This window comes from Heteronotia binoei, chromosome 16 (assembly GCF_032191835.1).
Source record: "Heteronotia binoei isolate CCM8104 ecotype False Entrance Well chromosome 16, APGP_CSIRO_Hbin_v1, whole genome shotgun sequence".
In the NCBI taxonomy this organism is placed as follows: domain Eukaryota; kingdom Metazoa; phylum Chordata; class Lepidosauria; order Squamata; family Gekkonidae; genus Heteronotia; species Heteronotia binoei.
In genome coordinates, this window is record NC_083238.1 from 6,218,407 (window position 1) to 6,290,495 (window position 72,089).

The 72,089-nt window shown below is 44.1% G+C and overlaps 1 pseudogene; it reads left to right on the forward strand.

Moving 5' to 3' along the window:
* The first annotated feature begins 25,091 nt into the window (after positions 1–25,091).
* LOC132585505 (ferritin light chain, oocyte isoform-like) lies at positions 25,092–55,244 on the forward strand (annotated as a pseudogene).
* Positions 55,245–72,089: the final 16,845 nt, after the last annotated feature.

Below are 72,089 nucleotides of genomic sequence, written 5' to 3' on the forward strand. Positions count from 1 at the left end.
TAACTCAGGAGTGCTCATGGAAGAGTGGGGAATAAAACCTGGTTCTCCAAATTAGAACACACCACTGGTAACCACTACACCACACTGGCTCTCTACTGCACAGTGCACTTCTTATTTTTATCTAGTTTTAAATTTATATACTACTTCTGATTATCAATCAATGGCCAAAAGTTTTGATATCTGTTTAAATGCAGACATAATTTAATATATTCAAATGATCTTTTCTGATTAGGAAATGTATGTATACAGGAAATCCTCCCTTAATTATCAATATCATCAATCCTTACATAGCTGCAATGGAATATGTTCTGTATAATTTCATTGAACAAAAGTAACACTGTTTACAGATTTTTTGGGGGGGGGATCAAGTTTTGACAAAACAGTACAGCATATGTATATTTTGTACTCTCAGGACGACATACAGGAATACAGTTAATTGATTCCAAATTGCATGGCATGAAAATGTTTTTGTATCTGCTTCTAACACCAGTATGTATAATATTGAAAGGAAGTGACACCTGGGTGTTTTTGACACAGAAATCCTAAGCAGGTCTACTCAGAATCCTACTGAAGTCTACTCAATGAATCTTTCTCCCAAGAAAACATTTTTAGGATTGCACAGCCAGACCTTCCAGAGAATGTTCTCAAGTATCAAATGCAACTTTCATTCCTCTCCTTGGAGTTTTCTGGTTGGAAGAATTTCTTCATTCCAGAAAAGGCTGTGGCCGCTTCTTGAGTTCAATCAGCAGTGCCAATTATATTGGGTAACCCAACTGAGCAGAAACAAACCCATAAGGCCTCTTTTTTTTTCTGTCAAGGCTTGTGCATTGAGCAGAAACAGTGTCAAGTGTCAGAAACGTCCTTGTGATTCTGTTTGGTTTAAAACCGGACAAACATTCCCATTCCACCTCTTTTTTTGTAACCAGAGTTTTCATGCTGCTCTCTTCCGATGTGCTGTAAAAGTAATATAACCTGGAAGGCTAACATACCAGCTACTGCTTTTTTCTCCATCACTGATTTCTTAATTTAGAAACCAATCACTTCATGTGTTTGTAAAATAATCATATCTCAATGAAGATATGGGGCATCAGAATATATTTTAATAGTTTTTGAGCAAGTATAAATTAGTTCATGAGCAAGTATAAATTAGATTATAATATAGGCAAGAAATAATATTCAAAGTCTGAGTCATTTTCAGGGGATTGATGACCAACGAGGAGAACCGGTAGTCCCAGAATGTAATCAGAGGTACTGATATCCTTTTATTAGAGATTTGGTGGCTTTTAATTACAAGCAAAATGGTTATTCCTCTGAAGTCTTATGGCATGACATTAATATAAAGGAGGACAGCCATTCTACAAAATATTTCCACCTGTATGATATGATTTTTGCACTAGATCTGTTTCACCCAATCCATCCATTTCACCTAATCCAAATTATGTTTACTTTGAAGTAATTCCATTGTTTCCAGGTAGGTTATTTCTAAGGGTGAAATCCAGAGGAAGGCAGATGTCCTTAAAATGAAGCACAGGGCATTTTCGCACTCACCTTCAGCCGGCGCGACTCCCCTCTTCACCGCGCAGGATCTGCGCGGATTTCGCACTAAATGCCGCAGAGCAGCTGGAAGAGCCGGAAGCTCCCGGCGCAAAAGCCGCTCAAACGTAAACCGCCAAAAAGCAGTTTCCGTTTGCGCGGTTTTTGCGACGGGAGTTTCCGGCTCTTCTGGCTGCTCCGCGGCATTTAGTGCGAAATCCACACAGATCCTGCGCGGTGAAGAGGGGGGTCGCGCCGGCTGAAGGTGAGTGCGAAAACGCCCACACAGTCATCTAGAATCCCAGTGGGATTTATGTGCTTAACCAATTTTCTCGGGATTGTGCATTTTGATTATATAACTTATTGAACTTCTTAGGACTTGTGGCAGTAAGCAAGAATGAAGTACAAACCTTAGCAGCATCACACCCTTCAAACAACAATAATGTCATGCATGTTGTTATCATGAAATATTTCAAGCAGAAATTAAAATATATACGTATATATATTTGTAGCAATGCTAATCTCCATGAAATTTAACTTCTCTTAATAATTACGTTTTGAATATGATATGGTTTAGGAGTTTCAGAAGCCGCATTCTCACAGACTTCACTGTAAGAAGCACAATTTGAAACTGGACAAAAATGGATAACTATCCAAATGAACAACAGCCTGATCAAACCATAAATGGAATGTGCTGAAACATACCTCAGTAATATTTTCAGTCAGGTCACGTGTTACAGTCTTGCTCAATCACGACTGAGGGTTGGTTGACATACGCATGGATGCCATTTGATTTCTTGTTACTTAATTCAACCCTGTTCAATAGATTAAAAAATTCTTTCCAAAAAGAAGGTTTCCTGAAGAATATAAAAAAGACTTTAGGACAGTATAGAAGTTCTGTTATTCAGACCTATGGGTCATCAGTAGACATTAGCATATATATATATATATATATATATATATATATATATATATATATATATATATATATATATATATATATATATAAAATCTTTTTATATTTGTGTATTTCATAGCCAAGGGCTGACCCCCAAGCAAACAGGCAAATGCGTACATGGTTAGCAAGAATGCGCCAGTTATGAGGGAAAGTGTATGATTAAGCACCCTGAGGAACCTAAAGGATGAAGACTGATTGGCCCAAGGGGAATTGGTGATAGGACTTTATGCAGGAGGCCAACATCTCTGAACTTGAAGGATAGCTGACCTGAGGCGACGGCATATTTCTTTATGTTCAGGCAGTGAAAGGTACAGCACAGACATGACTTGTGTTGATATCTCAACCAGGGTGAGGTGTCTCCACATAGGAAGGTGAATCTTCTGAACTGCACTTGTAAGGCAGAGTTGGGGAAGGTTTTTGTTTCAGCAGATCAGGTGTTAAAAAAGCTGGCCCCAATTTATCCCTAAACGAAGTCTTGTACCTTGATTTAGGGCAAATGGCCAGTGCCCATATGCCAGCTGAGAATGTCCATATCCTTACAGGATTAGATGGGGGAGAAAGAAATAGAACTATATATCATCCACACACTTGTGACAATACAGCCCAAATCCCAGTACAATCTCTCCCAGTAGTTTCATGCAAACATTTTAAAAGCACAGGAAACTACATGGAACTTTGTAAGGCTCTATGTTCAAAGCCACTGGGTTTAGCAGCAGTATACCAGCATCACTTCCTGGAATCTGTCTTCCAGAAAGCACTGGTACCACCATCGTACTGTGTCTCCCAATTCCTTTTCTCTTAGCTGCCTTAGAAGCATACTGTCATCAATGGGACTGAAAGCCCCAAGAGGACCAGCAGATAGGGAGATACTCCCCTCAAATTCCTAGAGTAAGCCATCCACCACAGGTTGTTTCAGCCCCCCCCCCACCCCCAAATAGATTGAAAGCTTGACTGTAAAAGGATCTAGATCTGGATAGCCAAGATTCAGAGGTGAAATATGTGCTGTTGAATGCTGAAGATGATGTGCAATATACATGCACTATTCTATAACGTATTTAATGTCCTCAGTGAAACATCTTGTTTTTGTGGCTAGGTGCCTGGAATGTGAGATGCCAGCAAGAGGAAAGATGGTAATATTAGTAAAAATAAAGGATGTGTGAGTGTGTGGTGCTTGAGTGCTGATTTCTATCTAATCCATGCTGTCCAGTGAAAACTACACAGGTCAAAAATGCTTCAACCAAACTTTGTGCTGAGCATGATTCTCTACTAACCTCTGTTAGTTGCTTCCTGAGCCAATACTTTAACAGTACAACAACCAAATTTTCCTAATGCTTGACTGCTACTTGTCCAGTAGGTGTGTTTTTTTGTCAATCTTTCCTTGTTTTGTACTTGAATGGATAATAGTGCAAACAAAAAGCCTACAATTATAACTAAGCTCAAGGCCCTGAACAACAACAAAAAAGGTTTCCGCAACTTATATTTTATTCATCATAATCCTGACACCTAGTCATCATGCTCAGCAATTTACGTGACATGGGATAGAGTGGGAAGACAGCCTGAAAATGGGCATGGAAACTTTGATCCAGACAGAATTAAATGAAGTGTGTACCTAGTGTAATTATTTTAGATGTGTGTATGCAGTTCCTGATGCACATGAAAGCCCCATCTGACTGTTCTCACCAAGGTAGATCCAGTATCGGGTAGAGCCAGCACCTTCCTGGCCAAAAGGTTCAGCTCCCTCCCATTTCACACCACTACAGCTAACTAGGGGCCAAGAAACTAGGTATTTTTTGAAACTGCTCTGTGTAAGGGCCAGAGAACCTTTTTAAGGAGTCTGCCTGGCTGGACTCCATTCCGTTGCTGCTGTGTTGGTGTTGGTGTGAGAGAGAGATTGTGCTGCGCTGGCCATTGGCCTCAGCTGCTGCTGATCTCTCTCAGCCTTGCCTGACCTGCCTGGAGAAGAGATCTAAGTAAGACCGTCTTGGGGTTCTTGTTTTTATATTAGTTAGGATAAAAGTAAAAGGACTTTTTAAGACTCAGAGTCCCTTTACTTATTCAGATTTGGGTGGGTGGGTACTGGGTAGCTTATTTGGGGTTAGGGTGTTCTGCTGGGGGTGGGGGCCTGGGGTGGGGAGTTTGCCAATTTGCATATATCTTACTTTAGTGAGAGGACTTTTAAAAGTGCAGTGTCCTTTTACTTTTCCTGATTTGGGTGGCTTGGATTTCTTGGGGTTATGGTGAAGTTTTTTTTTTGGGGGGGGGAGGGGTTGGTAAAGTTCCTGTATTGTTAAAAGTCAAGTTTTTTACTGTTTTAAAAGGATTCTGTGTTTGATTTGTTGCTGCTGTGTTGTGCTGCTGTTGTTCCTTTTCTCTTCTTGTTCTTTGGAGGGGGGGGGCTGTTTGGCCTAATTTTCATTGTTAAAACATCAGTTTTATAACAGTTGAGTTTTTGCCCTTTTCTCAGTGATTTGTTTGGATCTGTTGTTGGTTTTGCATCCTGTCCCATTGTCCCTTTTCCAGGTTCTGGGGTTTTTTTTGTGGGGGGGGGGGAGGGGTGGTGGTGTTGACAGATTTGACCTGAGGTTTTTTATTGTTAAAACATCAGTTTTTTTAACAATTGAGTTTCTTGGCACCCTGAGTAACGCAAAAGAGCCTGGACCAGCCAACCATCCATCACTCAAGGTAAGTCTAAATGCTTCTTGCTTTGTGTCAGATACAGAATGATGTGCAGCTAGGTGTGGTCCACCGCTTCTCTTGTTTGAGAGTTGTGTTGATTAGGGCAGGGCTGGAGAGCTGGCATCTGTAGATTGTGTGTTCTGTGGCTGGGAAGCTGGCATCTGGGTGAGAGACCCAGAACCAGCATGCTTGTTGTGCTTGGCCAGCTCTCCCCATGTTGTTTGGGGAAGGGCTGGAGAGCTGGCATCTGTAGATTGTAGACTCCCCCACATGCAACCCCCTTGACCCAAAAAGACTGCACCCATCTGTGGGCACCCCAAAAGGAACACTGTTCCAATGGTGAGAAAAAAACAATTAGAGCCACTTCCCCCACTGTAATTGTCATCAGAAATGTGGCTCTGGGGAGCAGGGGGTTTTGAGGAGAGCCCCCCAAACTGCTGTGCAGCTTCAGGGCACTGTCCCACACAAAACCCACAAGGCCAAAAAAAAAAAATTGGACTAGGAGGTCCAATTCCTGGGGCACCCAAAGCCAAACCTAACTTCACACCAGAGAATCTCTATAGGACCCAAATGCACTACATCCCTCTATCTACTCTATGAACCCTGCAGGCCTGGAACCAATATAAACCCAGTTGCCAATGTCACTGCCACACAAAACACAATCTGCTCAAGGTCTGCTCTGCAGACCTGGCTGCAGCAAACCCAGATGCCAGCTCTCCAGCTCTGCCCCAAACAACACGGGGAGAGCTGGCCAAGCACAACAGGCATGCTGGTTCTGGGTCTCTCACCCAGATGCCAGTTTCCCTGCCACAGAACACACCATCTACAGATGCCAGCTCTCCAGCCCTTCCCCAAACAACGTGGGGAGAGCTGGCCAAGCACAACAAGCATGCTGGCTCTGGGTCTCTCACCCAAGTGCCATCTTCCCTGCCACAGAACACACAATCTACAGGTGCCAGCTCTCCAGCTCTGCCCCAAGCAACACAACTTTCAAACAAGAGAAGTGGTGGACCACCACACCTAACTCCACATCATTCTGTATCTGACACAAAGCAAGAAGCATTTTGACTTACCTTGAGTGATGGATGGTTGGGTGGTCCAGGCTCTTTTGCGTTACCCAGGGTGCCCCACGAGGAGGTGAGCCAGAATTGCACCCCAAATGAGGAAGATCACTGGGAGGGCCTCAGATTGTGTGAGAGGAAGGCAACTATTCCTTCTCTCTCAGCTCAGCAGTAACACACCAGCATTACTGTCCCATTAGAGGGACCTCAGCATTGGTATGGCTGCTGGCTGCCTGTCATCATCACTGGCACCTCCCTCTTTCTTCCTCCTTCCCCTAAAAAAATACCTGGGTTATCTGGGCTGGGCCTGTGGGTGCTGTTGGTTACAGTTGGGGCTGTAATGGCCCTTTCAGTATTATTAGGCATGTGTGGATGGGGACTGGGGAAATTTGGATTGCTTTGCAGTTCTTAAACCAGCATTCACTTTTGGTTTGGAGATGGATGAGGGGTGGGGTGGGGGCACACTTCCAATCAATTTGTGAGTGAGTTTTTGGGCTGTCTTTGGACTCTAGTCTATTTTTAGTGGGAGAGCGTTTTACAACCATCTTCCAAGTGCGGGCCAAGAGAGGATGCAGGCACAAGTAGGTGCTCACTTCATTCAAGGCAATCCTTGCTGCATCCTCCTAGTGAAATTTCTCCTAACTAGATCCTGGGACAAACCGGATTTCCTTGCAAACTAGAAATCAGGTGTCCCCTATAACTTGAGAGAAGCTGTGGTTTACCCTATGGAAATCTAAGGATGCACCGACTTTCAGTGGCTGAAAGCAAGATGCACTGCAACCCTAGTCTCTTTAAAAGGGAGCCTGATGTGGCCTAGTAGTCACGCTGCCTTTTATGAGAAACCTAAAATCTTTTTAAATTGCCCCTATGTGGCCTAGTTAAATTTTGAAAGAAGATAAAGCCCTAAACTGGATTATTTTTTTTTTAATTTCAAAAAACACAATCCGTAAAAACATTCTTATTAGTGGGTCAGTCTATTGAGTGGCCCTAGGCAAACCGAAAGCAGCCTCAGACTCCAAAAACAACTCTATAAAAACCCCACCCCACACAGCCCACACACCAACCCGAGGTAACTTAAAAAAACCAAAACGTGACAGAAAGAAACTTAACTTTTAAGTTTTAACCCCCCCCCCCCCCCCAATCCAAAACCAGGAAAAGGGACAACAGGAGAAGGCCAAGAAACTCAACTGTTAAAAAAGTGGCCTTTTCACTAATAAGAAACCTCAGGCCAATCAGTCAACAATACCCCCCCCCCCCAAAAAAAAACAGAACAGGAGGATGCAAAACCTGCAACAATAGATCCAAACAGAAGACCAACAAACACAACTGTTAAAAAGTGGCCTTTTAAACAATGAAAATTAGGTCAAACAGCCCCCCCCCCCAAGAACCAGAACCAGAAGAGAAAAGGAACAACAGCAACACAACACAGACAGCAGCAACAAATCAAACACCACCACCCCCAAACCCAAAACCAGGAAAAAGGACAACAGGAGAAGGCCAAGAAACTCAACTATTAAAAAAGCGGTCTTTTCACCAATAAGAAACCTCAGGCCAAATCAGTCAACAATCCCCACCCCCCGCCACCTAAAACCAGAACAGGAGGATGCAAACCTGCAGCAATAGAGAATAGATCCAAACAAAAGGCCAACAAACTCAAACTGTTTAAAAACTGGCCTTTTAAACAATTAAAATTAGGCCAAACAGCCCCTCTCCCCAAGAACCAGAACCAGAAGAGAAAAGGAACAATAGCAGCACAACACAGCAGCAACAAATCAAACACAGAATCCTTTTAAAACAGTAAAAAATTTAACTTTTAACAATACAGGAACTTTACCAACCCTCCCCCCCCCAAAAAAAACCCTTCACCCTAACCCCAAGAAATCCAAGCTACCCAAATCAAGAAAAGTAAAAGGACACTGCACTTTTAAAAGTCCTCTCACTAAAGTAAGATACGGGCAAATTGGCAAACTCCCCACCCCAGCAGAACCCCCTAACCCCAAATAAGCTACCCATCACCCAAATCTGGATAAGTAAAGGGACTCTGAGTCTTAAAAAGTCCTTTTACTAAATAAAATAAAAACAAGAACCCCAAGACTGTCTTACCTTAGTCTTCTCTTCTCCAGGCACTGTCTGGCAGGGCAGGCAAGGCTGAGAGAGAGCAGCAGCAGCTGAAGCCAAGGGCCAGGGCAGCACAATCTCTCTCTCACATCAACACACACCAACACAACAGCAATGGAAATGGAGTCCAGCCAGGCAGACTCCTTAAAAAGGTTCTCTGACCCTACACAGAGCAGTTTCAAAAAAATACCACTGCTCTGTGATTGGCCAGATAACACTGTTTACTTGGATACCAAGTAAACAAAAGAGCAACAATGTTGCTGATGGCTGGTGGATTAGCCAGCCATCAGCTACACAACAGCCCTGCAAAGCATGGATTGGCTGCTGGGGCTCCTATCCCCTCCCCCTCCCTCCCTGATCCCAGGAGGCTATGGGAGAGGCGGGAAAAGTCTTCAAAGGTGGAAAGGAAGCAAGCAGCTTCCCTGAGGCTGCAGAAGCCCCTTTCCCGCCTTTTGCATTGAATTTCCGTATACTTCCGAATATCTATACGGAAGTATACGGGGAGCCATATACGGCTCCCGTTTTAATGGCCTGAAAATGAAATCGGAAGTATACGGTGCTGCATACTTCTGAATCAGGGGTGATTCAGTGGTCTATGCGGTTCTGCCGAACCAAATGCACACCCCTAGTTATGACCAGAGTTATGATCTTTGTGTTTGGGACTGAAGGGGTGTCTGGCTGGGGTGCCCACCAAGCTGCCATGGCATGATTGTAGGGAGTCCGTGTCAAAACTCTGAGGATGCCTGGTTTGCCTTTCTGATATCTTTCTGTTTATCCATAAAGTTGAAGTTTTTTTCCACAGTGGATAGGCATGCTCCAGAGCCAGGCACAGAATTGGTGGATGGGTGTGCTCTGGATTCAGATGCTCTGCACCTGTCTGATTCTGCCCTAGCTAGTGGGTGCCTTAGCTGAATATCCATTATGATTATATTCTCCATGTTGCTATGGGAGCACTTTGGGGAGCCCCATCAAAAGTCTGGGGTTTCCTGCCTTTCCATCAATCTTTCAGATACTGGCTGCACATGTCAGCCATTTGAGGGTGTTGAAAGCAGATAGGTGTACTTCAGACCCAGGTGCAGAGCTGAATAATATACCCTCATCCATTAGTGTGCTCTGCACCTGTCTTTTTCTGCCCTAGCTAGTGGATTCCTTGACAAAGTACCCACATCCATTACAGAGTATCCATCTGTCTGTTTCTACCCGAACTAGTAGGTTCATTGTAGATAATCCAGGTGGGCAGCCGTGTTGGTCTGAAGCAATAGAACAAAGCAGGAGTCAAATATCACCTTCAAGGCCAACAAACTTTCAAAATGTTTGTTGGTCTTAAAGGTGCTATTTGACTTCTGCTTTGTTCTAGTGGGTTCCTTGACAGAGTACCCACATCCATCCATACTGCTGCTGAGGAGTACGTTGTGAGAACCGCTGTTGAATGTCTGGAGGTATCCACTTTTTCATCCATTTTTTGTATACTGGCTACTTGTTTCAACCCTTGGTGGGGGTGGTCATGCTTTTGAGTTTGGGTGTCAGTGTTGGATTCGAGGTTTTTAAACCACCATGTCTACTTCCTTCTCAGGGCTTTGATCCATCACATCCATTTCCTTCTCAGGACTTCAAGCCACAATATCTATTTCCATCTCTGGGTTTTGACCCAATATGTCTTCCTCCTTGACTGGACATCAAGCCACCCACCACATCCACTTTCTTCTCAGGACTTAAAGTCATCACTTCCACATACATAATTGCACACTTTGAAATCTGGGTTGTCATGTGGACTCAGTACTTGGAGCCACCACATCTACATACATCATACCATGCTTTGGGGTTGGGTGTCAGGGGTGGACTTAGGGCTTTTGAAGAAAGGTAGAATTATAGAATCACAGAGTTGGAAGGGACTTCCCGGGAAATCTAGTCCAACTCCCTGTATAATGCAGGAAACTCACAAACACCTCCCCCTAAATTCACAGAATCTTCATTGCTGTCAGATGACCATCTAGCCTCTCTTTAAAAACTTCCAAGGAAGGAGAGCCCACCACCTCCTGAGGAAGCCTGTTCCACTGAGGAACTGCTCTAACGGTCAGGAGGTTCTTCCTAATGTTGAGCTGGAAACTCTTTTGATTTAATTTCAACCTGTTTGTTCTGGTCCTACCTTCTGGGGCCACAGAAAACAACTCCACACCATCATCTATATGACAGTCCATCTTGAAGATGGTGATCTTATCACCTCTCAGCTGCCTCCTCTCCAGGCTAAACATGCCAAGCTCCGTCAACCTTTCCTCATAGGACTTGGTCTTCAGACCCCTCACCATCTTCATCATCCTCCTCTGGACCCATTCCAGCTTGTCTATATCGCTTTTAAAATGTGCTGCCCAAAACTGAACACAATACTCCAGGTGAGGTCTTACCAGAGCAGAGTAAAGCGATGCCATCACTTCACATGATCTGGACACTATACTTCTGTTTACAGCCCAAAATTGCATTTGTCTTTTTAGCCACCACATCACACTGTTGACTCATGTTCAGCATATGGTCCACTAAGACCCCAAGATCCTTTTTGCACATACTACAGCTAGAACAAGTCTCCCCCATTCCAGCTTGTCAAGATCATCATGTATCCTGTTTCTGTCTTCTACTATATTTGCAACCCCTCCTAATTTAGTATCATCTGCAAATTTAATAAGTATTAAGTGAGAATCACGTCCAAGATAGCAGATCCCCTTGTTTCCTTCTTCACTTTCTGGAAAACGAAGTTGTCAGCAAGACAAGTCAGAAATCTATTTGACCTTTCATTTTTAGCAGAGTTGGACTTCCAACAGATGTATGGGTAATTGAAATCTCCCATGATCACTTTATCCCTGCTCTTGGAGAACTTTGCAATCTGTTGTAGGAGTATCTTATCCAAGTCCTCTGCCTGGCTTGGTGGTCTATAGCAGACCACCACAATAATATCACTGTTATTTCTTACTCCTTTTATTTTTACCCAGAGACTCTGAACTGAGCTGCCATGCTCAGATTCCTCACAAGTAAATACCTCCTTCATATATACTATGCCTCCACCTTTTCTCAAATAAGTTGTACCCCTGAATCCTAATATTCCAATTGTGAGTGTCATCCCACCAAGTTTCAGTAAGGCCTATTATGTCATAGTCTCCTTCCTGTATTAGGACTTCCAGTTCCTCCTGTTTGGAACAAACATTACATTATTGTAGAGACATCAGAAATTATGTTTTATGCATCCCAAGGTTTTTGTTTCCATATATACCTGCAAGTTAGCATTACCTAGTGCATGAGCCGCTCTCTGCAAAGCTTTAGTGCTCTTAACTCCTGTTTCTGGCATTATACGAAGCTTTGAATTATTGTCTCGTTCCCCCATACAATTTAGTTTAAAGCCCTCCTTATAGGTTAGCAAGGCTGTTACCAAACACCCTTTTTCCTACCATCATAAGGTGCAAGCCATCTCCCAATAGAAGACCACCATCTCAAAAGCATAAGTCATGGTCCAGAAATCCAAATCTTTCCTGATGACACCATCAACATAGCTAGTCATTTATTTGAAGTATTCTTCTTTCCTGTCCTAAGCCATGGCCTTCAACTAGAAGAACTGATGAGAACACGACCTGTGCTCCCGGTTCCATCATCTTGATCCTGAACTACTTAGTCTTTTCTAATACGTTCAAGGCTGTGATGGACAGTATCATTCATTCCCACATGGATCAGCAAGAAAGGATAATAATCTGTGGGCTTGATAAGTCTTCCAATCCTTTCTGTCATATCCTGGATGCATGCACTTGGCAGACAGCAGACCTCTTTGGATGACAAGTCTGGTCGGCACACTTTGGGCTCCACCACTCTGAGCAAGGAGTCTCTAATTACCACCACCCTCCCTATATTGGGGAGTGGAAGCTCCAGGCTTCTTATTCACAGGATCCTGAGAAATTTTCTTCAAACTTTGCGGAGACTGGGGAAGTAGCCCTTGTTTCAACGGTTCATAATCAGCTACTGTGCGGAGATCCTGGAACCTATTGCTGAGCAACAGAGGCTCAGAATGTCTTCTGATTTTCCTGTTCCTTTGGGTTACATTTTTCCATGAACCCTCCTCCTGTGCTGGGTTCTCTTCCAAGTGCTGAAATACCACTTCCTCTTCCTTCACTTGTCCTTTCAAGAGTACCTCATGGGTTCTGTCAAGAAAACCCTTACCTTCCTTTATACACTGCAGTGTGGACAATTGTGCCTCCAGTCCCCATAACTTCTCCTCCAGCAGGGCTACTAACTTACACTTGCTGCAAGTGTAATTGCTGCTACTCTCAGATAGAAATGCAAACACATCACTGCCTCAGCTCCCTCACCAGCCATGCTGCTGCAATCCATTTCAAAATTCTCTTTATCTTGACCTCCCTGTAAATTCCACTACCAACTGCCACTTGAGACTACACGTGAGGAACTATTCACCTTCCAACAGAACCCTCAGGCTAGACCTCCAGGCTAAGAGCCACAGGTCAAGAGCCCTCTGACAAGGAGGAGCCTTGCAATTTAAAGGCTCAAACCCCCATTCATCTCTGGCTCAAAGCCAGAGCAACTGTAGAGGGTGGGGCCAGCAACCACCCCCAGGCAAACAGGGTCTCCTCTCTCAGCAACAGCTACATAAAAGACACACAAAAGCAATCAGAAACCCCTCTCCAGCAGGCACCAAACACTCACACAGTTCCCTCCCACAGCAACCTTAAGTAATGCTTCCCAGCAGTTTTAGAAAAGCAAATCTACATTCATTTTACCAGCAGTTCTGTGCCAGCTCCAAGCACCTTCCTCTAATGCAGCTGAGCCACTTCATAATGAATAACCTCCATCATATTTCCCCCCCAAAAAAAATCTTGTGTGTGTGCGTGCGCAGCCTGTTCTAGGAGTAGAGCCAGGATGAAACTGGAATACATACACTGGAACTAAGATGGAGACGGAGCAGACAAAATAAATGCTGGCAAAGGACAAGCTTGAACATGCTACTTCAGGAAGGTGACTCTAGGGCATCTGTCTGCTAATGGTTTTCTCACCCTCTTAGAACAAAGAGATAACTTAATCTCCATAACAGAATTCTCATGAAAAGCAATCTCCATCCTGATATGACCTCAGCATATCTGGTCACGTCCTTCCTGATCTATTTACTCCAATCAATGGGTTATTCACACAACCTAGTAGCCTTCCTCTCCCACAATCAAGGATCATAAGTGAAACAGTAACACCTTTATTTTTGTTAATAGCTGCAACAGGAAACATTAACAGTTTCAGCCTAGACCAGATAACCCCATTCAGCTACATACATGCAAAACATCACAAGTTTTCCCAGGTGCTTTGTACATTCCTGGGAATACTATTCATTGTTTCCCAACACATTGTTTTACTTTCAGTAAATCTCATATAATATTGTTCTAAGGGGCAAAAGCGTCATCATGCCCTAAGGTAGTATTTTGCCTATAACTGGACATGCTCTGCCACATCCATGTTATAGGCAAAATACTACCTTGGGGCATGATGACGCTATTGCCCCTTAGAACAATATTTTGATGAGATTTACTGAAAGTAAAACAATGTGTTGGGAAACAATGAATACTATTTTCCTGGATCCAAACTGCACACCAAAGATGTTGGACATCTTGTTCTTCTCCTGGATCTTGCCTGTGCTTGATTGGCAACTATAATCTCCCCTAAAAAAACCCCTCCTATATTCCTGCTCACCTCTATATTTCCAATAGGTTGTGTATCTGTTTTCCAGTGCACATTTATTTATGTATTTGTCATTATTTTATCTCCTCTTTCCATGAAACAACCTTTCCTTGGTTAAGCAACCATCTGGTTTATTTCTGAGTGTTTCTCGGAGGTGAAAGGTCCACATAAACCGTGGTAGGAGGATCTTGCTAGATTACCCCCCTCTTGCCAACTCTGTCTCCTTGCTAATTCCCTAAAAAAAAAAAGGAGACAGCCGCTTTTGAGCAACACATAGCATTTGGGGTATCACTACTTCCTTAGCAGGGCTTTGACCCACCATGTCTATTTCTGTCTCAGGGATTTTTAAAATAATAATAATAATAATAATAATAATAATAATAATAATAATTATTATTATTATTATTATTATTATTATTATTATTATTATTATTATTATTTAGTAAAAACATAACATACAACTGCAAATTGTACATGTAACCATCATATCTAACCTATAACAAGTCCAGTTTAAATTGTTTAAACAAAATGCCATTCTAATAGTTATATTTGACTCAATAGACCTACTTCCATCTCATGGCTTTGACCCACCATGTCTACTTCCTTCTCAGAGCTTTGAGACACCACATCAGCATCTGTCCCAGGACTTTGACCTACCACGTTTACTTCCATCTCAGGGCTTTAACTCACCATGTCTACTTCTGTATCAGAGCTTCAAGCCACCACATCTCCTCCCTTCTCAGGGCTTCCTACTTCCTTCTTAGAGCTTGGAGCTACCATGTCTACATATGTAGTTGTGTGCTGGTTTGGGTTTGGTTTCAGGGCACATTGCTCTAGTTCTGTTGAGTTGGCAAAAATGCCTCCATCTTCAGTTTCTACTGGAGAGATTCTCAAGGACTTTGATTCTGTTTCTGTTCTGCTGGGCTTCTGCTCTTTTGTGTGTGGGGGGGTGTGTGTGTGAGGGTGTGTGTATGTGTGTATTTTCCCTCCATTGGAAACAATGGAATATGGGAGCACCTTCTTGGGGGAGGGGGTGTAACTTAGACCCCATAAATCAAATTCTCACCAAACTTGGAGTACAGGTAAAGGACAGTCAGCTGGAGATGTGCTCTGAGTTTGTTTTTTTGCCTCTAGTCTGCAGAGGAAGGTGTTCAATATTCTCCTGAACCTGCACCTCATTTCCCCAGAAATGTTTCCTAGGGACACCTTGTCTGTGTGTTTGGGGGATAACTCAGGCCCCATAAATTCAATCATTACCATACTTGGAAGGGAAGTTGAGGGGAGTCAGCTGGAGAAGCATTGTATGTTTGGTGTGTTTAGGATGCTTTGGGCACTCTACTGCATCATGATCATATAAAACCAGTTCAGTTTGTACAATTCGGCACTTCCCAGCCGAGCGACCCATCGGCCGTCTTAGGCTGGGGGCCGTCCATTGCCTCCCCTGCAGGATGGGAGACAATGGTTCATCCCAGCTGCTTGTGGGCGGGCAGCCTTATATAGGCTGGCCCGTCCCCTCGTGGCGCAGTTCGGTTAGGAGTTTTTGGGTGTCAGCCACGACTGTGCGTGGCTGTAGCTGCACCATTGGTTGGGGCCCTGCTCGCTGACGGAGCTCTAGGGAGCGTTCCGCGCGACGGCAGGGTCCTTTGGCGTCGCTGGGGCCCCGATCGACAGCCTGAGCTGTCGGTGGACGTCGGGGCGGCAGCGAGGTTCACAGCGGCGCTTGGCGCCCGGCTGTGGAGTTTTGGGCCGCATCAGCTTTAAGGCCCTGCTCATCTGTTGGGAGCCGGGAGAGCGAGGAAAAGCCACCGCGGGGCACAACGGAGCTTCGGGCGGCGGCCTGGATCGGCGGCGCGGCCACGAAGCAGGGAGTATCGGCCGCTGAGTTAGCGCTCGGCTTCCCTCCCCCCACCCCTCGTCCCCTGTGTTTTGGGCGGGGCTTTGTAAGTCGGGTTGCCTGGGGTTAGCGCTAGGCCCGTGTTGCTCTCTCCCAGCGCGGTCAGGAGGCACTTTCGGGTGGGTGGCGTGAGGCCTCGGCTTGCCTCCCTTCCCCTCCCCCCCCACACCTTGAACAGCTGCGGTTAACTGTTCAAGGGTAGGTGGCCAGGGCCTTTTCTGCTGCTTTTTCCCTTAGTACTCTCTTTAAGGGTATTTTCCTGGGGTGGCTCTGGGGCAGTAAGGGCACTTCCGTGGGAGTTTAGGCTGGTGCCCGCAGGTACACTAAGTAGTTGTGGGCGGGGCTGAGCAGAGCATCACCTTTATTGAGAAATGGGGCCAAAGAAGGGCCAAGGCCCTTCAAAGGGGAAACAGCCGGCTAAAAAGCCTGCCAAGCGGCCAGTTCCAGCTGAGCCCCCAAGTGAGGATTGGGACGACGCCAGCACACGCCTTGCTATCCTTGAAAGCTTGGCTGCATTAGAGGGCGAAAGAGGGGTCGCGGGCCCTTCGCGGCGGGTGGCAGGCTTAACAGGTGGTGGTAGGGCGGCGACCATTGCATTCCAAAAGGAGGTTATCTGCCCTACAGGGTGCCGGAAGCAGTGAGACGTCGGACCAGGTGACGCCGGAGGAGGAGCAAGGGCATGAGTCCGAGGAGGTGGCGGTGGTTCCGCACCAGCAGGAAGGTAGGTGTCCATTACAGCCTCGTGGGGCGGTGTGGCCTTGGGGTCCTTGGGGCCCTGTAGTAGGACCCGGGGCGGGTTCAGCAGTGCCAGTGCAAGGACCAGGTTTCCAGTATCCTGGAGGAGGCCCCTCTCTGGGCCAACAGTCGCAGGTAGGGTGGTCACCTTTTCTGCCCGCATTGCCTGGACAGGCCGGTCAGGTGTCGGCCTTGTCATCTTTACCCGCAGCAGTGGGTCAACCTAATGTTTCTGGGGGTGCTCCGAACCCCTTAGGCAGGTGCGCTCTTCCTTGGGGCGCCCAGACAGCTTCGTCAACCCCAGTACCTTGGCACGCTCAGCAGTGGGGAGGGTTGGGGTTTCCCGCCCACCCCTCTTTTTCGTATGCTTCAGTTCCTTTCCATGCCATTCCTTTTGGCGACTCGGCTTTGCCGCTAGGGGATCACCTGACGGTGGCGACTAGAGAAAAAATACTGAAAGGCGAGTATGTGGACGTGGTTAGTCTCCTGTACAGGGAGTTAGAAAAAAAGCCAAAGGAGGAAATGGATGAAAAGGATAAAAAGAAGCTTAAAAGGAGGAAAGTCGATAGGTCCTGGTCAAATTGGTTGCCGGGGTTTTTAATTTACGCGGGGGTGATTGCTAGGGCCCAACCTTGGCGGGCCGCCCCGCTCTTTCAATATTGCGATATTATTTATCGCACCTACAGTGATTTTGTGGGTGGAGCATGGCTCCAGTATGATGAGGCCTTCCGGATGAGGGCCGCTGTGAATCCTAACCTACCTTGGGATCAGATCAGCCAGCAGCTTTGGCTGCAGCTTATGGCTCCCGCTAAGCCTAATGCGGGCGAGAGATCCGACAGCGGCCACATTGTCATGGGTGCTGGGGACCCTGTAGAGGAAGTTGAGCCTGCAGCAGAAACTGTGCCCCTGCCACCTGCACCAGTGCCCCTGCCTCCTGCTGGAGAAGATCCCAGCCCCCCTGCCTCGCCCTCTCGGGTGGCGCGTGTGCGTGACCGCCTCCGTCAGGACCTCAGGGATCGGAGGAGGGCGGCACGCTCACAAGCAAGACGCTCCCTGAGCCCTGAGTTTTGAGAGGATTCTGGCCCTTCTAAGAGCAAGGATGCTTGAGTTGCAACAGGATCCTGGCTGCCTCTCTGAGCCAGCAATTAGCCCAAATGGGCAACAGCCAGCAGAGGGCTATATAGCTGTAGGCTTTGGGAGGAGGCTTTGTGGAAGCAACTAGTCATCTACCTGACGTCCTAGCATCCACTTCGGCTTTTGACTTTGGACCTCCTGACCTTGGCTTGACTTCTGGACCCCCTGACTACGGCTTCTGAACCTCTGACCTACGATACCTGGACAACGATTTGGCTTTGGCACCTTGGACACTCTTGCTCACCGGTTACAGACCTTGGACTGCCCCTGGACTTCGCCTGGCCTGGCCCCAGCTCGTGACAGATTGCTTCCACCCACACAAACACCCATTCCACAGGATGGATGCTGAAGCAAGTGGAACCACAGGACTACTGGCTGCCCTCCAAGCCCAGGTACAGCAGCTGACACAGGCAGTAGTGCACTTGCAGCAACAGCCTGCAGCCAGTGCTCCAGCCAAGTGCCCAGTTCCCCCACCTGACAGATTTGGGGGTGCTGTGGAAGAATTTCCTGCGTTCCTGGCACAGTGTCAGCTGTACTTTGAACTCAGAGCACGGGACTTCCCCAATGACAAGACGAAGGTGTGTTTTATCATTAGTCTGTTAAAGGGGCAGGCGGCCAAGTGGGCCACACCCCTACTGGTTGGGTCCTCTCCCCTACTGACTGATTACCAGGGGTTTGAGGCCCACCTGTCTGCTGCCTTCTCCAACCCAGTCCAAGCAGCCACAGCCAACCGGAAAATCAGGGCCCTGAAACAAGGCCAGTCCTCGGTGGCTCAGTATGCCACCGAATTCAAGCTCCTGGCCCAAGACTTGGCGTGGAATGAGGCTGCTCAGATGGACCAGTTTACCGAGGGGTTGGCAGAGGAAGTCCTGGACGAACTGGCCAGGGTGGAGCGGCCCCCCACGCTCCAGGAACTTATCACCCTCTGCCTCCGCATCGATGGCCGCCTGGAAAGTCGCCGCCAAGCCAAGACCCGAGGGCGCCAGCTCCCTGCGCCATGCCACTTGGCTCCTCTCCCATCCCCAGCTAGTACCAGAGACGAGGGTGAGCCTATGCAGCTTGGAGCTGCTCAACCCCGCCTGACTCCAGAAGAAAAGGCCAGACGCCGCACGCAGAACCTGTGCCTCTACTGCGGCACGGCAGGCCACTATGCCTCTGGCTGCCCTGCTAAACATCGAATACCCAGACCTACATTGCCACCGCCGCCAAAAGGCCAGCCCCAGGCGTAAGTGGACCCTCCAGCCTGGGGCGACTAGCTGGGTCCTCCGAACAACAGGCTGATACCCCGGGCCCGTTCCTGCTACCAGTCAAACTCCATCTGCCCGATGGACGCTGGCTGTTCGTGTATGCCATGCTGGACTCGGGAGCGGCCCACTGTTTCGTAGATGCCGCCTTTGTAAAGCAGCACCAGATCCCAGTGCAGCCAAAAGAGATTCCGACGCTGGTGGAGGCTATTGACGGGCGCCTCCTCCGTTCTGGCCCTGTCACCCAGGAGACCTGTCCCATCACCTTCCACGTCCAGCAGCACCAAGAACAGCTGCAGTTTGATGTCGCCCTCATGCCTCGCTTCCCGCTGATTCTAGGCCTTTCCTGGCTGAAGCTGCACAACCCCATCGTGGACTGGGCTCAGCAAGAACTACGCTTCCGAGACCCATGCCCCCATCTGACTCCTCCCACCACTCTAGCAGCCGGCATCCCGAGTGGTGGTCCTCAGCTCCCTCAGAAGTATGCAGATTTCGCCGATGTCTTTGAAGAGACAGGAGCAGATCAGCTTCCCCCTCACCGACCCTATGACTGTGCCATTGATTTGGTACCTGGGGCACCACTCCCGGTGGGGCGTCTGTACCCAATGTCGGAGCCTGAGTTGGCAGCTTTGCGAGACTACCTGGACAAGAACCTGAAGCGCGGATTCATCCGACCCTCAACTTCTCCCCTGTCTGCTCCAGTCCTCTTCGTGAAGAAGAAAAGCGGGGAGCTCCGGCTGTGCAATGACTACCGGGCCCTGAACAAGATCACCATCCGCGACCGGTACCCTCTACCACTGATCCCTGAACTCTTGGATCGTTTAAAGGGGGCCCAAATCTACACCAAGCTGGACCTCCGTGGAGCGTACAATTTGGTGCGCATACGGCCCGGAGACGAATGGAAGACCGCGTTTGGGACCCGATACGGGCAGTACGAGCACCTGGTGATGCCCTTCGGATTGACCAACGCCCCCGCTGTCTTCCAGAGGTTCATGAATGATGTATTCCGGGACCTGCTCGACCGCTTCGCGATCATATACCTGGATGACATTCTAATTTACTCCCGCAATCCTGCCCAGCATGCCGAGCACGTCCGCCAGGTCCTACAGCGCCTATGAGCCCATGGCCTCTATGCCAAGCTGGAGAAGTGCGACTTTGACCTGCGCTCCGTCGAGTTCCTTGGTCACATTGTGTCACCACAGGGAATCCTCATGGACCCGAAAAAGGTGGAAGCGGTCCTGACCTGGCAGGCCCCTCAGAATCGCAAAGACCTGCAGCGGTTCCTTGGTTTTGCCAACTACTATCGGCAATTCATCCCAGCCTATGCATCTCTGACAACACCCCTGACTCAACTACTCCGCCCCAAAGAACCTTTCCACTGGTCCCCAGAGGCCGATAACGCTTTCTCCACCCTGAAGACCCGCTTCGCCACCGGGCCACTCCTGAGATACCCCGACCCCCAGCTTCCCTTTACGGTGGAAGCTGATGCCTCCAACGTGGCCCTGGGAGCAGTGCTGTCCCAGCGCGAGGAGCCGTCCCAGCCACTCCAGCCCTGCGCCTATTACTCACGCCAGCTCACTGCAGCAGAGAGGAACTACACCATCTGGGAGAGGGAGTTGCTCGCGATCAAGGTGGCTTTTGAGGTTTGGAGACATTACCTTGAAGGGGCTCGCCACCCCGTCCAAGTGCTCACCGACCACCGGAACTTGGAGCACCTCCAGACCACCCGCCGTCTCAACCAGCGCCAGATCCGGTGGTCCCTATTCTTCTCCCTCTTTGACTTCAAGATCACCTACATCCCCCATACCCAGAACCGGAAAGCCGATGCGCTCTCGCGGAAACCGGAATACGCTCCTGCTTCGACTGAGACCGTGCCTGCTGCTCCCATCCTGCCACCCTCAGTGTTTGCAGCCACCTCCACTTCACCAGCACTCGTGGAGGACATTCGTGCTAGCCAGGCCAATGATCCCTGGGTCCAGCAACACCTCCAGACACTCCAAGATGGCTCAACAGGCGAGTTCACGACTCGAGGCGGCCTCTTGCTACACCACGAACGCCTCTATGTGCCGCCCGGGCCCTTGCGGGCAGAAGTACTACGCATGACCCACGACGCGTTACCCGCTGGGCACTTTGGACAACATAAGACCACCCACTTGCTGACACGGGAATTCTGGTGGCCACGAGTTCACTCCGATGTTGCCCGTTATGTCAGCTCCTGTGACATCTGCCGACGGGCCAAAGACGTCCCAGCCAAACCCTCGGGGTTGTTACAGCCCTTGCCCACACCCTCAGGACCCTGGGATACCATCTCGATGGACTTCATCACGGAACTTCCATGATCCAAGGGTCAGACGTGCATCTTGGTGGTCGTCGACCTATTTACCAAGATGGCCCACTTCATTCCGTGCCCGAAACTTCCCACAGCTCAGGAGACAGCCCAGCTCTACCTGCAACACATCTTTCGTCTGCACGGACTCCCAGCCCACCTGATCTCAGACCGGGGCCCCCAGTTCTCCTCTCGGTTCTGGCAAGCCCTCCATTCCAGCCTGGGGACTCGAGTGCACCTGTCCTCAGCTTACCACCCACAGACAGATGGTCAGACAGAGCGCACCAATGCCACACTAGAGCAATATCTCCGCTGTTACACCTGCTACCAGCAGGACGACTGGACCACTCTGTTGCCTCTAGCGGAATTTGCATACAACAACGCGGTCCATTCCTCCACCCAAATGACCCCGTTTGCTGCAACCTACGGGTACCACCCTCGGTTCTTCCCGGCGATCCTGCCACCCACGAATGTCCCCGCCGTTGAGGCCTACCTGCAAGAACTCCGCGCCAGCCAAGACTTTCTCCGAGAGTAGCTACAGCGGGCCAAGGAAGCCTATAAACTAGCTGCGGACCGGAAGAGGCAGGAAGGCCCCCCAATCCAGCCGGGGGATCAGGTGTGGCTCTCAACTCGCTACCTGCGCCGGCCTGGTCGGTCTCACAAGCTGGATGCGCGGTTCATTGGACCCTACCCTGTCTTAGAACAAATAAACCCCGTCGCCTTCAGGCTCCAGTTGCCACCCCACCTCCGCATTCACCCCGTGTTCCATCGCTCCCTCCTTGTTCCAGCTGCACGCCCTGACCCAGCTCGGCCTCCTTCTCCACCGCCACCACCACCAGTGTTGGTGGATGATGAAGAAGAATACGAGGTGCGCCAGATCCTGGACTCCCGGTACCATCGTGGAGGCCTCCAGTACCTTGTGGACTGGGAGGGATACGGCCCAGAAGACCGGTCTTGGGAGCCCGTGGACAATCTTCATGCCCCAGACTTGGTGCAACGGTTCCACAACGACCACCCCGACCTCCCAGGCCCCTCGACGGAGGGGGGCCCTGGGGGGGGGGGATAGTGTCATGGGTGCTGGGGACCCTGTAGAGGAAGTTGAGCCTGCAGCAGAAACTGTGCCCCTGCCACCTGCACCAGTGCCCCTGCCTCCTGCTGGAGAAGATCCCAGCCCCCCTGCCTCGCCCTCTCGGGTGGCGCATGTGCGTGACCGCCTCCGTCAGGACCTCAGGGATCGGAGGAGGGCGGCATGCTCACAAGCAAGACGCTCCCTGAGCCCTGAGTTTTGAGAGGATTCTGGCCCTTCTAAGAGCAAGGATGCTTGAGTTGCAACAGGATCCTGGCTGCCTCTCTGAGCCAGCAATTAGCCCAAATGGGCAACAGCCAGCAGAGGGCTATATAGCTGTAGGCTTTGGGAGGAGGCTTTGTGGAAGCAACTAGTCATCTACCTGACGTCCTAGCATCCACTTCGGCTTTTGACTTTGGACCTCCTGACCTTGGCTTGACTTCTGGACCCCCTGACTACGGCTTCTGAACCTCTGTCCTACGATACCTGGACAACGATTTGGCTTTGGCACCTTGGACACTCTTGCTCACCGGTTACAGACCTTGGACTGCCCCTGGACTTCGCCTGGCCTGGCCCCAGCTCGTGACACACATCGTCCAGAAATCGAGTCATCCTGCTGGTACCCGCGCGCCCGCGGGGCAGTCGGTTCAACCTCGGCTGCTTTGCTGGGAGTTTACCTCCCAAGAGGCGTGCTCTAGGAAGTTTTGCAGGTACAGGCATGAATGTCCGGTGTGCGGAGGCCTCCATGCCTTTACGGCATGCAACAAGTCCAAACAGAGAGGGGGCTTTAAGAGGCCGGGAGGTGCTAATCAGCCACCTGGAAAAGGGCCCCAGTCCCATCAGGATAGCGGTTCTCACTGAGTTGTTGCGATATTATCCACGTTTAGAGGATAGGCGTTATTTGTTGGATGGTTTTGAATTTGGGTTTCGGATTCCCTGCCCACTTCATGCCCCGCCGGCCCTGCCACTCAATTGTTCGGTTAGGAGTTTTTGGCCCGCCCGCCCTTCATGCAGTGTAGGCACAGGCTGGTCGCCGATTTGTGGGGCCAGGTAGGAATTTTTCGCTTCCAAGCATATTGGCCGGCTTGGGAGTGTTTTCGCCTACCTTACACTGCTGGAGGAGCGCTGGCAATTGGTTATGGCGGTGCTGTTTATAGGTGGTCACTGGCAGGTTTACCCTTGGGAACATTTTCTTTTGGGGGCATTTGGTGGTCCACAGCCCAGGCTGTACGGCACGGGTGAGGGTGGAGCTCATGTGGACTGGATCTTGTGCCTGGCCGGCCGGTTTTGAGCTGTTGGGTCGGCTCAATCTCGGGGCCCGTGGCTCGCCCATTTTCAGGTTGTGGAGGTGGTCTTGGTTTTGACCCCTGGCTCAACCTGGCCCCATGTTTTTTCCCATTGCCATTAATTAAATAAAGTGGCCCTTTATCCCAACTTGTTGTATGTCTCTTTATTCCGAATGGGGGGCAAATGGTGTGTTTTTTTTGTTCATGACATCTGTGTTCATTCCATTGGTGCACCATGAACTGAACCTCATTTTCCTGTTTCATGCCCATGCCTAGCCACATTTCATTGGTTACCTGGCAGCTCGACTGTTTTCAGAAAGAGAAGAGACTGATTTGAAAATGGGGGGCATTACACCAATGCAGTGAAAATTGGCAGGGAATGAGAATAATAGAGAACAGGAACAAAATAAGAAAACACTGGGGGCAAATTTGGGAGACATTTCACTTCTCAGGAAGCACCCTTTGATGCTAAAAATTGTTCATGCTAAAAATGGTAAAAATATTCACTTTGAATATTCCTGGAAACCTAGTTTTTTTAAAAAAAAAAACACCTTTAATGGAGTTTCAGCCTGGAGGAAATGGCAGACATGCATAATAGAGTGTGTGTGTGGTGTGGTGTGGTGTTCTCAGAACAAAGGACAATACTTTGTTCTCAGAACAAAGGACAATACTAGAGGGGGCAAATGTAACCAGAGTCCTGAGACTCCAGCTGCTAGTCACTGACCTAGAGTGAAAAAGGAATAGAAATAAGTGAGTTGCATACTGACAAACAAGGAAGCCGAATTTTTTTCTTCAGTGTTTTAATTTGAAAACAGTTGCATTTTTAATATGAGTTGCAATCTTCCTTTTCCCCTAAAAAACTCTTATTTCATCTGAGCTACTTTGCCTATAAAACCATATTAAATGTCTTTTCAAACAGATTTTACCTAGTAATTCATCTTGGAATAGTTACTTATCTAGCGTGGACCTTGGCTGTACAAATATACATACCCTTCTATCCATTGATATCACCAGTTACGTTAGTTATGGACTCATTAGAAAGATGAAAGGATAGATGTTATCTCACTGAGGCACATGCATCAGTCAGCTTTTTAAGCATAAGTAAATATGCCAGACATAATTATTACAAATCCTCCAAAGTTTTTCTTACAAATTAGTTTCTAAGAATGTAATTTTAAACGTTTCCCACCTTCTTTTTAATAGGATCATCCTGCAATGATTTTCCTATTGTTTGTTTCCTTCTTCCCATGCATTTGTTACAGCTTATTCTAAAAGCCAGTGATTTACTTCCATGGGCTCAGTTCTCAAACACATGAGAAGAAATAGATAACAAGACAGAACTAGGCACATGCCCTACATTTTGTCCTACATGTATTGCCTCTTTGGCCCTCTGTCTAGTTCTTCTGCTTTCAGTTCCCTCCTAGACAATGCCAGCAATTCAAACAATGCCACCACCATCTCCTCTGGTAAGCAATTGAGGAAGCACCTTAATCAACTGCTCACCAGAGGAGATGACTAGTAATATGCATTATGATTTCCTAGAGAGGTTCAGAAATAGCTGAAGGAAACGAGTCACCACTCTTGAACTGCCCTGCTACTATTACTATCACTAGTATAGGGTTGCCAACCTCCAGGTAGTGGTTGGAGCTCTTCTGGGATTACAATTGGTCTCCAGGCAATAGAGATCAGATCATCTGGAAGAAATGGCTGCTTTGGAACTCAAAGGCATTATATGCCACTGAAGTCCTTTCCCTCCTCAAACCCTACCCTTGTCAGGCTCCACTCCCAAAATCTCCAGGTATTCCCCAACCCAGAGCTGGCAAACCTAGAGGAGCTGGTGATTTTTGGAAGTTATAATTCATGATGTCAAGCAATTAAGAGATGGAGGTTGTTATGGGACCAGGTGTCAGACACTGGAGAGTTTTGATATTGTGTTATGATAAATATTACTGAAATGCCATGTGTAGCTTGACATGACTAACTCCATTTTGGGCATTTGCTACTAACCCTGAAACAGAGGCCTTGCATATCAAAGTAGAGGCAGAGATGTTACTAACCCCTGCTGTGAATTCCTCTTCATAGTACTAACAAAAGCAACAACCCTTTGATGATAGCATGCCTCAAGGAGAGCCAGCAGGGCTCCTCCATGAGAAGAGGAACCACAAGAGATAAGGGGAAGAGAAGGTGTTACATGTAGCCTAGAAGTGTGAGAATGTAGTATTGTTTAGAAACCCTTTGATGTACACTGTTTAAAGCATTGCTTTTCCCGCCAACTGGCATCAGTTCCAATGCTCCTTTGTCCAGAACCTTGAGATATCAAATAAACGTCTTAACATTGTAACAAATGGAAGTCCGTTTACTTTGAGCCTCCATCGTCTGACACCAGGCAGTAAAAGAACCTATGGGAAGAAATGTTTGGCAGAATAAGGGTAGGGAGCAATGAAAACTTGAGTCACAACAACTGTGGGGGGAACCCTCTGAATGTATTACTAGCTCAACCAGTGACTGAGTACTGGAACCTTTTCTTTATAGGCATCATTGGATTTAATTTGTTTCACTTATACATTGCACAGAACATTTTTACCAGGATGACACTCAAGCAGGTTCTTGTTTTGTCAATTTATGGTTCCCTTTTTTAGAGCTGTTCATATAATTTTTGGCCTGATGGAATATAACAGAGATCTATACCTCTGAAATCCCCTCGATTGTAAAAACACAAAATTAGGATTTCTTACTGCTGTATGCAACTATCATAGCTAACTTGGAGTGTTTAATCTGAAATTCAGGATCCCCCCCGCCTCTGCCCCCCCCCCCTCAAGGTGTATATGCTGCATTGCTTTTGAGACTGCATAACAGCATCATCTTTGGCAGCCTTAAGTATGAAACATTACATCAGATGAATTTCAGGAACAACGAAAGGTCCTTACAACTTTGCTGAATTGCTCTTGCTCGCTTGTACTTTTCTTGAAAGTCCACTTCTACATTCCAGCTGAACTCCTTTGTACTTTAATTTAATAGTAGTCCTGGCATTTCCCCCATTGCCCAGCTAAGCAGTAGCAAGCAGAGCTGTAGGGGTTAGGAAGTTAGAAGACCTAGTGTCCCTGTACTGGAGACAGAATCTGGGACCTTCTTCAGACAAATATGTGCTCCGTCAGTGATCTACAACTTCCATGACAAAGCCATTCAATGTGTCCACCTTCTAAAGATTATCACTCATATTACTAGCTGTATTCAGTTTCTAGTGGAATTGTAAGAGTCACCTTCACCAATCTTCTGTCCAACAGAACTGTAAATCAACCTACTCATTTTTCTACCCAAGTATCCTTTCCACCTGCTTTTCTCTCTGCTAAATGTTTGCTTCACAGGTCCTTTCTCATAACAAGCATTGTAAAGGCTGATACTTCCAATCTGCAGAAGAGAGGCACACACACATCATACTCTTAACCTTGAAAACTTCATTCTTTCTTTCCTTTTGAAAAGTGTCTTCTCCAGATTCTTCTGCTTTAAAAGATGTGGTGACCTTTGACTCTAATGTCACTTAAGATGGCTGTTGAAACAGTGATGGATATTATATAGTCCTTGTAAAATCCCTTGCAATTACTGCAGAAATTGCCCAGAGGGATAGGTTAGGCTAGGGGAGAACTCTAGAAAACACAGCTGGAGAGACTGACAGAGAAATACTAAGGAGGAACAAAAAAGATCCCTTTATATTCCTCCAAACTTCATTGCTGTCAAGTTTGTTGCCCAAGCTCAAAATGAAATAATTGGAGTCCAAGGTCAGGCCACATATACAGCAGTTCACATTTCTCTTTGGATACTGAAGTCTGGCACTAGCCAGGAACTGGACATCTTCAGATGACTATTATTTTCAAAGCAACACAAGATTCCACTTGTACTCCAGACAGGAAAATCTGAAAAATATTTAAAATCTCATTGTAGAAGCTTCAGTTTTTTACAGTGCAATCCTAAACAGAGTTACACTGTACGATAGGCAACCAGACAAATGTATCATTCTTGTTCTAGTAATGGAGGTATGTGTCTCCCCTCCTTTCTTATACAACCTTTGGAGAAAAATAGAGGCAGATTTCAGGGGGTGGGGGAAATCTAATAAAAAAAATCCTGCAATCAAAAGATATACTTAAAAAAAATCCCTACAATTTATGCCTTGGCAAACTAGAAAGACAGCAAACATACCAGCTGCAATACCAGCTAAGGACTGTGGTAGGAACCTGCTTCAGCTCTGTCTCCCAGTCCTCCAGCAGTGCTGCAGATAGGGAAGAGAAGCTTTTAGGGCTGCTTTTAGAAGGCCAGGTAAGCTAAAGCTCTGACTCCAAGGACTATTGATATCAATCATAAAGGTGACTTGCCACTGCATTTGAGGGCTAGACCCCCTGGGCTCACAGAAGCCCCAAGGGAAGCAGCTCCAGCACTCTCTGTAAGGGACTTTTCTCAGTGTAATCTCCCAGTCCTGTCACAGAACCAAGGAAGAAAAGAATGGAGCAGCTCTCTGCTGGCCCAGTTTTCTGACTTTATTTCTTATCATTTCAAACTCCACTGAGTGCCGAGAAAGGCAAGATATAAATGTTCTCAATCAGTACTGAATAAGTTTGCATGAGTTAACTGACACTTGTGGGATTCTGCTTTTAAAATATGAATTTCAAAATATTTACCTTTGCAAAAGAAATCATATGTGTATATGATTATAAGCCAATGAAGTGCTTATACAAAGCAATACAATTAAACAAGAGCAGTGCCTTAGATGGATATTATCATATTTCCCAGCTGGATTTGTGAGACTACTTCACACTTTGAAATACAACAAACTAGTTCTTTAAAGGGGTTATTCCATTCAATTTCTTCCCAGCATTTTATTTTTTACTCTCCATTGCCTTCCCTTCTGCTTGACTGTCAGCAAGTGAAATAGTATCTTGGCATGGTGCAAAGTCATTTCTGTTCTACATTCCACCCTGCATACTATAGTGTAGATTATGAAAGGAACAGGCAAATCGGGGGCGAGAGGGTTGGGGAAGACTGAGTATTGCAAGTCATACATTATGGGAAACTGGCTAGTATGCTCAACAGTGATACATGAATATTTCATATATATGCACACACATACATACTGACTAAAGCAGTTATGAATAAAATAAAAATGTAAAGGCTTGCAGCTGCAAATGGATGAATTCAAATGTCCCCTCACCCACCAGTGAATATCAAGTTCTCATTCTTGCAGAAAACCACAAATTTCTTAGTACATCACAGGCGAAGGAATTCCTGTTAACAGTTTTAGGTGGGTTGCCATGTTGGTCTGAAGCAGCAAAACAAAGTTCAAGTCCAGTGGCATCTTTAAAACCAACAAAGCTTCCTTCAAGGTACAAGCTGCCATGTGCGCACACACTTCTTCAGATGCATTGAAATGGAAATTGCCAGTCCTTACATATAAGTGGAAGGTAACGAATTAGCGTACAGCCTAATAAAGTTGTTCGACAGATGCAAGGACCAGTGCTGGCTTACTTTGGGGAGTGCCTGTGCTTGGTTTGGGATTTATTTTGAGCAGGTGGGATCATGTTGTGTGTGAGCTTGCATTTTTCTGCCTAGTCTGTGGAAGTAGTTTATGGTCCATGTTATTTTTTGTCTCCTTCCTCTTCCCCTATCCCTCCATTTTTTTTTTTTGTCTTTTCCCCATCCCCTTCTAGGTTCTCTCTCTCTCTCTCTTGTATCATTGCCGTATCTGTCAAGTCTGGCTGTAACTCTGGCTCAAATATAGAGCATGCTGGGTAGAACCAAAGTGTAACCAAATGCTGCTAGCAAACGCTCTCCTGTTCCCCCCTCCCAGTAGAGAATATTCCTGCTTTGAAATGGTGATGTGTGAAAAGTCTTATCTGAGCCTTCTCAGCCCAGGCTTGGGGGAGAGGAAGGAGCCGGGGAGCATCAAGGCCAACTGGGCCTCTAATCAACATGAGAATGTATTTGTAACATCTATGTGTGAATGTCCTCTGCACAATTCCCCTACCTGTAGGAATCCCTTTGAAGTATACCTTATATGCAATGTATCTACTGTATGTCCTTTAGTCTTTTCAAGCCTTGGTTTAGGCCACAAGTATTCAGTATCAATAAAATAGTTTCTCTGTACCTACATCGACTCATCATTGAATCTGCAGACTTGACAATACCATATTATTACCGTAATATTACCTGTACTTTGAACTATGTGAAGCTGTATGACTAAGAAAGGTTGTTAATTGGGATCCCAAGAGGAAATTTATATTGCAACTTATGAATATAAGCATCATATGAGTGTGTTAGAATTGTTACAGAGAATTACCCTTGGGTGGAATAAGACTCACCTGAGGAAGGGCTCTGAAACACGCTTTACATCCAGAATTTGTGTGGTGATGTCATATTTGGATCTGGAGGCTACTATACAACGCACCTGCTTCATTAGGACACCTACTCATTTGGAAAGCAGGACTCCTTTGATTATTCTTTGAACTTTGTACATTGTTAATTTCTGATATTATTAGATATTTGCATAATTTGATACAGAGTTATAGCATTATTTGTACACAGTTTTTAATTTTTTTAATTTGGATTTTCCATTACTGTGTTCCCCTTTCTTGTTTTTGAACAGCCACAGCATGTGACCATTTTGTCAGGTTTGTGGTACTATTTTCCTTTGGCTATTGGCTGAGCCCTGAAGGGGAGGGGGTGAGTGAGTGTAACTTTTACTCAGCGGATCTTCATCAAAGCCTGTATGATATTATAGTTGGCCGGTGTGGCAAGGTATATTGAGTTAGGCTTACCTCCTTGAGTGAAAGGCATAGAGAAGGTTGCTCAAGATAGGTGCAGATAATCAGCAAACACACTGAGGCATCTGGCATGCTGGAGCAATGTCTGGAACAGGACATAACATGCCTTGTGGCCGGGTATACAAGGAGCATCCTTGGTTCTGATCAGCATCTTTATAACCCAGTAGGTGTCTCAAGACATATCAGGAGGGGGAATGAAGCTTGGTACTTCTTGGCAGTTAGGATTGTGCAGCTTGTGAGAACTGATAAACATGGCCTGAGGATGCACTGGCTGAGTTTGGAGCAAGGATGGACCTGCCCCAAAGGCAGAGTATGTGGATATCTGACCCACCCCATCCTTAAAATCATCAGCTTATTGAGATAAGCAGTGATATAGATCAGCCATGTAATTAATATTTAAATAAATAAATGTGTAATTCATACCTGGTTGTCTTGTGTCATTGGGGGGGGGGGGTGCCAAGTTAAAGAAAGTGGAGTACAGGGACATGTAAAAGATCCATTTTGTTTTAGCATACAATGGTTTGGGAAACTTTGGCCCTTTATGCATGCACTGCTTACCATGGAGAATCCCAGAAGTAAAGTCTTTAAGCTTGACTTTGGATCTGTTTGCCTGCTGTTCACAGTTCACACCATTCTCTTTTCTCTATTGTATTTATTCTCTTTAATTCTGCAGCTACAAGGCAAAAATGAAGGTTTTTTAACTGGGGGGAAATGTCACCTGTACTGCGTTGGGGGTGGAATCCACAGTTATTGTTGTTTTTTAAATCTGTGCAGTTGCCCTGTTGCAGCTGCACATTGAGGAAGCACCATCCATTCAAACCCTAGTGAAAGGGAATACAAAGGAAGTAAGGCAAAGTAAAGCAAAAATGCACATGGACTTCTTCCAGTCCCCCTATGGATGTTGGAGAAAAGCACATCCAGGGCAACTATGAGGCCATGTCATCTGAGGCACCCATAACGGTAAAGAAGGAGACATATTCTGAAGGAGACGCTATGGCTGAGCCGCATGGAGCAGCTGGGCAAGGAAGCAGGAAAGGGGGTAAGAAGGGAAAAAAGCAGGGAGGGAAGAGCTCCTGTGATGCTACTGAGTGAGGCTCAGGGAGAGGGACAGCAGTGCCTTCTTTCCTCTTCCCACCTCCTGCTTTTATTAAACATCCAGGGAAGTGCCTGTTTGTGAATAAAAATGGTGGAACTCCTTTTTGTTTGCAATCCCCCCCCCCCAAATGAGATGGAGGGGTTCACAAAGTAGCAGCGCCAGTCTATGATTTTTTTATTTTTTACAAACCAGCAGCAGTCTAATTATATGAGAGGCCATCGCAAGACTCATATCACTGGGTTAAAAACACACAATAGGAGTGGCAGGGACCAGCTAGAGGCAGAGGGACATGATGGGAGACACACTGCTACCCTGGTCTCCCACAGAGTTGCTCCACCTCTCACTGGTCCCCACAGCTCTGATTTCATCTCCAATGTCCCCGAGGCTGGGCTGATGGAGGGAAAAAGTGTTTGCTTATGGTCCTGCTTCCACCTCTGTGCCTTGCTAATGAACATCAATGTCTATATGAGGTTCTCCATATGCGGCATAGTTGGTTCATTAGTGAAATCCAGTAGGCCTGGGGGAAAGCCATGCCACTTGCAAGGATAGGGCTTGGTAACCTCACTCAGTTGGGGCCAGGAAAGCCTCAGTCATCCCAGGCAGGATGGCTCTTGCACTCCTCTTCAAAGCAGGGTCTTGCTCCAGCTCAGCCTTACTGGGAGTGCATTTAACTGAGGCCAGGTGCTCACCAACACCACAACAACTAGCAGATCCTGGGCAAGCCAAGCAGTCCTGCAGGGCACTCCCGGGAGCTCCCAGCTGCCAGAACAACCAAGTTGTTTATGATGAGGAAGGAAGCACCAATGAAGGTGGGAGGATGGCAGAAGGTGGAGAGTGGGAGGAACGGCCCCATATGAACAGTGGAGCGGGCACTGAGGGGCAAGGTTGAAAAATCCAAGGGAACGTGTATGGTTTTGAATTAATTCAGCTTGGAAGCAAAGCAAGGGGGGAAACTACAACAAACCCACTTTCAGAAAAAGCTAGAGAAACAAATGAATGGAAAGCTGAGAGCTGAAGGGATGAAAATCAGTGTAGACCTCCCCCCCAAAAAAGACAGAAATGTGAGGTAAAAGCAGAGGGGGGGTGCAGAATGAAAAAGACAGTGTGATGGAGAGGTGCTATGAAAGTGAGGGAAACCACCCCTCATAAAAAGGCCACAGTGAAGTAGTTAGATAGAAAGGATGGAGAGGTAGAATGGTTGATGATGGGTTTAGCTGACCACAGCTCAAAGGTTTCTGAGAAAGCTTGACTTGCCCTTTCCTTTCCTTCCATCCCAACCCATTCATTGAGGTTGATTAGTGGCTTGCATTCGCAGTGATGCTTTGCCAGCTGCCAGACCACACAAAGGAAATTGGGATGGCATCTCAGGATTCTGGCTGGAAGCGAGAAACGATGTTTTAAATAAATAAGAATAATGTTTGTCTCTTAGACTAACGACGGTTTATGCAACAAACTGTGGTCAACAGTTTGCAACAAACAATTACAAGTTGTATGATGTCTGCATAGAACCATAGATAACACTTAGATTCTTGTTACATGGATAGCTTTCAGTGGTTGCTTTTGAGGTGTGAGAGTGGGAAAAGGCCCTATGACAGCTACAGCTAACTTTGGAAAGCAATCTAAAGACCTGCAGAAGCCCATGGGGTTGAAAATGCCCACTTTACTACACACATTTTCTCCCTTCACATTTGATCAAACCTAACTGGGAATGTCCCCAGTGATGTAGCATTTACTATTCTCACAGATGGATTCTTTCACAGTCCAACACATTTCACAGTAGAAAAATTACCTTAGCTGTCAACTACTATGTTTTCCATCTGTTAATCACTTGCTGTTATTCCTTGCACTGCACTTTCTACCATGCATTAATGCTCCTTGATTCACACTTACATTTCATAAATATTTATAAAGCTTTATTGCTCCCTTGAAATTTTTCTCATGAAAACAGAGTTAGAAGTGATTCTATAGTTCGGACTTGCTCATTGTATTCCCTGAATATACCCGTTGGTGAGTCCTTTTTTTAAAAAAAAACTCCCCGTGTTTCTTTACTCTCATGTATTAGCTCATTACATTCACAGAGAATACTTCCAAAGTCATGATCCTGCTAACACATGTCAACACTTTTGAATGAGATTGTAATTGGAATTTTTCTGGAAGCCCATGTTTGGTGTAGTGGTTAAGTGTGGTTAAGTGTGTGGACTCTTATCTGGGAGAACCGGGTTTGATTCCCCACTCCTCCACTTGCACCTGCTAGCATGGCCTTGGGTCAGCCAGAGCTCTCTTATCTGGGAGAACCGGGTTTGATTCCCCACTCCTCCACTTTCACCTGCTGGAATGGCCTTGGGTCAGCCATAGCTCTGGCAGAAGTTGTCCTTGAAAGGGCAGCTGCTGTGAGAGCCCTCTCCAGCCCCACCCACCTCACAGGGTGTCTGTTGTGGGGGAGGAAGGAAAAGGAGATTGTTAGCCGCTCTGAGACTCTTCAGAGTGGAGGACAGGATATAAATCCAATATCTTCATCTTCTTCATCTTCTATTCTCAACTGACACTTGGTCCAATTTCTCACTGGGCTTGTTCTGGTCTCAGAGCCCTTTCCTCCCTGGCGCTTCTGTCCAGTTTCACACAAGCTGCAGCAGGGCTGCAACTTGCCATGCCTCTTTCCCGTGGCAAGCAAGTTTCTCTGAAAACCAGTTTCTGCTTGCTGCAGGAAAGAGGCAGGGCAAGTCACAGTCCCATAGCAGCTTGTGCAAAATCGGACAGAAGGGCTCCGAGACCAGAACAAGCCTAGTGGGAAATCGGTCTCGGTGAATTGTTTTTAAGTGTTTTTTTAAAATAAATTCCTTTCAAAACTATTATGCCAGGGCCACAATTTAATCCATATTTTATCGCCACTTAACCTATATTTGTAGCTCTAGAACAATTTTGCTACTAGTACAGTCCATGACTAAGAGAACAATAAGTAGGTCTGCTCAGAAACAAGTCTCATTCAATCAATGGGGCTTACTTCTTGGAAAACATTCTTATGATTGCAGCAAAAGTGCACTATGACATGGCTTGTGTTTGTAATGGATTTTTGGGTTCAAACAGACTTTGGTTCTGATTCTAACTTTGGTCAAGATGCTTCTCTCCTTTAAGATTTCTAGCTAGGCCTCTTGACTGCAAAACAACTGCCTGTGTTCACAGAGATAACTGGATTGGAATGCGGCCTTCTGATAACTGGTTTCCCCTGTGGGAGCATGGTACCATTTTACCAGCTAGCCATCCCAGTTAAGAGATTATTTTCAGCTGAACGTAGTTCTCTGAAGCTCTGGGAACCAAGACCACTTTTAGTCATGTGATCCTTGAGTTCCCTAGCAACCCAAGAGATCATTAACCTGCTTGGCTTTGATTGGTTTCTAGGGCACAGGAACTAATCAGAACCTTGCATAAGTTTAGCTATGCTGTGACCATTGTGTGGAGTCTTGTCCAGGGGCTGTTGGTCTCTGACATGCCATCATGTCAGTGGTAGCTAGCCATCAAGAACTGGTGCCTGGCTGAACATCTGGATTCCTTTGGGAACTGTCCATCTGCCCTTTGAACTCTCTGTTATTTAGTCTGGTGAAGAAAAGGTGTTTATCATTTTCTGTCTCCCCACAAGTTGGCTCTTTTTTTGTATTTTGTACACAAATAAATCATTTATTTTATTAATCTCTGTTGTGAAGTCTTTGCTTTTTAAGTCTCAAAGCTAAGTCCAGTGACCTTGACTGCTTGACTATACTTAAAGCTGTTATTCTGAACTTCAGTGTTGCAAGACCACCAGAAAGGCTTGAAGGCTGGCTCTGCCTTCATTGCTATTGGGATAGTCTCAGAGCCTGGTGGCAGCCTAACTTTCGACCTACAGGGTGGGCTTAGCTTCCCTGCAGGACTTTGATAACTTTTGTTTAACCCCCTAAACTGGCGCCAGTGGTTTGAATGACAATTTAGACTGCAGGTATCCAGGACAGAGTTCTTTGGTCCCAGCACCAGGGAAAAGTATGACCTTGTGGGCTCTCATCAGACACCTGAGCTGGGCAAAAACAGGCTCCTCAGGCCCCAGGCAGGCAATCATGTTCAGCACGCAGATGGCCATGTACATGAGAAAGGAGGATCACAAAATGGAGACCTTTGCCTAGCCCGCTCCTCACAGCCCTCCAACAGCTGTTCAGATGAAGCACCATCTGGACTATACCTAGTCAACCTTGTGCACTATGATGTATCACCTCCAGTACACAGTTCAATTTCTTCTTGCCAGCAACTTAATGGCGACCAGCTCAAGGAGAAAAATGTATCCTCTCCTTTAGCAGCACAATCACCTCCCAAGATGTGATGCTACTAGTAACATTTATATTCTAATATAAAGACTTCCGTGCAAACAACTGCCCTAAATAATTTGGAGCATTTTCTGAAGGATTTAAGTTTCATTGAAGAAATCTCAAAGAAGCTTGAGATCGGCATTATTCTGGACTTTCAGTTCAGAGTCCTTCTAGTGAAACACTAACCCTTCTTGGAGGATGAAATTTTATTCAGATAAGAGCTGTGAGTAGGCTTTAATGTATAAATAAAATGGCATGTTTCAGACTCCTAGGAGGAAAAAGATGAATAAAGGTTTTTCCAAAATGTTTTGCCCCCTCCAGTGATTATAATAGTATTTGATTATATAAATGGGAGATTAAAAGCACAAAGAGTTAAACTTGCAGAGTTACTCCAGTCTAACCTCAGTGACTTCAATTGACTTGAATAACTCTTCATAGAACTTCATTGTTATCTAATGTCTTAGTGCTACATTTAGCCCATTTTTTATTTTTTTATTTATTATTAATTTATATCCAGCCCTTCCCAACAAGTGGCTCAGGGCGGCTCACAGCATAAGATTTCACATAGTAACATTTAAGCATAAAACAGTTAAAATTAATTAATACATTTAAATTATAAAATATTTAAAATTAAAATTTTAGAAATGCAGTTGAATATTCAAGTTGATTTTACTCTCCTTCATTGACAAGCTGAATGAAGCACGGCAATCTTAAAGTTTCCTCTAGTTATATGAACTTAGAGAACAAATGTCCGAGAAGCAGCAGTCATCAAGTTATGAAGTGATGGAAGTCCACAGCAGAACAATTATTACCCTGGTTATTTCCCTGGGTATGACCTTCTTTGGAAAGTTTGGAGAAGCAGATCTTGAACTCATCAGAATGAAGTTGGGAATCATATACTTGATATTGTTATTGACTACAAACAGCTATTGGCATGATTTACCTATATCTAGCACTGTAGAACACCACCATTTTTGCTCTCTCTCACACCGATTCTGCAGTTGCAGTTGCTCTTCCCCTGGGCTTCTGCTTTCATTTGGATCAAGTGATTGATTCCCCACCAGTTGCTGCACAGGCACCTTTTGACCCATGGCTCCCTCCAGTTCTCCCCGCATCTGGATCAAACCAGAAACAGAATCCTGGCGTGGAGCAGCAGTCGCTGCAGAATCAGTATCTCTCTCTGTTTACACTTGCAGATAAGCACATGTGCCCATTCAACCACTTAATTCTAATGGCCTATCTGACCTTACAAATCACTGGGGGGGGGGGGCATGAATTCTTTGCATGAATTTTGTACTGGGATTCATTATTCCAGTTATGAAGAGCATCGGTGATTAAAAATTAATGAGGACACTCTACAAATATATATATATATATATATATATATATATATATATATATATATATATATATTTTTTTTTTTAAAAAAAGTTTCACCTATAGCCAGTTTGCCATGAGTGCTCTGCTTCTCAGGAAAGTATACAGGCATCAAAAACTTCAAAGTCCTGCCAGGTTGTTATGAGACATAATAACAATGATTAGCAAAAATAGATTGCAAGGAAAAACACAGTTAAGTAAGTATTTTAGAAAATGGGGCTTAAATCCTTGATCTTCCAACTTAACCAATCAACAAATTGGCAAAAAAGAGAAAAGGGTATTTTTTTGCCAATGATGTTAAAGCTGGAAGGTTCTTGTTCCTCATAAAGAGAATTTGGTGACTGGCTTATTCTATGTATGAACTTTGAAATTTGAATACTGGTTCCAGACAACTCACAGAAGACACTGTAATAAAAATACCTTCAGAGTTGATCCTCTTCTGAGGAAGACTCCTCATGAAACAAGTTGACACCTAGGTGCTCGTCAAGCTGACACTCCATTTGTTGTAAGAGTTTGTCACAAAGTGGAAACAAGTGGTATGTTTGTTGTTAGCACTTGACCACTTTGTCAGTGTTATTGCAATTGGTGTTTAAATTTTGTGATTGTTGTTTATTGATTTTAACCGAGGTCTACAATGTGATTTGTACTAAATCTATTCAACCATATTTAGTGTAAGATGAGCAGCCATTATTCACAGTGATTTTTTCCATTATTTTCTGTTATACATTGTGATCTTGTTTTGGTTTTTTGAAGCTCAGTTTTAGCATTCTTTCTTCATGCAATTTTTGTGGCCATAGCAATTATTAATATGTCATTAAATTCCTTTTTTTTAGTGGCTAAGAAGATATTAACTTTTAAAATGGTCATTCTCTTGAAGGTGACTTGAAGGTTCCATTCTCACAGCATTCAGGGTTGATAAAGGCTCCTTAGTACAAATCTATCTACCTAGCATAGCTTTTCAATAAACTGTACTAGCTTTTCCGAATTATATATTTCTTCCACCACTTGTTTTTTTTTATCGTCTTCTTTTTTTTTCTGCCCCCACCCCAGTCTTACAGTCCTTATGTGGAATGCAGAGTTTCTGTCATATTTCTGCCCTTCCAAAATAGATCTCTCATGGTTTTTGCAGTGTGCCTTTGAAAACATTTGTTTTCTTGCTCCCTCAGATACTCCACGTGTAGGTCAGATGTCTATATTCTTTGCAATGCTTAGAATGCAATTACAGGGTATACTACTATTTCCAGATGGGGGTGGCATTCCCACTGACTAAGTGAGGCTGCAGCTTAGCTGTGGTCCTGCATTCAACTGGCTTCTGGAGCAGCAGATTGCAAAGTTATCTAGGAGCTCTTTCCATAAATTTAGACTGGTTTGCTAGTGACAGCCATTTTGGAGAATGCACATCTGTCACCTCTGACTAATAACTTTATTAGTCTGTGATTGTGCTCCCTCTGGATAATAATCTAATTTAAACTATATTCAGAACTAAAATTATCCCAGAATTTGTTTGAACATAAAACTATGTATATGTAATTTTAATACTGAGTGCGTTTTGACATGTGTTTTAAATGCTTTACCATTTATGTGCCTAAATGTTTATGTGCGAAATAGACTTCCTTGAATAAACAAAAGATGGTGCCGCAATTATTCATCCCTTGGCATCCTACAGATCAAGCCAAACAAAAATGAAATGAATGGAGAACCAGCAATTACTTTCTCATCTATGGCCTTCAGAACTCTCTTCCCTAAGAAGTTCAGTTGATCCTGTAACTCCTGGCCTAACCTTTTAGTTTTGGAAGGACTCTGTTTTTGTCTTGCAGTTGGTTGGCTGGGTCCCCCCTCCATTGCTATTTGCACTGCTGTTTTTTATTTGATTTTTTTTTCCTATTTGGGTTTTTTAACAGCTTATATAGGCACATATCCAATGCAATGGGCTTTCTTCCCACCTCTTGCTGCAATCCACTAAGCCCCTCCCGATTTTCTTCCTTGGGTGTCCAGAGCAGTCTAGGGAGCAAAGTGGGGGTTCACAGTAGGAGTGGCATGCTGCTTCTGTTCAGCAAATGGGATTGTCATCCTTCTTGTCTAGATCTGGCAATTGGACCAGCCTTGGCCACAATAGTCCCAGCAAAGCCCGGGGGATCCCTGGAGCCAAAGGACCCTCCTACCACCCTCAAACCTCAAGCAGCCCCCATGGTGCAGCCAGAACTCCCTGGCCAGGACCCTGGTGGTACAACAGCAAGAGCAGCAAAATGTAAGCCCTACTGTCTCATTCATGGGGCCCAGAGTGGTGCATGCTGGCTGATTATATCATTGTTTGGCCAGAAACAATGACAGCCATAAGGGAAAATGAGCCACCATATCAGCAGCCAGGTCAGCCAGTAATCTCAGCAGCAGCCAATGACAGCCCAGCCAGAATAGCTAAGTTGGGGGCAAGGGAGGGATCAAGCCAGGCAGGAGTGTGGAGAGGAGGAAAGGCCTAGCAGGAGACCCTTTGAAAGCCAGGCTGTGAAGGACAGGAGAAGAACAGGCAGAGGTGAGACATGAAACTGGGGGACTGATGCTCCACTCCCTGGTCCAGATAATTCCTCATGTCATAGAAGTGAGGCCAGGAGGTGGGGCTGGGGCTGAATTATGGGGGCAGGGAGGAGGAATAAAAGGATGCTCCACAACCAAACCAGGAAGGAGGGGAGATGGATCTTTGTTTTGATCTCAGATATGGGCCACACTCTAGGGGAGCATGGGTACAGTTGGGATAATCGCCCCCCCACACACAGTTGGGATAATCTCCTGAGGCCTTTGGAAACCCCCAGGAGGGAAATGGCACAATGGCTGAGGAGCTCACTCTTTTGAAGGAACTGCATGGTTCAAAAGTTCCCATTAGATACAGTTGCAGTTTAGCTTGCATAATGTAAACTGAGCACTGCACATTTCACTAAAAAGGAGAGGAAGAAATACCTACGATAAGTAAATACAGAATCCCTCAGAGTATACTTTATTTTGGAAGATTCCACATATTTCAGAAACTGTTTTAAACAGAGGATGATTGAGACTTCCAGTTTCGGCGGCTTGCAATTGAAAGCGGCTCAGACCGTCGTATCCAGAGCCGGTTTCAAATTGGGTCATTGAGGGGTCGCCCCTCGAAGGTCGACTCAACTCTGGGGTCCAGGAAGGATCCCAGAAGGCAGGGGAATCAGAGCGGTGGATCAGGAATGTCAGCAGAGATGGCTGCTTCCCAATCCCGCTTTTCCCAAGCATCAGTGTCCTCATCACCATTTTTAAATGGCCAAAGAGTCAGCTACCAGTTTCCTTTCTTCTTTTTTCTTCTTTCGTTCACACTACATTCTGCAAGTCCTATACCTTCAAGACGAAAGAGATTGATCTTCTCAATATTGTGTTTCCCCATATTTTTGTTTGGATTGGTAGCAAGTTGCAGGGGGGAAAAAGAGAATCAGGAGCAGACTTCAAGTAAGTCAGGAGGCTGAGAAGTGTGTGTGTGTGTGGGGGGGGAAACTCTCCCTCTTTCTTTTTCAAGCCTTGTAAAAGTTTGCCTAACCAGATACACTGAAAATACCTGCAGCAAGAGATTTCATCAATCTGTAATGGATGGTTGAACTTAACTGACTTGCCTTAAACTCCCTTTGGGAGATGAAAATGTTTTGCTTCTTGGGGAAGATGTTTGCTGACAAGTGCACTTGGATGTGAAAGTTGGTTGGTTGAAAAATATTTTGAAGTGCAAGTTCAAGTGCTTTGACTGAATTTATAAATACTTTAAGAAACTATTAAAAGCTGGTGGGTACCTGATACTGATTATAAGACACAGCAGGATCTTTGGTTGCAAGAAGAGCATTTTGTAATTTAAAAAACCCCTGGATTTCTACCTATTTTAGTGGATATAATTATTTTAATTGCTATTTCATTTTTTATTTTTGTTTTGTGTACTCTTGTGGTTGAATGATTTTTTGGATATGGTTTTAAAGATTTTTGGTTTGGGATTTCGTTTTTTGTGCATCTAGATGCTTTTATTTTTGGATTTGCTGGCTTTTTTCTCTTTTTGTCTAGATTACTGATTTTCTGTCTGTTTTTTTTTTTGGGGGGGGGTCATGTTTGGATTACAAATAGGGTAATCAGCCCTGGATTACAGATTTATTTTTGTAGCCTCTGCATCTGGATTATCTATCTTTTGTTTTATGCATTGGTTCTTTTTGCCTTTATTTTTGGGTCTGTTGGTTTTCTTTTATTTATGTCTGGATTACTGGTTCACAGTTTGAACTTGGGTCACATTCTTGGATTACAAATAGGGTAATCAGCCCTGGATTACAGATTTATACTTTGCAGCTTTTATATCTGGAATTTAACAGGTGGTGATTTGGATTATAATTGAATTAGCATTGCTTCATATAACAGACAATGGCTGCAGCTCCAGTGAACTGAACTGAATTGTTTTCTCCACTGACTATCTACTGTGGTGAACTAAAAAGGGGTGTTTAGCATTATTTTTAGTATTGTTTTGATACTATTGATAGAAGCCGGAAGGTTGTTTTCATTTTTGAACTGCTTTATAATAAGGATATTCTTTGGTGGAGCTTAGCTTATCTGGTACAAACAGGAACACAAAGTTTCAAAACAAACAGGGAAGAAGTGCTATTGGATTTTTGGTTGTGAGTGTCTTTATTTTAACAAGGATGAGTGGTCCCAAGGAAACTGTAAAAAAAAAGGAAAGCAAAGCAAACATTTCTTTCACCTAACCTTCCACCTGGACCAGACAAATTTATGACCATGCAAGGAGACATGAAAGAGATGCAAGCTGCTTCAATGTCTGCTATAGTACAACTAACAAGCAAGATAGGTAACATTGGTGAACAGATGGCAGAGATCAAGAAAGAGCTTTCAGAGAACACCAGACAGTCAGCTGAGACTAACAAGGCTCTAAAAGTATTAGAGGGTCAGGTGACAGAATAATCAAAAGGTGGAACAGCTGGAAAAAGAACAGTTTACAAGATACTAGACTCTTCAACTGGAAGTAGATAGAGCTGCATATATGTTGAGGTTTCAAAACATACCAGAAGAGAAAAATGAAGATTTACAGAAAATTCTAAGTGAAGCCTTGGCTGAAATTTTGTAGGTGACTCCTGAGAGGATGGAAGAAGAATTTGACCAAGTTAGACGGGTGCCTTCAAACTATACAAGATGAAACAAACTGCCCAGTGAAGTTCATTTGAGATTTACAAGAAAGAGGACCAAAGATGATATTTTAAAACAAGTAAGAGACAGACTGATGATGATAGCTGGAAACATGGTGAAAATCTTGATAGAAGTTCCCTGGCCTGTGAGACAAAAGAGGAGAGAATACCAAGACTTAACAGACTCTTTTAGAAGAAGAGAAATACCTTATATGTGGCTAATGCCAGAGGGCCTTCTTTTTACATATCAGGAGAACAGATACAGGATTAATTCCATTTTTAAAGCTCAGAAATTTTTGTAAAGAATGAAGGAGAAAGAAGATTAAAAAAAAAAAGAAGGCGGAAGAGGAGGAAAAGGGAGAAAACTCTGGGGAAGAAAATCCAAATGAACCACAGAGATACCATACAAGGCAACACCTCAAAAATGTTAGAGACAATTTGGCTGCCTCCCCTGGCCCCTCCAGGAGATGCAAAGAAAAGAGCTGTCAGTCGGGAGTCTCCTTTGAAGTATACAACTTTATTGATATCAAGAAAGAGGGGAGTCGCTTTTCAACGAGCTCCCTGATTAGTTCCATACATACCCTTTTATCCTTTACTCCCGGCCGATGAGTCCCTCCTCCTTTCCCCATAGGCTGAGGTACTTAGAGGGTACAGGCTACCCGGCACGCCTACTTCACCCCCTCCTTGATATGTACCCCTCCCATTACATACATTGCATGTGCATTTAAATTTACTTTTCCCCGAGGTGGGGTGTGTCAGTTAATATTCATTACTTGATTACGCCTGCGTACTTGCTGCTGATTAATTTCTATTGCTGATTAATCTCTATTTGCTATTAATCTTACTGTTGCCATGGCTTGTTCAGCCGTGTTATTTCTTTTCGGTTTCTGCGTTTTAACAATGGCTACTACCCCTGTGCTATGGTTACTAAATGTTTGTACCCGGTTCTGCTCCTTGCACCTTAACAATCACTAAGACATTACATTTGGTTCCTCCTGTTTCAGCTCATTTCATTATTTCACTCCTCTCAGAAACATGGTGAAAATCTTGATAGAAGTTCCCTGGCCTGTGAGACAAAAGAGGAGAGAATACCAAGACTTAACAGACTCTTTTAGAAGAAGAGAAATACCTTATATGTGGCTAATGCCAGAGGGCCTTCTTTTTACATATCAGGAGAACAGATACAGGATTAATTCCATTTTTAAAGCTCAGAAATTTTTGTAAAGAATGAAGGAGAAAGAAGATAAAAAAAAAAAAAGAAGGCGGAAGAGGAGGAAAAGGGAGAAAACTCTGGGGAAGAAAATCCAAATGAACCACAGAGATACCATACAAGGCAACACCTCAAAAAGGATAAGAAAGATAATGATAATCCAAATCCATAATGGCTTCAATAGTTTCAATTAATGTGAATGGACTTAATTCTCCTTTTAAAAGGAGGAAAACATTTAGATACTTGGCAAAACTGAAAATGGATATAACTTGCTTACAAGAAACTCATATTCTAACAAAAGACCAATGTTTTTTGAAAAACAAAAAATTGGGTAATTTATTCACAGCAACAGACAAGTATAAGAAGAAATGGGGTGTGGCAACATATATTAAAGATAAATTTAATCCACAATTGCAATTTACCTCTGAAGATGGAAGAATCTTATTGGTGGAAATCACAGTGGACAATAGAAAAAAATTACTTGCAAATATTTACACCCCAAATGATCACCAAGATAAATTCTTCCAAGACCTGCGTCTTAAATTATCCAATTTGGAATATGAAGAATATTGTTTAATAGGAGACTTTAATGCAGTCCCAGATAGACAACTGGATTAAAAAAATGCACAAACAGATGAAAAGTAAAGGTTTTCAGTTACCAGTAAATTTTTGGAAATTAGCAGAAAAAATGGATCTGATAGATGTATGGAGAACGGGATAGCCCAACTCTAAAGATTTTACTTACTATTCTTCCAGTCACCAAACCTGGTCAAGAATTGACATGTGTTGGTTTTTGGCAAGTTTGATTAAAGATCTAGCTGATGTAGAAATTCAAACAAGAATTAATGATAAAGCTAAAAGAGAAAATTATGGAATTTAAATACTTCAATTTTGAAAGATAAAGACTTTCTTAAAGAATCCAAGGCTGAAATGGAATACTTTTTAAAACAGAATATAACACAAGAAGTAAAGATGCAAGTAGTTTGGGACACTGCTAAAGCTTATTATAGGGGCCTTGCAATTAGATATAGTAGCAAGAAAAAGAGAGAACTGAAAATTTCCAAAGGGTGAATGAATGGTGAACTAACAGATGTTTTTAAAATTCAAAAAGGTACAAGACAAGGCTGTCCATTTTCACCTCTACTTTTCATCTTATCTTTAGAGATGTTCAATAACCAAATAAGGGAAGATCCAAATTTAAAAGGAGCTTTGATAAAAGATGAACAATATAAACTTAGAGCCTTTGCTGATGATTTAGTTTTTATATTAGAACAACCAATGGACTCAACTGACTGCCTTATAAACAAGATCAAACAATTTAGCCACCATGCAGGATTAGACATTAATTATAACAAAACAAAATATTTGACAAAAAATATGGTGATGGAACAAATTCAATCCTTCTAGCAGAAATCAGGATTTTTGTATGGAAAAAAAATTAAATATTTAGGTGTGGTTATTTTAAATAGATCCAGCAATCTAAAAGCAGATTATGATAAACTACTTAAAGAAATTTAAAAAAGATTTGGAAAAATGGCATGATTTAAATCTATCATTTATCGGAAGATTAGCCCTAATAAAGATGAACATTCTACCAAGATTATTATTCCTATTTCAAACTATTCCAATATTTTTAAATAGTGGATTTTTTCAAGAACTGAACAGGATGGTTGCTAAATATGTTTGGCAAGGCAAAAAGCCTAGAATCAAACTAAAGACATTGGAGGATTCTAAATTAAGAGCAGGCATGGGCCTGCCAGATTGGCAGTTATATTCTAAAGCATCTGCACTTTTATGGGTAAGAGACTGGATACTTCTGAATGACAAAAGACAAATACTATTAGAAGGACATGATTTGACTATGGGATGGCACACATATTTGTGGTATCAAAGACTTGAAGGCCACTCCTATTTTAAGAATCATTGGTTTCGAAAATCTTTGTATCATACATGGTCATGGTTAAAGACAAAAATCTATCAAAAAATTCCAAGATGGGTTTCTCCAGCAGAAGCATTTACTCATCCAAACCTCCTAAAACCAAATCAGAATTATAGATATAATGACTTGATGGGAAAAGATAATCAACTGAAAACCAAAGAAGAACTGGAAAATGTGGATATTAAAATGAATTGGTGGTTGAGAATGCAAATTGAATTTAGATATGCCAAAGATAAGGTGACAGGTTTTAATACAGAGCAATATGTATTTGACAAAATTTTGTTGGGCCCACAAGAAAAGTTAATCTCCAAAATATATGCATATCTACTTCAAATGAAGACACAAGATGAAGTTGTAAAAAACTGTATGGTTCAATGGGCAAAAAACTTTGGCTACAATATTGCATTAGAAGACTGGGAGAGACTGTGGAAACTAAATGTTAAATTAACTAGGTCAGTAACTTTAAAAGAAAATCTATATAAGATGTTTTATAGATGGTATCTGACTCCACAGAAACTCTGTAAGATTTATACTAATATGTCCAACAAGTGTACTAAACGGATTGGTTCCTTTTACCATATGTGGTGGACATGTGAGACTGTGAAAGATTATTGGAAAATGGTGCATAAAATCCTACAGAAGATCATGTTGACGCAGATTCATTTTAAACCAGAGTTATTTTTATTGAATATATTTTCTGAGGACTATTCCAAAGAGATGAGACACTTGTTGGCACACTTTAATACAGCAGCTAGGATCCTTTTGGCACAGAGATGGAAATCTCAGGAAATCCCCACGAAAATGGATCTGGTGGGAAAAGTTCTGGAAACAGCAGAGTTGGACGTCTTATCCCAGCTGTTAGCTGATAAATCTAAAGAAGAAGCAAGAAAATATTGGATGAAAATCTATGCCTGGTTAGAAAACCAAGACTCTTAAGATTCTCTGATGTTAACTTATTTTTTTCTTTTTTTCCCCTGTACTTTATATTATAAAATTTATCTTTACTGGAATTGTCAAAATTACTAGACAATTTTAACAAAAGGTCTATACTATAAAATTTGAAAATGGATTCTGTGCAGTTGAGACAAAATAATAGGGGACAATTTATGTAAAGAAATTATTATGGAATTAAGCTTTTTGAAAGTATTCCTATTTAAAATAATATCGGAATGTACTGTTTTTTTAATTATTTTTTCCATTCCCCATCCCTTTCCTTTTCTGAAACTAATAAAACTTTTTGAAAATTATAAACAGAGGGTGATTATAAGTTCTGATTTTACAACATTGTGAAGCAATTGGATGGTCTGATTCTGCCTCTTCAGATTGAAAAAACTATATGAAACACTATATTAAAATTACAGTGCAATCTGATGCAGATTTAATCTGATCAGCATAGGAATACACTTTCACTGAGGAGGTTTATGCTTGGTAAACACAGTTCTTTTTGGTATTTTAATGGGATAGAAATTTAAAACATGATAGTATAGCACAAGATCATCAGCAATTCAAAATTAAATTGTTAAATAAGAGAGAAAATTAACCTCATATCTGAAAGATTATTGGTACAATATATGTATATGTGCATATGTTTAAGTGAGCCCTCAAGAACTAATTTCTGTTTTCCTATCAAGGCCTATATGGGAGGCTCCTCATTTAGGTCTTTCTTATCCGTGTTAGTTGCAGTCTTACACTTACACACACACTAAATAACACACTTTATATCCATTCAATGCATTTTGCAACTGGATTTTACTGTGTGAAATAGTAAAATCCACTTGCCTATGATCACTGAAGTGGATTGAAACAGCATAATTTAGTATATGTGAAAATCAGCAATTGTTTTCATGGAAGAAATAAAAAGACCTGTTGAAGCTACTTTATTCTCCTGTGTGCTGGCTACAGAGAGGATTCAAGGGTTGGTATTTGATTTTCTACCTATATGGACAAAAAGCATGATTTTGGAATCACAATTATAAAAATTCAGCCTCTCTCTCTATCTGCAGTTTAAAAAAATAGAACATTTGAGATGATGATCTGAAAATGATGCATCAGGAAGGGGGGATTCAGAGGGAAGAGAAAGAGTAGGAGGAGAGTTGATTTTATATCCCACGCCCTTCACTACCTAAAGGAGTCTCAGAGTGGCTTACAATCACCTTCCCTTCCTCATCCCTCAACAGACACCTGTGAGGTAGGTGGCTGAGAGAGCTCTGAGAGAGTTGTGACTGACCTAAAGTCACCCAGCTGGCTTTATGTGGAGGAATGGGAAATCAAACCCAGTTCTCCAGATTACAGTCTGCTGCTCTTAACCACTATACCACACTGGTTCTGTTGTGGTGATTGTTGTAGAAATAACTAGTAGGCAAATACATTATTTCCTATAATGTATGTCATAGCCTTTTGAACAACACTGTAGGATGTAGTTATTTTATGTTTAAAACACCTTATTTTAAAAGAAAACAAAATTCTTCCATAGTTAGACTGTACAACAAAATTCCAATGTAGATTGTACAACAAAATTAAAATGAGGGTTGCCAGCTCTCAAATGGAAAATTTCTAGGGGTTTAAAGCCTGGAGAAAGTGGGGTTTCAGGAAGAGACTCAGTGGGTATAATGCCATAGATTTCCCCCTCCAAAGCTGCAATTTGCATCATAGCAACTGATCTCTGTTGTCTGAAAATGTTGTAATTCTAGCAAATCAACAGGCCCCACTGTGAGGCTGGCAGCCATACTTACAATCTTGCATAAGGCTCAGTTTTATAGATATAAATATATGGATGCAAGGAGAACTCTGAAACGGGATGCTGGTTTGATTTTACATTATGCAGTCCCCAGGAAAACAACTGGGAAGTGTTGGCAGAAATGAACAAGGCAAAATATAATTTGGTTCTTTGATGTATAATCAGATTTAGTACCACAAAGATCGATGAGGAAATCCTACAAAGAAATATGTGTTTTAATGCATTATCGTATTTTACAATTATTTTTAAAAATTCAATTTCAATTATAGCCCAGTTCACAAGGAGTGCTTTGCCTCTTGAGAAAGCGTATGGGCATCAAAACATCAATCAAAGTCCTGCCAAGTCTCTCATAAAAATAAATAGCCATAATCCAGTGTGTTATTGTCCTTTTAATGTTAGTGGTATGCTTATAATTCTTCTCATGTCTGCCTCTGCAGTCAGCATTCTGACATTATCGGTCTCCATTTCATAGTCCTCCTCTTGAAGACAGCTTGTGTAGAAAAAGCTAGCATGACTTGGGCTATTATTTTAAACTTCCAGTTACTACCTTCTTTTTTTTAGAAAAATCAAATGCTTCACATACAAACAAGTTATAATGGAGAGAAATGAGGTATATGGGCTTTCTTTTGAAGGAACGTGAACCAAACTACACATTACACCTGCAATAAAAGCTTGTGTTTTTTGTAGAATTCAGTCACAAATGTAAGCAAAAAAAAAAAGAGAGAGAGAGAGTGTTGGTGAAAAGCAATTTTACCTTTTCTTACCCCACTTTCAAACTGCTGATGGCCATGCTGGGAAAATCCTATGAGCATGCACCAGTATTTTCTGCCACCACTAGAGCTGCCTTGGACACAGTCAGAGTGGTAGTGGTGGACTGATTACTGCCAAAATGATTCTGTAATGTTCAAAAAGCTTTACATTTATTTGTAAAGTACATTTTGTCATATCAACACATGACATCGTATGCTGAGTCAGTCCACTGATCCAACAAGGTCAGTATTGCCTATTCGAGGGGTGTCAAACATGTGGCCTGGGGGCCAAATCAGGCCCCCAGAGAGCTTCTATCAGGTCTCCAAGCAACTGGCTCTTGTCTGCTTCCTTCTCCCTGGGTGCGGTCACACGTCACATTAAAAGCGGGTGTGTAGCACTCAAATTTGAACCGCTCAATATTGATTCGATGCAGGGTCGTTCAGACGAGCATCCAAGAATGCTACTCATTCTGTTGTTGAGCGTTCAGACATCCAATACTATCACGCTCTTTTCTTGGATCATGCGTGATCAGATGGTGATTTCTGGGAGGGGGGGGGATCCATTGAACATGTGCCCAACAGTTTGGAGTTGGGAAATTAAACGTTGCTTCAGAGGCAGGGGGAAAGGGCGAAAGTTTCCGGAATTAACGTTGCTGATTCAAACCAAGGAACTGCCAGGAATTACTTTCCTAGAAATTGGCAGTGACAATGATATCTGGAAATCCTCCACATTGAAAAAAAAAAAATTTCCTATTCTGAATAGTGGGATAATGTCGCGCCCCCCTCCCCCGATCCTGTGTTGATTGGAGAAGCAGAAGCGTTACCTCAGATTCCTGGATGATCTGGCAATGCGCATGTCTGCTGAGGCTTTTTTTTATTAAAAAAAAAGTGGGAGGGGCGGTAAACATTCCAAGGGGCAGTATCGTACGTGAGCTGTCCAAACAGGAAAAAGCCGATCTTGTGCCGCTTTTTTGAAAAAGGGCCGGACTTTCTGCGCTGTCAAATTAATGCGGCACTGATCTGCAGCAAGTCGGAATGACCCTGGATGATGCTCGATTGCCAAATGTGGATGTGTGGACGAACATATTTAATCCGTCAGCGAGACGGAGCTGTGTCGCCACTAATGGTACGTGTGACCGCACCCCCTCTCTTGCTTCCTTCTGCAATTCAGCTTGCTTTGCAAGGCTTGCTCAATCTCATAGGAGCTACAGAGCAAAAGCTTGATTTTTCCATCAGTTGAGCTCTTCTCTCTCCTGGTCCCTTGGGAAGGCAGGAAAAGAGCCAGAGCTTCCTTGGCCCTGTTCCCTGGATTCCATGGGAGAAATACAAAGAAAGCACCTTTAAGACCAACAAGTGCTAATGTTTTAAGTATGTTTTATTTTAAGGTTTTGTTTGTTTTAAAAAAAATCTTTAGTCATGTTTGTGTCCTTTAAAAACTTTATATCTCTGCTAACTAATCTTAAATAGGTACACACATGGCCCGACCCGACATGGCCTGGCCTGGCCTGACAATGTCTCATTTATGCCAGATCCGGCCCTCATAACAAATGAATTCGACACCCCTGGTCTATTCAGACTGTCATTGGCTCTCCAGGATTTTAAGCACAGGTCTTTTACATCAGCTACCATGTGGTACTTTTAGCGGGCAATGTTCAGGATTCAACAAAGGATCTTCTGAATGCAAAAGAAATGTTCTACCACTGCATCACAGCGATCAGGGTGGGACCATAGTTTAGTGTAAGTTAAAATAGTAGTTAGACATTAAATAAAAGGGGAGAAAGATCAGAAGCCAAGATTGCAGAACTCCAAGGTAGGATGGCATGATGACCTCATCAACTTCCCTCCCTCAGAGGCAAGATTTCCCCTCTTTTTCTCTCCCTTTCTGACTGAGCAGCCTTACTTATCTATTTTCTTTTCTGACAAATAATGGCTGTCCCGCCCTGTCACCAAATGATATTTTGCTGCTGGCTCAGCCCAGGAATATCTACCTCTTAACTTAAACTACTGAAAGGGCACTCAAGCGGCTTTTTAAAATTCAAAAATAACAAAACATTTTATTCAGCATAGAGGAAAAACGTAGGCGAAATCAGGAATAAAACGTCTGAGGTAAATCAATAAAGAACTCTGAGGTAAATCAGTACAGGCACAGATTACAGTTCATGTTTTAAGCAACTGAGAGTTTCTTGAGCTTTCAAAATGATTTTTAGAATCTTTAAGATGAGAGGCTTTTGTTTCAATGTTTCCTAAACACTCCAGTATACTTCTTGAGCGTATTTGGCTCTTTTGGTTTGCAGAAGGCAGGGATACTCTGTGCAATACCCAAACTCCTTCACTAAACACACTAGTACTCTTCCTGAGTTTTACTGGCTCATCAGGCAATTTCTAAACACATCTGACGAGGGATCACTCCACTCCTCAGCGCTATCTCCCTTTTCCATCAGGGTAGAGAATTTTTTCTCTTACTAGAAGATCTATCCCGTTTTCTGGCCTGGTCTTCACTTAACTACTCACTCCTCTTGCCAACCTTTCCAGTACTCTGCGATAAACTGCTCTCAGTTATGGTTAAACACAAACCCTGTCAGTACTAAGCCGTTTTCTGTCAGAGCTAGGCACAGACTATGTCAGTATTAGACTCATCTCAGTCAAGGATGAATTCAGACTGAATTTTCCTCAGCATTCAGTTCAGAAGTCTTTCTCTGCTCAAGTGATGCTAGTCAATCAAATTCCTTGGAACAGCCTGTCACTCAAAGGCTCTGTGAGGAACTTAACCCTGCACAGTCCATTACCTGTTTACACAGCACTTATAAGATTTCAAAATGCAGTCCATCACAGATGGCAAGGCAAAACTTGCAAAAAACAAAACTTGCAGTAACTTGAATGTTGGAGAAAGATTGGGTGTTATTTGTTTGTTTTTAATATTGACAAGAACACCCCTAATGAAGTCAATCAGCCAGCATATGTGCTCTTGGAGGTGAAACTGTTTCATATAGAGTTTGTGAAATTACTAACAACATCATAAGAATTAATTTAAAGAAATGAGTTCCATTCTAAATATAACTGTGTCAATTTACACCTGAGTTTTGCAGAGCAGAAAGAACAGTTTTTGGAATATCTTGTAGAGAAAAGAGTTTGTTTGTTTGTTTAATGAAGCCAATGGTATGATCCAGTTTGTAACAGCAGACAGAAATAAATTATTATCATAGGGAAATAAAAAAAAACTGTTAATACATGTTGACATGGAAACCACAACTTATATGGCTCAGGCTGAGTGGGCTGAAGTTGAACCCAGCGAAGACAGAGGTCCTTTGCGTGGGTCACGGCGCTCTGGGAAGGGAAATAGGTCTCCCGGCCTTTGATGGTGCGCTATTGAAAGCAGCGCACCAGGTAAAGAGCCTGGATGTTTTACTGGAGACTTCATTATCTATGGAGGCCCAGATAGCAGCCACTGCCAAGTCAGCATTCTTCCATCTGAAGCGGGCAAGGCAGTTGGCCCCTTTCCTTGAGCGCCGGGACCTTGCAACAGTGATCCACGCAACGGTCACCTCAAGACTAGACTACTGTAATGCCCTCTACTTGGGGCTACCTCTGTGCTGGACTCGGAGACTGCAGCTAGTGCAGAACGCAGCGGCCAGGCTGTTGTTGGGACTCCCAAAACGGGAACATATACGGCCGGGGCTACGTGAACTGCACTGGCTGCCAATCTTATACTGGGTCCAGTACAAAGTGTTGGTCATTACCTTTAAAGCCTTATATGGCCGAGGACCTGCCTACCTGAGGGACCGTCTTTCCCCATATGAACCCCAGCGAGCACTGAGGTCAGTTGGGAAAAATCTAATGACCATCCCTGGGCCGAAGGAGATTAAATACCAGAATACCAGGGCACGGGCATTTTCAATCGCAGCCCCTACCCTATGGAACCAACTCCCCGAGGAGGTGCGGGCCCTGCGGAACCTTGATCAGTTCCGCAGGGCCTGCAAGACCGCCCTTTTTAAGCTTGCACACCTGGACTGCTAAGAAGATCGGTAATTAAGGATCCGCCAATGCGGTTTGAAGACCTATACCACTGAATAACTGTACTCATTGGATTGGTTTTAATGTTGTTAAGTTTAGTGTTAATGTTTTATATTGTTAAATCTAAAGGCTTTTAACCACTGTATGTTTTTATAAAATGTTGTTAGCCGCCCTGAGCCTGTCGAGGTGGGGAGGGCGGGATATAAATAAAAATTATTATTATTATTATTATTATTATTATTATTATTATTATTATTATTATTATTATTATTATTATTATTATTATTATTATTATTATATCTGGTGCAACAAAATTTATTTCTACCACTGGAATGATTGCATTGCTGGGACTGTTTCCCAACAGCATCCAAAGAAGTGATATAAATATTTCAAAGTACCATGTGCCCTCTTGGTGTTTCACTTGCTGTTTATGTCAGATCAGGTCCTGTTGACAAAGAGACAAGCCACTGTAACCCAGTTTTCCTCTAGGAAGCCCAAGGTGGTATAGGTGTTATTCTATGATGGCAGGCCCAGCGTGTGGAAATAGGCCAGGTAGGCAGCCACCTTGGGTGCCACCTGGCCGCAGGGGTGGAGGGCGGGGGCATCCCCCCCTTTCCCTGTCCCCACTCGCGCTGACGGTGCTGTCTGGGAAGTGGCCGCCTGCCTGCTTCTTCCTCTATTCCAATTTGGAACAGAGGCAGAAGCACGCAGGTGCAGCTTCTCAGTCAGTCGAGTCCCTCTGAAAGGGGGGAGTGAGCTGGGCTAGGGTGAGCCGAGCGTTCTCACTTGGACCGCCCCTCGCCCAGTCCCTCCACTCTGCCTCTCAGAGGAACTCAGGTGGCTGGGCAGCGACCGCCTGCATTCTTTTTCCTCTGTTCCAATTCAGAACGAAGGAAGAAGCATGCAGGTGGCCGCTTTCCCACCAGCTCCCTTTGAAGGGGGGAGGGCTGGGCGAGGTGTGGGCCAAGTGTTCTTGCTTGGCCCGCCCTTCGCCCAGCCCACTTCCCCAGTTCAGAGGGACTTGGTTAGCTGGGAATGCTTTTTCTTCTGTTCCAGATCAGAACGGAGGAAGAAGCATGCAGGCGGCCGCTTCCCAGCCAGCTCTCTTTGAAGGAGGCAGGAGGGCTTGGCCAGGAGCAGGCTGAGCAAGAATGCTCAGTCCACCCCTCGCCCCACTCTCTCCCTCCCTCCTTCAGAGGGAGCTGGCTGGGCCAGGAGAGCACGCCAGCACGATGATGTCATTTTAAGGGGCATCATCATGCCCCACGCGCTCCGCGCACCCAATTCAACTCCTGGTGGGGTGGGGGGTCAGGTTCTGCCTGGAGTGGCAGAACCTTTAGCTCTGGATCTGCATGTTGGCACTGACCAGATCTAAATCTTCTAAGTTGCATCATCTTGCTTCCCATCAAGGAACTTTCCAATCCATCATGAAACACTGTAGAGCTATTTAATGATTTGCATGTTCTGTATAAGCCTCCCTCCATCTGTGCCATGAGCTCCCAGTCCACCAGAACTACCACCCTGAGAGTGAAGCTGGGGCGAACTGCTTGGCCAACCAGTTCCTCCATGCCAGCTACACCTATTTGTCCTTGGGTTTTTATTTCACTCAGGTTGATGTGGCTCTGTCCAAGTTTGCATCCTTTTTTTCTGGCATGTGTCTGAGGAGAAACACAAACAAGCTGAGAAACTCCTGACCTTCCAAAACCATAATGGAGGGAGAGTCATTCTGCAGGATGTTAAAAAAACAGAGCAGGATGAATGGGGGAACAGAGCCTCTGCCATGGCCTTTGCCCTTCAGCTGAAGAAGAGTGTGAACCAGGCCCTGTTGGATCTGTACCAGATTGCTTCTCGCCACATGGATCCTCATCTGTGTGACTTCCTAGAGACCTTGATGAGGAGGAAAAGCTGCCATGACCAACCTGAAGCAGGTGCGTGCCAGCAAGGATGGCCTGGGCGAGTTCCTCTTTGATCACCTCACCTTGGGCGAGTCCAGCAACTGAGCTGCAGAGTTTCTAGTTCCCTCCAGAGTCCTCCCACCAACTTGTCCAGCTGTGTTGTTCTAATATGTCATGTGTCTGTGTTTATTTTTTTTTTAAAGCTGGCTGTTCAGTGAAGAGGCATGTCTCTGTACCCTGCACATTGGGGTTGGGGGGGGGAGAGAATCTGTAACTGGCATTAAATAAAACTTGGCATTAAGCACTAAAAACAAACAAACTAAAACAAAAAAAGTGTATGGGTTTAGAAGCTATGATAGAAATACCTTGGCAATTCTTTTTTTTTTTAATTGAATTTCAAAAAACCCCCACAATTTTTAGTATACACATACAATCTTTTTGTTTTACTTTTAGCACAAATATATTGCCATATATGGTTTTATACCATATGCTTGCACTGACTGTACATTTGATATAAGGGGGAACAACTCTTCTAAGAAATCTGGGATACAACTGGGATTTTGCATAATTTTCTTGTTCATTGTGTACTGTTTGTATCTCACAAAGTCTGGATTGTACATTTTAAAACATTATTTTGCTCAAGTTAAAAACAAAACAAAACAGAAAATACCATACCAACTTCTCATGCTTTGAGCTACTATGACTTATCAGTTTTCTGACTTATCTAACATGAACCACATATCTACCTCCATTTTTCTCTTTACTCTGCAGTCAAGAGTCTTTAAAAGCCAATAAATAAATGCAGCTTTTTCTGAGTGAATACTAATTTTTCTCTTTTCTGGCTTCATTGAACAATGTGCTAAATTATACTGACATGAACTGTGTGTCTTCAAGCTGCAGCACTATAAGAATAGCCTTCAGGCATGATAGTGCTTGAATACGTGGTATTACTCTAGAAATGCTATAAAAATAAAACTCCCTCAAAAATAGAGACTCAGTCTTTATATTTTAAGGCATCAGACCAGAAAAATGTTTAGATTTTAGGGGAGGGACGGTGGCTCAGTGGTAGAGCATCTGCTTGGGAAACAGAAGGTCCCAGGTTCAATCCCCGGCATCTCCAAAAAAAGGGTCCAGGCAAATAGGTGTGAAAAACCTCAGCTTGAGACCCTGGAGAGCTGCTGCCAGTCTGAGAAGACAATACTGACTTTGATGGACCACATGTCTGATTCAGTATAAGGCAGCTTCATATGTTCAGTTCTAGTTTCTAAATTCTCGATTATTACAGGATATAAGCAAGGACCTGTGATAAACTCATGGGAATGTGGTCCCTCACTGGTCCCTGCTTGGTCCCCCTGACATCTCCCACACCCAGGGGTCATTTTGTAGGAAGAAAGGTGCAGGAGCTCAGAAGCATACCTCATTTGCATATGCCCCGGGATCTGTGTGCAGTGGGGTGAGAACTCCCCACTAAAGCCATGGCAGAGAACTCCCCACTGCATTCAGACCCTGGCTAGGAGCTGTGCTCCTGTGAGCTCCTGCTGAATTCAAACCCTGCCCACACCTTTCTCTACCCTTTCCTCTCACTGCCACTTCCTCCTCCCAACTTTTTCCAACCAGACTATGCTCCTTCCCCCCACCCTTATCCCTGATACTGGTTCCCAACTTCCCCTTGCCTTCCCACTGGGTTAGTCTGGTTCAGTTCTGGCCTCAATTACCCCATAAATGCAGTCTACATATTTGAACAAAAAAACTTTTTCAAGTGCTTTGTTCTGTTTGCAGGTTGAGGCTCCTAGGCTCAGAAATTGTTAATGTCAATGCTGTTCAGTCAACAAGGATTGCTTATGCTATTATACAGGTGCAAGACAGCAGCTTTAACTTCTAATCAGTCAAGAAAGTGCCTCCTTCCCAGGCCCATTTTTCAAGCATGCTCAAGCTGTCCCCTTCATCTGGAGAAAGTAGTGTGGCCCTTTGTAGATATCTGACTTACTCCTGAAATGTGGGAACTGATGCTGCCTGCCCCCTGATCTATATAACCATCTCCTGTCATCGGAGGGTATCCATTGACCTGCCTGAAAATACAAACATACTTTACATGTTGACCAAGCATGAAGACTCACAAACACACCTGCAACTCTGACAAACAAGAAGACCAGCCTCATGACTGATAAGAAGAGCTTAGACTGGCATAGTGCTTTGAGATACTGGGGGGATGTTATGGGAAAGGGACATTTAGTTAGTTAGTTTTTTAGACTGCCCTCTCCTGTACGCAGGGCTCAGGGCAGTGAACAACATTTCAATAAATACAATTTCAAGTTAGATTAAAACAGTTAAAACAATAAGTTCTGCTACTATTCCAGATGGGACTTCGAGGGTCAATAATGTGTTTACCCCATAGGGGAGAGGAGAGATGAGGGAGGACAGCTTGGTGAAAAACTGATTGCTGTCCTCAACCATAGGCCTGGTGGAACACTTCTGTCTTGCAGGCCCTGCAGAACTGCAGTAGGTATTACAGGGCATGGATGTAGCTATGTACTGAGCTATGAAACTGAGCTAAAACTAGGAGGACTAAAGTATGGCAGGGTGACAATTAATGCCATAACATTTAGATTTAGATTGGCTGATACCCTTTACTGAAGAATGGTACACTCCTATCTGGGATGGTTGTCGTTTTCCACCTAGCATGCAGCTTTGGGAGGGACACACATGGGGCAGTGTGGGAGGCAGGGGACACTGCCTAGCCAGATCAGCTGAATCAACCCTGGTGATCAATGGGGTGACAGATGCCGTAGCCAGATTGCCCTCACAAATCTGCCTATAGTATCATTTTTAAAATGAACTAAGCGTGGTCAGCATACTCCAGCTGATCTTAAACTATTCCAGGCTAAATCTTTGGCTCAGCTGTTATATGGGACCATGATAGGGCCACAAGCTTCTTGTTATATACCTCTGGAAGTAGGTATAATCAAAATTCCTCAGAGCAGCCCTTCAACTACCCTGCTGTGTTTCAAATGCAAATTTGCATTTGGAGATGGACACAGTAAAAGTTGAGGCTAGGATGTGCTTTGCCTCCGTCAACCTTTGGCTAAAGCCGAATTTCAGTCCGCAAGGTTTAATTTCCTTGATTCTTTGGTATCATAATCAATCTACATGATTAAAGGTGGTTAGGATCAAGATGGTGAGTTTGGGCTTTTCATTCTGTCTCAGAAATGGGGTACAAGCAGGGAAAACAAGCAGGGTGCTTATCTCTCTCAATTGGAGATTTTCAGTCACAGGGAAGCATTTTCTCTTGCTAGATGTCAAGCATTCCCTTTTGTGGTTTTGGATGAGCAATACAAAAAGGTTCCAAAGGCAGATAGGCTATGTTCTTGTGGTTCAGGGAAGATCAAAACTATAGAACATATTCTACTTTGTTGCTGCTTATATCAAGAGGTTCACTCTAAGTTTATCCTTCCCTTGCTCAGTAGACGTCCTGGTCGTTCACATTTGATGTATGCTCAAATGCTACTCATAAATGAAAAACCACTGGTTTCAGCATACACTTCTGTGGAATTTTGTGTGCAAGGCTGTAAAATTTGCCAGATACAGATTGCTTTTTACATATAGATATTACAGAATTTAAATCATTTTATGTATCATTTTATCCAACTGTACTTTCCTTTGACTTATAAGCCAATTTATATGTGGGAGTTAATTTTGATTTTTCTGTAACTCACTGTGAGTAGCCCATAACCAGCCTTTTGCTGGTCTATGACAGTATTAATAAAAACTTTGACTTTGAGATTGGCTGATATGCATTTAAGTTTGCTCTCATGTTTGCAACCTTTTGTTTCAAGTGTATTTACAAAGATTTGTGGTTTGTGGTTCACCTCTCCACTACCTAGTATGTTCTCTACTGGTTTAGAACTGAATTTTGTTTTATTTGCTCATGCTTCAGCACTGCCTGTTTATATAGCCCAGATCATTTTATATAGCCATATGCCTTTTTCACACATATTCCTGTATCATGCATCTAATTCAGTCTGCAACTTGCTTTTGTAGTGTATTATGCAGTAGTGCCTCTCAATAAACCATTTAATTCATATTGATAATATTTTGAAGGCTGTATCTTTCTACTGAGTGTCTGAAGAACTATGGATGGAGGCTCATGACATTGTACAGAAGGCAGCAATCAGCACCATCCCAAAGAAAAAGAAATGTGAAAAAGCAAAGTGGCTGTCTGATGAGGCTTTACAAATAGATGAGGAAAGAAGGAAAGCAAAAGGCAAAGGTGAAAAGGAAAGATTCACCCAACTGAATGCAGATTTCCAGAGAACAACAAGGAGAGATAAGGAGGCCTTCCTGAAGGAACTAGGCTAAGCAATAGAGGAAAATAGAATGGGAAGGACAAGAGATCTCTTAAAAAAATTGGAGATATCAAAGTTTCATGCAAAGATGGCCATGATAAAGGACAAAAATGGTAGGGACCTAACAGAAGCAGAAGAGATTAGGAAGAGATGGCCAGAATACACAGAAGAATTATACAAGAGGGATCTCAATGTCCTTGACAACCATGATAATGAAATCGCTGACTTTGAGCCAGACATCCTGGAGTGCAAAGTCAAATGGGCCTTAGAAAAGCATTACTAACAACAAAGCAAGCAGAGAGGACCAGTTGAGTTATTCAAAGTCCTAAAAGACGATGCTATGAAAGTGATGCACAAATTATGTCAGCAAACTTGGAAAATGCAACAGAGGCCAAAGGATTGGAAAAGGTCCGTTTATATTCCAATCCCAAAAAAGGGTAATGCCAAAGAATGTTCAAATTATCATACCATCACACTCATTTCACATGCCAGCAAGGTCATATTAAAGATTCTACAAGGTAGGCTTCAGCAGTATGTAGATTGGGAACTACCAGAAGTTCAAGCTGGGTTTCGGAGAGGTAGAGGAACTAGAGATCAAATTGCCAACTTTCGCTGGATTATGGAGAAAGCACGGGAGTACCAGAAAAACATCTATTTCTGCTTCATTGACTAAGCTAAAGCCTTTGATTGTGTGGATCACAACAAACTGTGGCAAGTTCTTAAAGAGATAGGAGTACCAGACAACCTCACATGTCTTCTGAGAAACCTGTATAAGGGTCAAGAAGCAACTATCAGAACGGGATATGGAACAACTGATTGGTTTAGAATAGGAAAAGGAGTTCAACAAGGATGTATATTGTCACCCTGCTTACTTAATTTATATGCAGAGTACATCATGCAGAATGCTGGTGTGAATGAAGCACAAACTGGAATTAAAATTCCTGGGGAAAACATCAACAACTTCAGATATGCAGATGACACCACTCTAATGGCAGAAAGTAAAAAGGACCTAAATAACCTCTTGTTGAGGGTGAAAAAGGAGAGCACAAAAGTAGGCTTGATACTCAACATCAAAAAAACTAAGATCTGGCCCCATCACTCCTTGGCAAATATAAGGAGAAGTCATGGAAGTAGTGACAGACTTCAAGTTTCTGGGATCCAGGATCACTGCAGATGGTGACTGTAGCCGTGAAATTAAAAGATGTTTGCTTCTTGGGAGGACAGCTATGGCAAACCTAGGCAGTATAATAAAAAGCAGAGACATAACCCTGCCAACAAAAGTCTGTATAGTCAAAGTGATGGTATTCCCAGTAGTAATGTATGGCTGTGAGAGTTGGACCATAAGGAAGGCCAAGTGCAGAAGAATAGATCCTTTCGAGCTGTGGTGCTGGAGAAGAATCTTGAGAGTCCCTTGGACTGCAAGAAGATCAAATCAGTCAGTTCTAAGGGAAATCAACCCTGACTGTTCCCTGGAAGGTCAGATGCTGAAGATGAAGCTCAACTCCTTTGGCCACCAAATGAGAAGGGAGCACTCATTGGAGAAGATTCTGATGCTGGGAAAGACAGAAGGCAAAAGAAGAAGGGGACGGCAAAAAATGAGATGGCTGGACAGCGTTACTGATGTAATGAACATGAATTTGAGCAGACTTTGGAGGATGGTGTCAAACTTTGGAGTTCAAATTAAACGGACTTCCATTTGTTGCAAAAGTTAAGATGTTTATTTGATATCTCAAGGTTCTGTATAGGCAGTTATTGGAACTGATAACATTTGGTGAAAGACACATGGTTTTAAGCCCTTACATCAAAGCATTTCTAAACAATATTACATTCTCACACCTCTATGCTACAAGTAACACTTTCCCTTCTTATTATTGCTTGTGGTTGCCCCCCAAGGTCAGAATGAAGAGTCAGACACAATGCATTGGAATAAAATTTGGGTCACTTTATTAATTAACAGCATAAACAGCAAGGGGACCCCACCAGCGGCCTTGCCAGGGCTAGGGGTCACCGCGACCGCTCCCCTGCCATTAACGGGTGAGAGACCCAGCCCCCCAGCCGGAGCTGAGCAACTCAGCAGGGAGGCCCGCACCAGAGGGCCCAAACCCAGATGCACGTCTCGGCGGAAAGGCACCCTCTAGCCGAGCCTCCTGGACAGTCTGCAATCTCCAAACCCGGGTCTCCAAACCCCAAGGTTGTTCATGCCAGACCCCAAATTCCCCAAAAGGGGGATGCTTCGCAGTCCTCCCCTAGCCGCATATTGTCCTAAACCCCCAAAACCTGCCAACTAAAGTGACCACCTATTTAAAGGCACCTTCCCCAAGCCAATTCCACAATCCACTGCACTGCTATGCAGGGTAGGCGAAAAACACACCCCAGCAACAGCCAATCAGCCGAGGCGTAAAAAATTCCTACCCGGCTCCTCAATTGAGGCAACCAGCGAAGCCTACATAACAGACAGGGCGGGCGGGAGGGCCAATAGACGAAGGACTGCTGGGGGGAAGCTGGAGCTAGCCGTTAAAGCGGCTAGCCCCACCCCCCACATTGCGCGCCCAAACGGGCGAGCTCTGACTCATCCCTCCCAGGGAGGCAAACAGAGCCGACGCAGCCTAGCAGCTATGCTGCAGGCTGCAGGCTCACGATTCCTCTTCTCACGGAGGAGCCCTGCTGGCTCTCCTTGAGGCTTGCTATCTTCAAAGGACTGTTGCTTTTGTTAGTACTATGCAAAGGAATTCCCAGCGGGGGTTAGTAACATCTCTACAGTTGTTTGATATGCAAGGCCTTTGCCTCATGGTTAGTAGTCAGGCTTCAAAATGGAGTTAGTCATGTCAAAAGACAGGTTCCCGGTTACATTCAGCATAATATCATGATAATACTCTCCAATGTCTGACAGATGGTGGAAGACAGGAGGGCCTTGCGTGACTTTGTCCATGGGGTCGCAAAGAGTCGGACTCGACTGTGCGACTGAACAACAACAACAATCTTCCTACTGACAGTTATTTACCTACAAAGATGACAAGAACTTGTAGGAATAGAGGCCTTCTGCTTAAGGAGACTGAATTAACATACTGTACCCACTTTCCACAGTCTGCTCTGGTAAGACCTCACCTGGAGTATTGTGTTCAGTTTTGGGCACCACATTTTAAGAATTATATAGACAAGCTGGAACGGGTCGAGAGGAGGGTGACAAAGATGGTGAGGAGTCTGGAGACCAAGTCCCATGAGGAAAGGTTGAAGGAGCTGGGGATGTTTAGCCTGGAGAGGAGGTGACTGAGAGGTGATATGATCACCAAGTACTTGAAGGGCTGCCATATAGAGGCTGGTGTGGAATTGTTTTCTGTGGCCCTGGAAGGTAGGACCAGAACCAATGGGTTGAAATTAAATCAAAAGAGTTTCCGGCTCAACATTAGGAAGAACTTCCTGACTGTTACAGCGATTCCTCAGTGGAACAGGCTTCCTCTGGGAGGTGGTGGGCTCTCCTTCCTTGGAGGTTTTTAAATAGAAGCTAGATGGCCATCTGACAGCAATGAAGATTCTGTGAATTTAGGGGGAGGTGTTTGTGAGTTTCCTGCATCGTGCAGGGGGTTGGACTAGATGACCTTAGAGTCCCTTCCAACTCTATGAGTCTATGATCTGCATCCCCACACATTCTCTCCTCACTGCTCTGCCCACCCACCCTCTCCTTGCACTCTACCCACTCCTCACACACTCCTGCCTCCACCACTGTTGCCTCAGATGCCCTTCCCACACTTTGCCTTCAACTGCTGATTACTGAGACTGAGGCAACAGTGCTGCAGGTGGACAAATATGTGGAAAAGAGACTCTTCACCTACCTGCCTACCTCCAGTGCCATCTCCTCAATCGTGGCAGTCAGCAGCTGAAGGGAAAATTTGGGGGGTGCAGCTGAGGCAGTGGCTCTGGAGGTGGGCAAGGAAGCTCCTCATCACCCTGCTTGCCTCCAGGACTGCTGCTTCCATGGATGCTCCTGGTTCTCTTCTCCCTACCCCACTGCAGCTATGGTCTGCTTTTGGGGGGACAATTTGGTGTAGTGGTTAAGTGTGTGGACTCTTATCTGGGAGAACCAGGTTTGATTCCCCACTCCTCCACTTGCACCTGCTGGAATGGCCTTGGGTCAGCCATAGTTGTCTTTGAAAGGGCAGCTGCTGTAAAAAGCTCTCTCAGCCCCACCTACCTCACAGGGTGTCTGTTGTGGGGGTGGGGGGAAGGTAGAGGAGATTCTGAGACTCTGTGATTCAGAGTATAGAGCAGGATATAAATCCAACATCTTCTTCTTCATCATGGTTATTTGGAAACTTGTAAAGGTTCAGGGTGGTGGTGCAGAAGAGCGCTTGTGGCATTTTAAAATCACTTTAAAATGGTGATGGTGTCCTTGTGGCAGCCACAACTTTGCCATCAAGTTGAGTTCGGCCCTTAGGTGCATCACAGGCGTATTTCATCTATCAAATTTTGGAGTTAAAGAAATATCTAAGGCTTTCTTGTCAGAGATGGTTTCACATACATGAATTATGTGCATTAAACAACCATAGTACTATACTGTGTACTGAGCTCATCACAATCCCATATACTGCTATACAAAGAAATAGAAATGCAGTCCAGTTTTGGTGGTGGTGGTGGGGGGTGATAAAGAGCAAGAGCTTACACATCCCCAAATTTCAGCATCATGCTAAGCATCTCAGGGAACTCAGTCCTCATACTCACTTTTGCCACTGACACTTTCTTGCAGTCAAGGAGTTCCAGGTACCAAATGTGTTGTTGACTAGAGCTAGCCTTCCATAGCAAGCTACCTTGTCCTGGGCCATTTCTAAGCAGGGAACCAAAAAGAATATAACATAAATAAAAAGTCATATTAGGCAGCATATTGAGCAAAGTGTCTTGTTTCTACAGTGTATTCTCTTTCATTCAAAACACTTCCAAAGTTTGCAGAAGAAATGCTAGAGGAGGTGGAAAACAGTAAAAAAAAAAAGAAGAAGAAAAAGAGGAGAGAAAGGGTGGGTAGGTTCAAAGCTGAAGTGCAAAAAGCACAAGCAAAAGAAACCCCCCAAAGCACACCCAAATAGAAAAGCATAAGCATAGACAGACAGAATATTGATCAAGGCACATGTTTTGAATAGCACCGGGGGGCTGCATTCTGATGGAGGGCTGCTTCTTATATTTTCAAAGAGAGAGAGACTCTCATTCTCTGTTTCTTCTTCCCAGGAGCCTGTGGGGGCATCTTGAAACCTGACTATCACCCAGCGCCATGTAATTTAATGGTCCACAATACCGCCTGGTCTCCATTTTAAGAATGATAACAAACTGAAAATTCTTGTCCTCTTATCAACATTCCCCAAAACTCTCCCTTTTTATCATCTTCATAAGGACTTCTGGTAAACTCAAAGTGTGCACTCAGTATATTTGTGTGTCTTTTTTTTTTTAAGTATCACATTACTGTTGTTGTTTTTAAACTCCCCCTTCCCCTGGAACAACACAATCCCCTCTGTCATGTCTACAAATGTACGCATTCACTACCTTGATCCAAAAGCCCTCAATCTCACAGAAAAGGATAAAGTAAAAATGTACCAAATATTATACTCTCCAATTGTATATAGTTTCAATATATAATTACAATTTACACAGCATATACAAATATAATGTTGAGTTACCCAGTAAACAACAACTTTTGTGTGGTATTACTTACGTATATATGTCAAGTCTGCTATGATGTCTGAGTAGTTTAGTTCCAAACTTTGGTTCAGGAAAAGGATCCTGGGTAAAACCACACTGTATTCAGATGCTGCTAGCTTAAACTCTCCTTCCCCCCCTCCCTCCTTTGTTATGGAGCAATGCTTGGAAACGAGAATATGGGAACAAGATTGTGGTGCCTTCTCAGAGATAGCCGGTGCTAAGAAAGCGCCCAAGGCCAGCCGGTGCTTGAGAACGATAAAACAACAACAATGTGTGAATGTGCCCTGCATAGAGTGCCCCCTCCCTCAGGAATCCCTTTGATGTATACCTTAAATGTTTGCTCTTTGTGCATGCTCGCCAGTCTCTCAATCTGTTTCTACAGTCTTGCAACATGTTACAATAAACTAGAAACTTTTTTATCAAGAAGGTCTCGTTATTGAAACATCAGACTTGACATTATATACATATTCTTCCTAGTAATCTTTAAGCAGCTATTCTTACTACATCTTACTGTCTCAGCTTAATGACCCCAACCCTGTTCACCAGTTTTGAGTTTATATAATCCAAAATATGATCAAGGAGAGAGACCTGAAATCTTCTGTCTTAAGTGGATGTTTTAAATTGGTACAATTTCTGTTTTAACCTCCATTTGTTGCATTTTTTTTTTAAAAAAAGATCTTTTAGTAATTGCATACACTTTGTGGAGCTGTTTATTTTTGTGGATATAGGATTTTAAATCCAGTTTTCCTGGATTACCTTCCACCCCTGGCATAACCCCTCCCACCATTGCTGACAGGAGGTTGGTTCCGGGGCTCCTGCGGGCAATGAGAGGTGGGGGAAAGTCTTTCCCTCATACCCATTCATGATTTGGAACGGAGAGGTTTTGGTGGAGCTGTGGAGACTGTTATTGTACCCGTATTCAGCGAAGGCCAGCAATTCCACCCAGTTCGACTGTTGGTAATTGATATAGCACCGGAGGTACTGCTCTAGAAGCCCGTTCACCCTCTCCGTCTGGCCGTCCGTTTGGGGGTGGTAGGCAGAGCTAAGCCCCTGCTCTATACCAGCGATTTTGCAGAACTCCCGCCAGAAGTTGGCAACGAATTGTGGCCCGCGGTCACTAATGACCTTATCTGGGAATGAGTGGAGGCGGACCACGTGATTGACGAATAGCTGGGCTAGTTTCTTGGCGGTGGGCAATTTCTTACAGGGGATGAAATGGGCTTGCTAAGAGAAAGTGTCTACTACCACCAGGATCACTGTTTTTCCCTGGGAAGGGGGTAGTTCGACTATAAAGTCCATTGAAACCACTGCCCAGGGTCTAGTTGCCGTAGGGAGGGGGATTAGGTGGCCAGGTGGTTTTCCCCCCCTCCGTTTTGCCATGATGCAAGTCGGGCAAGAGCTTACAAACTCCGACACGTCCCTTTTCAAGTGTGGCCACCAGAATTGTCGGGTTAATAGATTCAGGGTCTTTACGTAGCCGAAGTGCCCCGCCAGGCGGCTGGAGTGGCACTGCGTTAGGACGTCCCCCTGTAGGCTCTTTGGCACATATATTTTACCGTTGTAGTACCAGAGCCCCCCCTCTCCTTTTTCAATGCCTTCGGGCCGTTCCCCACCCTCCGCTTCCGTCTCGGCCACGAAGCGTTCCTTCTCTTTGGGCTCCGGGGTCCCCGTCTGCTTTCCAGAATGGGTGGTGACTCCCCCCGCTACTGCCGAGGGGGGTATGAGAGAGTCTACTACCTCCTCCCTCTGGCTATCGTGTTGGGGCATGCGCGAGAGCGCGTCTGCTAGAAAGTTCTTGGTCCCCGGGATGTGTTTCAGTACAAAGTCAAATTTGGCGAAAAACCCCGCCCACCGTATCTGTTTCGCGGTCAGTTTGCACCGCCCAGTCAAGGCTTCTAAGTTTTTGTGGTCTGTCCAGATTTCGAATGGGACCCGAGCCCCTTCGAGCCATGACCGCCATGTTTTTAGGGCGAAAGTGACCGCGAACGCCTCCTTGTCCCACACTGACCAGTTTCTCTGTTCGTTTGAGAATTTGTAGCTCCAGGGGTAGCATGCTGTAACCCGATACTAACACACTGTACCCAGCTTCAGGCCACTAACACAAATTCCTTAGCATTTCAAACAAACTGTGATCAGTGAAGGGTGGCAGATAACCCCTAGTCAACATATGCAGGTGTCCTTTGAAGCCCGGCCGGCCAGGCCTTCCCAGCAGGGATCCATCCTCCCTACTGATAACAGACTCTGGGAAAACGGACAGTTGTCTGCAGCCGTGTGAAAGATCGTTTTATTATGTTTGCTACAACCGCATAAAATGTAACAAATGCTAGCCCTTGGCATCAGTGTTATCCTGTACCTTCAGCTCTGTAGTTCTCAATAAACGCCTATACTTTTGAAACAAAGTCTTGGGCCTCGTTTGGAGTTCTTCCAGTTCTGACAGGTATCAACTAAAACAAAGGAAATAACTAACTAACCTTCTTTCCCCTGTAAGCCAAATAGCCCTCAATGAGAGGCTGGGAAATTTAAAAGGTGGGCTACTATGGCTCAGTGGGATACAGAACCACTGTATACAGGAGATGATCTCCAGGAACTCCCTCTTAAATGATGAGGAGACTAATTAAATAAAATAATTAGATTTTATTAGAAAAATAGAAGAAGACGACATTGGATTTATAGTCTGCCCTCCACTCAAGAGTCTCAGAGCGGCTCACAATCTCCTTTATCTTCCTTCCCTACAACAAACACCCTGTGAGGTGGGTGGGGCTGAGAGGACTCTCACAGAAGCTGCCCTTTCAAGGACAACCTCTGCCAGAGCTATGGCTGACCCAAGGCCATTCCAGCAGTTGCAAGTGAAGGAGTGGGGAATCAAACCCAGTTCTCCCAGATAAGAGTCTGAACACTTAACCACTACACCAAACTGGCTCTCATACAATGCACACATACAAGGCAATAAAACATACACACAAGGCAATAAAATCATACAACACTCACACAGATCTAGGAAAATAGACATGGAATTGATAGGGGTAACATAGGGATAAAACACAGACAGGGGATACTATACCTATTGTCGTCTTCGTCTGAAGCTCCAATAGTGACAAGAAGGGAATGGGGGAGCAAGACACGGCCGGCGTATCCTGCTGATCAGGTTTAGAGGGGAGGATTCAGACAGTGGATTAGGGAAACTGTCCAAAGCACACCAGAGGAGAGGTGTGCTTGCCCTTTTAAAGACTACCTGGCACCCTCAGGGGAGCAGGTCAGATGACCTGTGACATGGGGTCAGGTGGGCTGTGACACAGGGTCATGTGGGTTGTGATGCAAAGTCACATGGGATATGACGTGGAAAGTGGGATGCTCCAGGATGATGTTTGGAAAGTAATCAAGGGTGATGGGATTAACATTCCTAGATAAGGTTATCCAAAAGGGTCAATATAGAGCCAAATTATTATCTTAAAGTGTCACCCAACAAACACAATGGTGATGGTCTCCTCCTCTGGAACATCCATTGTTTTTAACACATCTGGTGTTAGTGTCTGGCTTAGGATGGCTGGCAAAATGCAGTTTACAGTGAACTTGATGGGTTTATGCAAAGTCTGAGGTACACTCTGTGTACGTGGTTCTCCTGCTTAGTTCCTATAGCTCCCCAAAGGGACAGGAGGGTGACAGCTGCTGTTGTTAGCCAGGCAATGGCTTCCTTTGCATCAGGAGGCTGGATCAGCGAGACTGGAGCAGCTATGCTGAAACCGTGAAGCTGGACAGCTCAGAACAGGCGCGCTTTTCATCTGTTCTGTAGCCGGGACTGAAACATGATGTCTGCTGGGAGTTCGTGTAGCCATGTTATTGAAGCTGTGTGATGGCTGCTTGGATGACATAAACCCAGAAAACAGTTGGCATAGGCCAGGCAAAGTCTATGCCTAGTGCAGACGTTTGAGAGTTCTGTGGGTTTTACAGCACCCTGCCCGTTGAGCCAGAGATCACAATGTCCATTTGTAGAAATGAAGGGGGCCTTTTGCTCACACCCCTTCCCTATCACATTTATATATGTCAGGCATGTCCAACTTCGAACAGGTCGTGATCTATTTTTTCCGGACAAAAGTGCTGGTGATCTACCACCATGAAAATTAAGTTTCAAATTAGTTTCGAATTAGATTTTAACCCACCAAAGTTGGGTTCCACCACCACCCCTTCCCATTTACAATGCACCCTCTGTCATTTACTAGTAAGCAAAATATGCAAAAACAAAACAGAGAGACAAAGATCCAGAAAGAACTGCGAACAGTTTTTCTTAAATTTTTATCATTATAACTTTCTTTAACTGTCTTAATAACTTTCTTTAACTTTTATTGAGTGATTTGTGTTAAATGTAGGTCAAGTATTGATCCAGGCTGATCTTGCACAATCTTTAAAACTTCGCTCTTGCTAATTAGTGACACGTCTGAGCCTGCATTTCATCCACCAGCTTTTTGAAGTTGGGTGAATATTGCGTCTCAGGGAATCCTGGAGATGTTCATCTGTCATGTTGGAACGTTGTATACTCTTTGTCATTTTCAGATGGAAAAATGCAGATTCACACAAATAAGTTGAATCGAAACAGGTGTGTACAGCTTCACTGCATCTTCTCAAGTTGGGAAATTTGTCTCTAGGCACTAGCTTCCAAAACTATTCTTGCTCAGCACAGGTCTTGAGAAAAATGTCATTTTTAAGGGTTACTATTTCGTTTTCAAGAGATGCCTTGTTCAATGAGTAATTTTAACTGATAGCAGCTGCAGTTTCCTAAATGTCCATATCTGCTTTGAATGGGTATGACAAGTACTCTGCAACTTTTTCAGTTCTTTGGAAGTCACAGAATTTTTTTTTTGAATTCCTGAATAACAGAGCAGATTTCTGTCACATACTTCTCATTCTGAAAAACAAAATTTGGATTTTGTCCCAGATGGTCCCGCATATGGTCCTGCGTATTAGGAAAATGATCAAAAGTGTTGTTTGCAAGGTCAGTCATCAATAGCTCAAATTTGCTCTTGTAGGATGAAACTGTACTCATCATCTCACCAGTGCTTTTGTTTTTACCTTGTAGTTCAATGTTTATATCACTTAGTTCGCCTGTAAAGTCAGCGAGAAATGCCAAATCACATAACCACTCCTTATCTTCCAACTCTGCTTTGTCATCTCCCCTCTCCTTCAAAAACCTTCTTATTTCATTCAGCAAATCACGAAATCTTTGCAGAAATGTGTGCCTACTTAGCCACCTTACATCTGTGTGCAAAATGATTTCTGCTGCCCCTTCATCAAGAGTAAGATTGAAAAGCCGTCTTTGAAGTGATCTTCCACAAATGTAATTTACAATTTTGAAAGTGATGTCCATGACAGTCTTTGTATTGAGTCTCTTTCTTGCCAAAACTTGCTGGTGAATGATGCAGTGTTAAGAAAGGAAATCTGGAAAGTCGTCATGCTTTCTACAGAGGCCTATGAAACCGTTAACCTCACCTGTCATTGCTCTTGCTCCATCAGTAGTGATGGAAACAAGTTTATGCAATGGAAGATTACACTTTGTCACAAAAAAATGGAAAGAGCTGAATATTTCCTGACTGGTAGTTCTTTCTTTTAAAGAAATAATTCCAAGTAGTTCTTCTTTAACACTGCAGTCTTCAAAAACCATCTGAATAAAAACTAGTAACTGGGCTATGTCTCTTATGTCTGTAGATCCATCCAGTTGGAATGAGAAAGCAACAAAAACTAAAACATCCTCCAACAATTGCTCAGTTGTATCTCCACACATCTTTTCTATTCGCCGCACGACAGTGTTTCTTGACAATTGTACATCTTGAACAGCAGCTATGATCTCTTTCTTATTCTTAAATCCTTCAAAAAGATTGTCTGCTGCTTCAAGAAAACAATCTTTTACAAATTCTCCTTCATTAAAAGGTTTGCATTTCTTTGCGATCAGGTTGCTGACCTTGAAGGATGCCATGGTTGCATTGACCGAATGTGACCTTGGCTTCACCATCAACTGTTGCTGTGCAGCCAATTTAGATTTAAGTTCTTTGAGCTTCAGTTTATGAATTTCACTTTTGGGTGGAAAATCAGCATCAAACTTATTGCTATGCGGAGCCTTATAATGATGCTCCAGATTACCCTTTTTGGGCAAGGATACAGCGGCATTACAAAGTAGACAACAACACTTGTCTTTCACCATGAGGAAAAAGTAGTCCATTTCCCATTCATATGGTAGGTTTTGCTCTTCTTTGGAACACTCATCTTCATTATACTGGGGTTGCTGGGGTGCTAAGTTAACACTGGTTGAATCTGGTCCAAAACTGTCACTGTCCCAAAGTATTAAAGATCAACAGGAACTGAAGACCTCTAGATGATGCCAAAACCACACATGCAGTTCTAAAAGTAAAAATAAGAATTCATCATACTGGCACCAATAATCAAATACCACCACACCAAACAATCATCAAAAAACCCCAAACACCTGTCCAGCAAACCATGAGACCAAGTGGGGCTGGTGATCTACCTTTGACCCCAACAAAATCTACTGATAGATCATGATCTATCTGTTGGACATACCAGATATATGTCATTGAGTCTTCAGGGATGTCAAATTCATTTGTTACAAGGAATGGCTCTGACACAAATGTTAGTTTGTCTGACCAGGCCATGTATGTCATAAAATGGAATCCCTGATTTTGGAGATATAAACTTTATAAAGAACACAGGGAAACCCAATTAACAATATATATTTTTTTACTCAGAATATAAACAAAAGCAATTGATTCCTAGCAGTGAAAGGAACTGATTAACTGGGGAACCCAGAAAATCCCCAATAAATGTATTCAGTCGTATGCATTTTTCTGCCGGGGAAATAGGGGGTATATCTTACACTTCCATACAAAGTTCAGGTAGCTGACTAGAGGTTGACTCAGCCTTCCATCCTTCCGAGGTTGGTAAAATGAGTACCCAGCTTGCAGGGGGGAAAGTGTAGATGACTGGGGA